This window comes from Eretmochelys imbricata, chromosome 24, assembly GCF_965152235.1.
Source record: "Eretmochelys imbricata isolate rEreImb1 chromosome 24, rEreImb1.hap1, whole genome shotgun sequence".
NCBI classification, from domain to species: domain Eukaryota; kingdom Metazoa; phylum Chordata; order Testudines; family Cheloniidae; genus Eretmochelys; species Eretmochelys imbricata.
The window spans coordinates 21,025,970-21,093,076 of NC_135595.1; the positions used below are offsets into that span (position 1 = coordinate 21,025,970).

The 67,107-nt window shown below is 64.2% G+C and overlaps 4 protein-coding genes across 7 annotated transcripts in view; 2 read left to right on the top strand and 2 right to left on the bottom strand.

The window, feature by feature from the left end:
* LOC144279427 (uncharacterized) overlaps nt 1–1,277 on the bottom strand; it is a gene marked incomplete at its 3' end in the record, with an annotated part of 1,880 nt that extends 603 nt beyond the window's left edge. Inside the window, exons 1-2 of the mRNA XM_077840925.1 lie at nt 1,228–1,277; nt 1–454 (exon numbers count right to left, since the gene is read on the bottom strand). The exon at nt 1–454 is cut by the window's left edge and continues 603 nt beyond it. Coding sequence (XP_077697051.1) covers nt 1–454; nt 1,228–1,268 — 495 coding nt within the window. The remainder of the gene's footprint in view (nt 455–1,227) is intronic.
* A 1,492-nt stretch (nt 1,278–2,769) lies between these two features.
* Nucleotides 2,770–22,802, bottom strand: LIPE (lipase E, hormone sensitive type). Of its 3 annotated transcripts, XM_077841248.1 has the most exons (11): nt 16,182–16,434; nt 15,846–16,079; nt 12,440–12,962; nt 11,987–12,077; nt 11,409–11,554; nt 8,961–9,146; nt 8,043–8,337; nt 7,578–7,805; nt 6,461–6,625; nt 3,961–4,325; nt 2,770–3,797 (listed from the first exon to the last, which is right to left on the bottom strand). In XM_077841248.1, exons 3-11 carry the CDS (start codon nt 12,950–12,952, stop codon nt 3,339–3,341), a joined length of 2,448 nt encoding a protein of 815 aa, XP_077697374.1. In that variant the 5' UTR covers nt 12,953–12,962; nt 15,846–16,079; nt 16,182–16,434; the 3' UTR covers nt 2,770–3,338. The 3 variants fall into 3 exon arrangements, with proteins under 3 accessions (XP_077697374.1, XP_077697373.1, XP_077697372.1); XM_077841247.1 differs by lacking the exons at nt 15,846–16,079; nt 16,182–16,434 and adding an exon at nt 22,633–22,802; XM_077841246.1 differs by lacking the exons at nt 15,846–16,079; nt 16,182–16,434 and adding an exon at nt 22,581–22,802.
* Nucleotides 22,803–31,425: 8,623 nt separating this feature from the next.
* LOC144279395 (cell adhesion molecule CEACAM8-like) lies at nt 31,426–46,514 on the top strand. Of its 2 annotated transcripts, XM_077840883.1 has the most exons (5): nt 31,427–31,642; nt 32,501–32,869; nt 43,579–43,628; nt 44,476–44,507; nt 45,733–45,907. In XM_077840883.1, exons 1-5 carry the CDS (start codon nt 31,573–31,575, stop codon nt 45,857–45,859), a joined length of 648 nt encoding a protein of 215 aa, XP_077697009.1. In that variant the 5' UTR covers nt 31,427–31,572; the 3' UTR covers nt 45,860–45,907. The 2 variants fall into 2 exon arrangements, with proteins under 2 accessions (XP_077697008.1, XP_077697009.1); XM_077840882.1 differs by lacking the exon at nt 43,579–43,628 and having other exon boundaries at nt 31,426–31,642; nt 45,733–46,514.
* A 14,711-nt stretch (nt 46,515–61,225) lies between these two features.
* Nucleotides 61,226–67,107, top strand: part of LOC144279394 (cell adhesion molecule CEACAM6-like) — a 25,819-nt gene continuing 19,937 nt past the window's right edge. Inside the window, exons 1-2 of the mRNA XM_077840881.1 lie at nt 61,226–61,662; nt 61,977–62,342. Of these exons, the coding sequence (XP_077697007.1) occupies nt 61,593–61,662; nt 61,977–62,342 (436 nt within the window). The 5' untranslated portion in view covers nt 61,226–61,592. The remainder of the gene's footprint in view (nt 61,663–61,976; nt 62,343–67,107) is intronic.

Sequence of the window (67,107 nt, forward strand, 5' to 3'; positions counted from 1 at the left end):
GCTGGGGGGGCCCCCCTTCTCCTCCTCCCCGCGGCCCGCCCGCTGCCCCCCGGCCCTGGGCGCCAGGTAGCGGGCGACGGCCTGCGTGCAGCGCTCCACCACGTGGCCCATCTGCAGGAAGGAGGCGGCCGCCAGGTAGTGGACCAGCTCGGGCAGCGGCACCTCGAGGCAGCCGGTGTAGCAGGAGAGCAGCAGCCGGCGGCCGATCTCGGGGCTCTGCAGGAGCGAGACGGACACCTCGGGCGAGTCGCTGAGCAGGAACTGGTCGCGCAGGAAGGGGGAGCAGGCGGCGAAGACCACGCGGTGCCCCGGCACCCGCAGCTCGTTCACCTGCACGGTCACGTCGCAGAACCGCCGCTGCGCCCGCAGCTGGTCCATGCGCCGCAGCACCCCGTCCCCGTAGCCGGGGAAGCGGAAGAGCAGCCGGTCGCGGGCCGGGGCCATCCTGGCGCAGCTGGGGAGAGACGGGGGTCAGGCACCCCACAGCCCAGAGCCCGGGGGCCACCGAGAGTGGGGGGATGAGTGGGCGGGGTTTTATGGGGCGGGTGGGGGAGGGGCGGGGTATTAGGGGTGGGGGAGGGGTGTTGCGGTGGGTGGGGGAGGGGCGGGGTGCTATGGGGTGGGGGAGGGGTGTTGCGGTGGGTGGGGGAGGGGCGGGGGTGCTATGGGGTGGGGGAGGGGTGTTGTGGGGGAGGGGCAGTGTATTGTGGGGGAGGGGTGTTGTGGGGAGCGGCGGCGTACTAGATTCCTCGGGTCTCAGCCCCGCCATCACCCCCCGGCTGTTATTCCCGACCCATCTTTACGCCGTTTGCGTAGTCACCTCACCACTCTCGGGGGCGGCCGCGCTTCCACGCCCGCGTACCTTGCGCTCTAGGCAGCGCGTTCCGCCGTTTGCGCAGCTGCCCGGCTGTCCTACGCAACGTGCGCACCCGTCCCCGCGCCTGTCAGCTGGTCACGTGGCGCCCCCTGGCGGCCGCGGAGGGAGCCCTTTACGTCATTTGCGCAAATTCAGCGCTTGTTTACGGCGTGTGCGTAGCACGCCTTTCCTAACTGCTATTCCCGAACATGACGTACGCGCTTGGCGTACTTAGCGCGCTTATCCCTCGGCGCCCCTACGTCCTTTACGTAAGACCCGCCTCCCCCCCCCCCTCACCTGGGCCGCCTCCTGTCCCGGCTCCGGGGCCGCCTCGGCCTCGCCCCGCCCCGCGGGCCCCGCGCACCGCTCACCGGCCCCGCCCGGCCACCCCGCGCCGCGCCAGCGCCGCCATCTTGTCCGGTCTGCGCCTCCGGGCCGGGGCTTCTTCCCGCGGATCCCTCCGCCCAGCCGCCGCGGCGCAGAGCTGCGCGCGCCGAGAGAACAGAGGGATCCCTCCGCCGGGAGGGGAAATAGTCCCGCCCCCAGCACCTCCGGCCCCGGGAAAAATCCAGCCCATAATAGTCCCCTCCCACCCCCCCACAACCCACTTCGCCCATGATCCCCACACCATAGCCCCCCCATCCCCTGCTAACCCCCCCAGAGCTGCCCCCAGTGCCCTGATCCCGTTACCCCCCAGGTCAGAATATCCCCCAGTAACAACCCCCCACTTCCCCCCATTCATACCCCCACCCACAGCTGCTGCCCCCCACAGCACCTCCAGCAGTGGGACCCCCTCATCCTACCCTGCCCCCGAGCAAACCCTCCTTCCCAGCCCATAGCCCCCCTCATGCCCCTGCCCCCTCCCCCGCTAGAAAACCCCACACCACATGCCCCAGCCTCCACCTACCCCCAAAACCCCCATTTAACCCTATAGCGCCCCCTGTCCCCTGCCCCACTGGGAAAGGGGGGGGCTGCCCCACACAGGGCCTTGGTTCTTGCCAGGAAAGGAGATGGGGGGGGAGTGTCCTATGGAGGACAGAGGTGGCCCCTCCCCCTCCATAGAGTGGGGTGTTCAAGAGGTGGGGTACGAGGGAGGGGCCAGCCCCCCAGGAACTGTCCCTCCTGTTTATTTAAGGCCCCAGGTGATTCCAAGGGAATGGGGCCCAGGGCCTGTCCCCTCTCGGGGAGGGGCTGGCTCAGAGGGGCAGGGAATGGGGCCCCGGCCTGTCCCCTCGTGGGGAGGGGCTGGCTCAGAGGGGCAGGGAATGGGGCCGGGGCCTGTCCCCTGGCGGGGAGGGGCTGGCTCAGAGGGGCAGGGAATGGGGCCGGGGCCTGTCCCCTGGCGGGGAGGGGCTGGCTCAGAGGGGCAGGGAATGGGGCCGGGGCCTGTCCCCTGGCGGGGAGGGGCTGGCTCAGAGGGGCAGGGAATGGGGCCGGGGCCTGTCCCCTGGCGGGGAGGGGCTGGCTCAGAGGGGCAGGGAATGGGGCCGGGGCCTGTCCCCTGGCGGGGAGGGGCTGGCTCAGAGGGGCAGGGAATGGGGCCGGGGCCGGGGCCTGTCCCCTGGTGGGGAGGGGCTGGCTCAGAGGGGCAGGGAATGGGGCCGGGGCCTGTCCCCTGGCGGGGAGGGGCTGGCTCAGAGGGGCAGGGAATGGGGCCGGGGCCTGTCCCCTGGCGGGGAGGGGCTGGCTCAGAGGGGCAGGGAATGGGGCCGGGGCCTGTCCCCTGGCGGGGAGGGGCTGGCTCAGAGGGGCAGGGAATGGGGCCGGGGCCGGGAATGGGGCCGGGGCCTGTCCCCTGGCGGGGAGGGGCTGGCTCAGAGGGGCAGGGAATGGGGCCGGGGCCTGTCCCCTGGCGGGGAGGGGCTGGCTCAGAGGGGCAGGGAATGGGGCCTGGGAGAGATGCTACAATTGGCTCAATATCAAACAGTCTTTTATTTACAAAACTGGAGGTTGTGGGTGGGGGTCCCTACAGCCCCCCGGCAGGGAGTGCACCCCCAACCCTTCATTTGGTTCACAGCAGCAGCAGGCAGGGGGTGAGTAGTTTGGAGGGGGGGCAGATGGGCTGGAGCACCCCCCCCCAGTGCACACAGGGAAAGGAGGGGGGTAGACAGCTCCCTTCCCACCCCCCAGGAGTGTGGGGTGGCAGAAGGGGGGGTCAGGAGCTGCACCCTCAGCTCAGACCTGGCAGCTGGGGCATCCCTTGGAGTGCAGGGGTGCCCACGCAGTGCAGGGCTGGCGTGTGGGAGCCCAGGAGGGGCCAGGCCCCCTGAGGGTGAGGGGCTGGGGGACAGGAGACACCCCCCTCCTCAGGCTACAGGATACAGACAGCAGCAAATGCCTGTCCAGCATAAACCACTACAGACCAGTCCCCAGGGGCTGTGGGGGCACCCAGCCAGGCTCTCAGGGTTGGGCCCCTCCCCTCCTCCCCCCACCTGGGAGCCACAGAGAGAAAAGCACCAAGGGGCTCCCAGCAAATCCCGGCTCAGGCCCCCACCTCCCTGCCCGCCGGGCCGCCCTGGGGCCCCGGCTCCCGCCTGTGGGGGGCTCCCGCCTGTGGGGGGCTGGGCTCCAAGGGAGCTGTGGTCGGACTCTTGAGGCTGGGCGAGGTGAGGCCCGTGGCCGCCTGGCCCGTGGCCGCCTGGCCCGTGGCCCGGCTCTCCCGGCCCGTGGCGGCCCCCGAGGGCGGCGTGCGCGGCAGCTTGCGGTGCTTGCGGGGCGAGGGTGGGGCAGTGGGCGGCACAGGCTCCGGGGGCAGCAGGATCTCACGGATGACGCGGGTGCAGAGTGCGGCCGCCTGGCGGGTCTCGCGGCTCAGCTGGGAGAGGCTCAGGAAGCCGTGCGGCAAATCCTGCACGATCCGCAGGGTCACCGGCTGGCCCAGCTCCCGCAGCCGCCGGGCGAACATCACCGAGTCGTCCAGCATGGGGTCCAGGGCGCAGGCCTGCACGGGGGGGTGGGGGGGGCAGAAGTCAATGGGGGCTACCGCACTTCCCAGGCCCCTGGGGCTCTCACTGCTACATGGACCAGTGCCCCCTCCCTGTGGGCTCTCACTGCTATATGGACAGTGCCCCCCGTCCAGCTGACTCCCCTGCCCGGGCTCTCACCACGATATGGACCGGCGGCAGCCCTCGCAGCATGCTGTCCGGGGCCAACAGGGGCGACATGAAGGGGTTCTTGACCACGGGTGATGCCTCCACAGTGATGATGGCGGCGGGCTGGTCCGAACGCAGCGGCTCAAAGCCGTCGGGATACTGCAGCCTCTCGTCCCCAGGGGCCTCTGCCTCCAGCTGCTCCCCACTCAGGAAGAAGCTGGGGGGGCTGCCCTGGGGAGCGGGGGCAGGCGCAGGGGTCGGGGGGGCTGATACCCCGTATGATAGATCCTGGCAGGTCTGGCTCTTGCGGGAGCCCCTGGATTTGACAGCTGAGTCATCATCCAGCGCTGCTTCCGAGACGCTCTTCCGCACGGCTTCTGTGAGCCAGGGGAGACGTGAGAGCCTGGGGACCCCCCGAATCTCCCTCACCTTTCCCCTGCCAGGACCCACCCCCCCAATCGCCCTCACCTCTCCCCTGCGGGGATTTCACCCCATCACTTTCTCCTGTCCCCTGCCTGGACTCCCCAAATCGCCCTCACCTCTCTTCTGCTGGGACCCTTCTCCCCAGTTGCCCTTGCCTTTCCCCTGCCTGGCCCTCCCCAAATCACCCTCACCTTTCCCCTGCTGGGACCCTTCTCCCCAATCGCCCTTGCCTTTTCCCTGCCGGGACCTCCCCAAATCACCCTCACCTGTTGTGACAAAGTGGGAATGTTCTCTCTGAATACTGCAAGGGTCCCTCAGTTTCCCCTAGGCATTTCTTAAGTATCTAGGAGGTGGGATAAGGGTGTATGATCATTGCAGAGCCCTAGAAGGCAGGTGTGTGCAGGGGTCTGGACACAGAGAATGGCCGACACCCTGTTTCCTGGCACCTGATGGCCTGGGCCCCTCCCCTGCAAGGTGCGAGTTGAAGGTGTTGGGGAACAGAGAGATCAGGTGGCCTCCTGGCCCGGACAGGGACAAAGGCTGGAGGAGGAGCCGGGGCAGGTGGCTGGGTGAGACAGCTGGAGTTTGGAGCTGGCTGGGGAGACGGGGGGCGGGGGCAGGGGGGAAGGCCCAGAACTGGGGTCTGGGCTTCCCACCCCCCCAGGATGGACCTGACTGCGGGGTCCTGTTCTCTGCACCTACCAGCTCTGTGTTAGACCATGTTCCTGTCGTCTAATAAACCTCCTGTGTTACTGGCTGGCTGAGAGTCACGGAGAATCGCAGGAAGTGGGGAGTGCAGGGCCCTGACTCCCCCCGACCCTGAGATACCTGTCCCCTGCCGGGACCCCCCCAATTGCCCTCACCTTTCCCCTGCTGGGACCTCCCTGATCACCCTCACCTCTCTCCTGCTGGACCCCCCCAAATCACCCTCACCTCTCCCCTGCCGGGACCCCCCCGAATCGTCCTCACCTCTCCCCTGCCGGGACCCCCCCGAATCGTCCTCACCTTTCCCCTGCCGGGACCCCCCCGAATCGTCCTCACCTCTCCCCTGCCGGGACCTTTCCCCCTCCCTTCCAGCTGGTGCAGCCTCTGTGCCATGCTGGGTTCTGCTGTGTGCGCCTAGGTCACCCCACCCCAACCTGCCACACAGCCCTGCCCCACTGCCAGGCCGCCCTGCCTCACACCTACGTGCCATGCAATGTCAGCCCACCCTGCCCCCCTGCTCCAGGCTGCCCCACTGCCCCAGGCCGCCCTGCCCCACACCTACGTGCCATGCAATGTCAGCCCACCCTGCCCCCCTGCTCCAGGCTGCCCCACTGCCCCAGGCCACCCTGCCCCACACCTACGTGCCATGCAATGTCAGCCCACCCTGCCCCACTGCCCCCGGCCATCGTGCCATGCAGTGCCAGGCTGCCCCGCTGCCCCAGGCTGCCCTGCCCCACACCTACGTGCCATGCAATGTCAGCCCACCCTGCCCCCTGCCACCGGCCATCGTGCCATGCAGTGCCAGGCTGCCCCACTGCCCCAGGCTGCCCTGCCCCACACCTACGTGCCATGCGGTACCAGCCCACCCTGCCCCACTGCTCCAGGCTGCCCCACTGCCCCAGGCTGCCCTGCCCCACACCTACGTGCCATGCGGTACCAGCCCACCCTGCCCCACTGCTCCAGGCTGCCCCACTGCCCCAGGCTGCCCTGCCCCACACCTACGTGCCATGCGGTACCAGCCCACCCTGCCCCACTGCTCCAGGCTGCCCCACTGCCCCAGGCTGCCCTGCCCCACTCCTGCGTGCCACGCAGTACCAGGCTCTGCCTGGCTGCCCCTGATGCTGAGGGGCAGCGCCGTGGGCAAGAGCCCCCAGGAAGCTCCCCTGACCCCAGGGTGGCCCGTGCAGTTAGGGGCTGGTGGGGCAGTCCTACCAGCGGGTAGGTTAGTGGGGCGGGGATCCTGGCTCCCAGGAGACGCGCCGGGGCAGCAGCAGCAGCTGGGTGGTGGGGGGCGGGGCTGGCACCAGGCACGCCCTGTGAAGATAAGGGGCAGGTGAGAGGGGGCGGGCAGGGGGCAGGGGTGGGGGCCCCGCCCAGCTCTTACCTGCGCCGGCCCCGTAGCTGCGCCCCGGGGCATCCAGCAGCACCCCCAGCCAGGCCGAGGCGCTGTGCCGCAGGTCCTGTAACAGCAGCGCGGTATCCCGCCGCACCATGTTCACCGGGCTCAGCTTCTCCAGCCCGGGGGGCTCGCCCTCCGCCGGCTCCGTGCCTGGGGGGCAGGGACAGAGAGCGCTGGGTTCCCCCTGCCCACCTCTGCCCCCGCCCTCCGCTCGCCCTCCGCCGGCTCCGTGCCTGGGGGGCAGGGACAGAGAGCGCTGGGTTCCCCCTGCCCACCTCTGCCCCCGCCCTCCGCTCGCCCTCCGCCGGCTCCGTGCCTGGGGGGCAGGGACAGAGAGCGCTGGGTTCCCCCTGCCCACCTCTGCCCCCGCCCTCCGCTCGCCCTCCGCCGGCTCCGTGCCTGGGGGGCAGGAAGAGAGAGCACCGGGTTCCCCCTCCCTGCTCGCCCTCCGCCAGCTCCGTGCCTGGGGGGCAGGAAGAGAGAGCACCAGGTTCCCCCTCCCTGCTCGCCCTCCGCCAGCTCCGTGCCTGGGGGGCAGGAAGAGAGAGCACCAGGTTCCCCCTCCCTGCTCGCCCTCCGCCAGCTCCGTGCCTGGGGGGCAGGGACAGAGAGCACCAGGTTCCCCCTCCCTGCTCGCCCTCCGCCAGCTCCGTGCCTGGGGGGCAGGGACAGAGAGCACTGGGTTCCCCCTGCCCACCTCTGCCCCACCGGCTCCGTGCCGGGGGGGCAGGAAGAGAGAGCACCGGGTTCCCCCTGCCCACCTCTGCCCCCGCCGGCTCTGTGCCTGGGGGCAGGGACAGAGAGCACCGAGGTCCCCCCCTGCACCCCACCAGGCCCAGGTTCCCCTCCCTGCTTGCCCTCCACTGGCTCTGTGTCGGGGGGGGAGGGCAGGGAGAGAGCGCATCTGGGTAGCTGCTCTTCGCCCCCACACCCACCAGCTCTCCGCTTTTGCCCACCCGTCTCCCCATATTTGTCCCCCTGTAACTGCCCACTGCCCCCTCTCCCATCCTGCCCCTGCCCATAGGAGCCCACCCCCAGCTCATCACTCCCGCCCCATTCCTGCCCCCCACCCCCCCCGCCAGTCCCTGCAGCCCCCCCCTACCGGCGTAGGCACTGAGGCACTTGCAGAGCACGCTGAGGGGCAGCAGGGGGTCGAGCAGGGTGAGCAGGCGGGAGGGTGAGGCCGCGGCCCGCACCAGGGTGACAGGATAGGCCGCCATGATGCCGTCGGGCAGCTGGATGCCGAAGGCGGCTGCCCGCATGGTCACGGTGAGGCAGAGGTTCCCGCCGGCGCTGTCTCCGGCCAGGCAGACCCGCTGCGCCGTGGAGCCTGCGGGGAGATGGGGTGAGTGGGGGGGGGTCTGCCCAGGGCCTCAGGGAACCAGGGGGGCCCCACCAGGGGTGGCAGCTCTGTTCCTGCCCCACACTCTCCAGCCCCTGCCTGTCCCACCCAGCGAACAGCGTCAGGGTCCTGCCCCCCATGTGCCCGTCCCACCCAGCAGGGGGTGCTGGGGTCCCCATCCCCTCCCCCCCACGGGGGTGCTGGGGCCCCCCAGTTGCGTCTCACCCAGCAGGCGGCAGTGCTGCAGGGCCCAGCAGTAGGCGTAGAAGCACTCCTCCAGGGCGCGTGGGAAGGGGGCCTCGGGCGCCAGGGCGTAGTCGACGGAGAGCACGGGGGCGCCCAGCTCCTGCGCCCAGCCCCGCAGGTACGGCTCGTGGGACTTCGACGTCTGTGCCACGAACCCGCCGCCATGGAAGTGAACCAGCAGGAGGGGCGAGGGGGGCGCGGGCGCGGCCTTACGCCACAGCTCCAGCCCCAGCGGGCCCTCGGCCTGGGCCAGCGCGCTCAGGGCCTCGCTGTCCTGGGGAGAGCAGGAGGGACGGTGTGCCAGGGAGCCCCGGACTGTCCCCCCGCACACCCCGCCTGGGACCCCCTGACTGTCCCCCCGCACACCCCGCCAGGGACCCCCTGACTGTCCCCCCGCACACCCCGCCAGGGACCCCCCCATCACACTCAGTACCCTGCCCTGCCTGAGACCCCTGCTTGTCGTCGTCCCCCCCACACCCCATCTGGGACCCCCCCATCACACTCAGTGCCCTGCCCCGCCCGGGAACCCCGCTTCACGCGGCACCCCCCGCCTCACTCGGCACCCCACCCTGCCCAGGACCCCCTGCCTGGGACCCCCCATCACACTCTCTACCTTGCCTTGCCAGGGACCCCCTGCCATGCCCTCATGTGTGTCCCACCCAGGACACCCCCACCCAGCCCACTGCCCCCATGCACGCCCTGTCTGGAACCCACCACCCGCTCCCTGTAACCTGCCCTGGAACTCCCCGGCCCTGCCTGGACCCCACCTGGTTCTGCTCACTCCCTCCCACATCCCAGGGCTCCCAGCCCCATGCCCACCTTCCACGCAACAGCACCCACCCGCTCCACTGGCCCCCCACACACCAGCCCTCCCTGCTTGCAGCCCCTGCCCCTCACCTGTCCCTCACGCAGCTCGTGGGAGATAAGGCGCATGTGGATGGGCCCGGGGCCAGTGTGCGCCACCGGGGGGCTGATGGTGATGGTCAGTGAGGGGTCGGCAGCCAGCGGCAGCTCAAAGGGCTCAGGGGGCACCGTCAGCGCCCGGCTCACCCGCACCTGCGTGGATGCCATGCTGGCCACAGACTGCAGGGAAGGGGGAGGGGGAGGGTGAGAGGGACCCCCAGGCAGGTCCTACCCTGCACTCCCCCGCCCCCCCACCCCACAGCACCCTGCTCCGATCACCGCTCCCACCCCCTGCCCCACAACACCCTGCGTCAGACACAGCTCCGACCCCCGCCCTCTGGCCCCACAGTGCCCTGCGCCGGGCATCTCTCCCAACCCACAGCGCCCTGCGCCGGGCACCACTCCTCCTCTGTGTCCCAGCCCCACAGCGCCCTGCGCCGGGCACCACTCCTCCTCTGTGTCCCAGCCCCACAGTGCCCTGCGCCGGGCATCTCTCCCAACCCACAGCGCCCTGCGCCGGGCACCACTTCTCCTCTGTGTCCCAGCCCCACAGCGCCCTGCATCAGAAACAGCTCCGACCCCCGCCCTCTGGCCCCACAGTGCCCTGCGCCGGGCACCACTCCTCCTCTGTGTCCCAGCCCCACAGCGCCCTGCGCCGGGCACCACTCCTCCTCTGTGTCCCAGCCCCACAGCGCCCTGCGCCGGGCACCACTCCTCCTCTGTGTCCCAGCCCCACAGTGCCCTGCGCCGGGCACCACTCCTCCTCTGTGTCTCAGCCCCACAGTGCCCTGCGCCGGGCATCTCTCCCAACCCACAGCGCCCTGCGCCGGGCACCACTCCTCCTCTGTGTCCCAGCCCCACAGCGCCCTGCGCCGGGCACCACTCCTCCTCTGTGTCCCAGCCCCACAGCGCCCTGCACTGGGCACAGCTTGTGACACTCTGTACCTCGGGGCAACACCCTGCACCCCACGTTCATCTTTATAAAGTGAGTGTGGGGGACCCAATGCAGAGTTTGTCATGTCGGGTGTCTTCGGAAGGCTGAGAATGCCCTGAGCATGGTTGTTATAGTGACGTTATAGTAATCGGTACAGTCATGTGACAGGTTATAATTTCATGTATATAGTTATGAGCCTGAAATGTGTCCTCACGGCTTAAAGCCAGCCCAGGCAAAACCTCTCCAGGAGCAGAGGGGCCGTTCACACCTCGTCAGGGCATGGATGGGACAAACCCAGCCCAGCCGCACAGGAACAAAGGACGCTGTCTTAGGCAGCAACAAAGGATCTGTTGGACCCTCGAGTGAGTCACCCCCCTTCACTTCGCCAGTTTGGGACTGCGATGAGGTAATGCTGACTCTGAAGGGGGGGCAAAGCCAAGAGGGAAGAAAGGACATGGTAAAAGGGAGAGACGTTTGCCATGCTCTTCCTCTCTCTTCCACCTACATCTACTGACACCACCAAGTGACTGAAGTGCTGATCAAAGGAGAGAGCCTGGCTGAAGGGCAACCAGCCAGCCTGTGGTGAGAAGCATCGGACTTTGTAAGGGCACTGAAAGTGTTAAGATCAGCTCAGAATGCGTTTTGCTTTCATTTAATTTGACTAAATCTGACTTGTTATGCTTTGACTTACAATCACTTAACATCTATCTTTGCAGTTAATAAATCTGTTTGTTTATTCTACCTGAAGCGGTGCGTTTGGCTTGAAGCGTGTCAGAGACTCCCCTTGGGATAACAAGCCTGGTATGTATCAATTTCTTTGTTAAATTGACAAACTCGTATAAGTTTGCAGTGTCCAGCGGGCATAACGGGACATTGCAAGACGGAGGTTCCTAGGGTTGTGTCTGGGACTGGAGATATTGGCTAGTGCAGGGGTTCTCAAACTGGGGGTTGGGACCCCTCAGGGGGACGTGAGGATATTACCTGGGGGGTTGTGAGCTGTCAGCTTTCACCCCCAAATCCTGCTTTCCTCCAGCATTTATAATGGTGTTAAATATATTAAAAAGTGTGTTTAATTCATTAGGGGGGGTTGCACTCAGAGGCTTGCTATGCGAAAGGGGTCACCAGTACAAAAGTTTGAGAGCCACTGGGCTAGTGTCATTCGGTTGCACAATCCAAGGAGCAGCTGACATGGCAGAGGCTTTGCGTGAACAGCCCGGGAGTGGGGGTTCTCACAGCAGAGCAGGGTCAGGCTGGCTCCCAGAGTCAAGGATTGGAGGGACCTAGCAGATCACCGGTCCAGATAACGCCAGAGGGGAACGTCACACCGCTCCTACCCCACACCCCAGCCCCACAGCGCCCTGCACCAGGCACCGCTGAAACCCCCTGCCCCACAGTGCCCTGTGCCAGGTACCGCTCCACCCCCTGCCCCCACCCCACGGCACCCTGTGCTGGGCACCACTCCTACCCCGAGCCCTGTGCCAGGGACAATCCCCAGCCCCCGCACTCACAGCCAGCAGCTCGGTCTCCGTCAGGTTCCAGAAGCTCTTCCAGAAATGCACGTCGAGGTTCTGCGTGATCCTCTCGAACTCGGCTCCCCGCAGCTCCGGGTCAATGGCGAACTTCCCTGAGGTGAACAGCGAGCCGGCCGCCATGCCTGGGGGGATGGGAGATCGGGGTGGGGTGCTGTCCCCTGGCCCTGTGGGGCTCCCACAGCCCCTGCCTGCCCCCCGGCAGTGCTCCCTTGCCCCCACCAGCTTCCTCCACAGCGAGACTCCATGGGCAGCCATGCACGGGGTCCAGCCCCCAATGGGCAGGGCAGTGGGCAGAGCAGAGCATTGTGGGTAGCAGTCAGGCCAGACGGGTTCCCTGGGCGACCGGCTGGGCTGAGTGGACCCAGAAGGGAATTGTGGGTTCAGCCAGCCTGTAGCTGCAGTGCATCATGGGAGCAGAGCACCCCTGGGGGCTGCAGTGCTTTGTGGGTGCAGCCGCCCCTGCAGCAGTGCATCATGGGAGCAGAATCCCACCCCGGGGGCTGCAGTGCATTGTAGGAGCAGTGCACCCCCGCCCCCCCGGGCACCCCACTCACTGAGGCTGGAGTCATGGCGTCTGTAGTTCTCCCCGAAGGAGACCAGGCTGATAGCGATGGTCTGGAGGAAGGGCCGGATGGAGGGGGCGAACTGCAGGGCAAAGGGCAAAGGTCACCCTCAGGACCCCCAGACCGGGTCTGAGGGAGCACCCCGGGGGCATGATGCCGGCTCACCCCCCCATGGGTGTTCAGTGGGGGAGGGGGCAGAGTAATGGGCGTGGCCATGGTGTGGGGGGGGCAAGCAACTGTGGGGCCATGGAGGCGGGCCCTGCACCCAGGCCAGCAGGGCCCAGAGCGAGGGGCACAGCTGGGGGGGGGTGGGGGGGCACAGCAGAATCCCTGAGCATGTCTGGCTGCCAGGGACTTGGATGCATTTCCTTCGGCCCCTGGGTCGCCCCTCCCCGACTTGCCGCTCCCCCTCAATCCCCCCTTCCCCTGCTCCCAGGCCCCCACCTGGAAGCCCAGGCAGCGCCCGTAGAAGCAGCCCTTGTGCAGGGTGCTGTACTCCTGCAGCACCAGCTCGGTCAGGCCGCGCTCCTCGTGGTGGAAGAGGCAGCCGGGGCGGTTGTGGGTCAGCAGGCGCTGTGCCAGGTACAGCAGGGCCCGCAGCTGGCTCAGGGCGGCGCAATAGGCCTCCAGCTCGGCCGCGTTGTGGCCCGTGCGGAAGAAGATGCTGCGGCGGTTGGCGGCCACATAGCGGCTCTTGTGCAGCACGTGGGCCAGGCAGCAGCGTGCCGTCTGCGCCAGGCTGCGGTACCCGTTGGCCTGCGTGGCCTCGTCCAGGTCGAAGACGTGGTAGATGCTGGCGAAGTGCCGCAGCACCGGCTCCAGGCAGCGGGCGTGCTCCCGGATGGCCGTGAAAGCCGCCACGAACCGGCGCCCCGTCTCTGAGGCGCTCTGCCGGAAGAAGGCCACGTTGTCCTCGGCCAGCGCGTGCAGGGCCTGGAACAGGGGCCGGGAGTCCATGGCGCGGGGCCTGCGGGGAGACGGGTGGATGGGGTTAGCTGGGGGGCCCCAATCAGGGACAGGCAGGGCTAGCTGGGGGGACCCCAGCAGGGAGGGTGAGAGGGTTAGCTGGGCAACTTGGGGGGAGGGCTTGCAGTGGGGGGGTATGGTGGGTGGAGTAAGTACCCCCCCACACTCACCCCTCCCAGTGCCCAGCTGGGCCCCCCCATTCCTAATACCCCCAGCCGGCCCCCCAGTATTCAGCCCCAGTTAGGCCCCCCCATACTCACCCCCCACACCCTAGCCAGGATCCCCTTGTACTTACTCCCCAAGAACCCCGCCAAAGCTGCCCCCATAGTTGCCCCCAGCACCGCAGCTGGGACCCGCTTTGCACTCATCCCTCAGAATCCCCACATAGCAACCCCGCCCTGTGCTCATCCCCCCAGCGGGGACCCCAGCCCTATTCCCCCGCAAGCCAGACCCCAGACACACACCCACTCACTCTCAGCCCCCTGTGCTCATCCCCCCAGCACCCCAGCGGGGACCCCAGCCCTATTCCCCCGCAAGCCAGACCCCAGACACACACCCACTCACTCTCAGCCCCCTGTGCTCATCCCCCCAGCGCCCCAGCGGGGACCCCAGCCCTATTCCCCCGCAAGCCAGACCCCAGACACACACCCACTCACTCTCAGCCCCCTGTGCTCATCCCCCCAGCACCCCAGCGGGGACCCCAGCCCTATTTCCCCGCAAGCCAGACCCCAGACACACAGCCACTCACTCTCAGCCCCCTGTGCTCATCCCCCCAGCGCCCCAGCAGGGACCCCAGCCCTATTCCCCCGCAAGCCAGACCCCAGACACACACCCACTCACTCTCAGCCCCCTGTGCTCATCCCCCCAGCGCCCCAGCAGGGACCCCAGCCCTGTTCCCCCCCAAGCCAGACCCCAGACACACACCCACTCACTCTCAGCCCCCTGTGCTCATCCCCCCCAGCCGGGACCCCACCCCTGTTCCCCCCCAAGCCAGACCCCAGACACACACCCACTCACTCTCAGTCCCCTGTGTTCATCCCCTCAACGCCCCGGCCAGGACCCCAGCCCTGTTCCCCCCAAGCCAGACCCCCTCCCACACACACACTCACTCACCCTCAGCTAGTGCCTGCTCCCCTGGCTGGGCTGTGGCAGAGCCTGTTTCCTCCAGCTCTTTATAGCCCAGCAGGGAGCCGGCTCCACCCCCCGGGAGGGGTTGAGCCCATGGGAGGGAGGGGGTGGGAGGCACCAACAGGGAGTGGGGAGAATGGTTAAAGCGGAGGGGGGGGGGGGCGGGGGGGGAGGCAGGACTCCTGAGTTCTCTCCCTGGCTCTGGGAGGGGAGGTGGGGTTAGTGGTTAGAGCAGCAAAGCTGCTCCCACCCCCTCCCCACCCAGGGCAGGCTCACAGCCAGGCCCACATCTCACCCCCACACCCCGGGGCCCTTTCACCCAGACCTGGCGTCCCCACAGCTGGGAGCCTCCGTTCGCGCCAGTCCCCAGAAGCCCCCTCCAGCAGGGGCTGCGGCTCCTGCCAAACAGGGCCTCACCCATGGGTCCCTGGGGCCCGGCTCCGAGCAAACAAACAGCCAGGGGTACTGCAGGGCAGTGACCTCTAGACAGAGCCCCACAGCTGGGCCAGCCAGCCCAGGATCAGACCCCTGGGCACATCCTGCCCGGACACGGGATGTGTTAACCTGCGGGGGAGGAGGTCCCCTCTCTGGCTGCCCTGATGCCAGCGCTGACGGGGTTAATGAGATGTGGGGCTGGGGCTGGCCCTGCTTGGCAGCTGGGAAAGCTCTGGGAGCAGGGGCAGGAATGTGCACAAACAGCTGGGAACTGGACTGGGGCAGGGGGGACTGGGGCAGAGGGTGCTGGGGGGGGCACGTGGGGTCCAGAGGGCGGGGGGCAGGAGGGGCTGAGAGGGACACGGGGGGCAGGAGGGGCTGGGGCAGAGGACGCTGGGGGGCTGGACAGGGGGTACTAAGGGGCGGGGGTCTCTCTATCTAGTGTCTATCCCCCTAGGAGGGGGGTGTCAGAGGGTCAGGGGTTCCTATCCTAGGTGGTCCCAGTATTTGGCACCTGCCCATGAGGTAAGCTGCCCCCCTCCCCACACACGCACTACCTTGGCCAGCCCACAGCCTACCCCCCACAGGGCTGAGATACCCGTGGGCCTGGGGCAGAAGCTCCCATCCCCATGGCTAGCCGGCCTCCAATCCCCTCATGCACTGCCCCCCACCTTGGGGATGGCTCCCCCCTGGCACTGCCCCCCCCCGGGGATGGCTCCCTCCCCCGCCCGGCACTGCCCCCCAGGGTGTGCTGTTGACAGCTGCTGTGCCCCCCAAGGCTGTCGGGGGGGGGAAGGCGGGCACCGTGAGTGGCTGCCGGCCTTGTGACTCCCAGGGACAGAGGCCCGCCCAGGGAGCCAGGAGCTGTTGGTGCCAGGGCGGCTTGGTGCACACAGCGCTCATTGTGCCCCCTGCCTGCCCGAGGGGCAGCCCCACCCCACAGCACAGCTCCATGGGGGAGGGAACCTTGGTGGGGGGGGTCATGTTCTGCCCCCCCACCACCCCAGGATCCCAGACTTGGGGGGCAGAGAAACGTCACAGGGATAGGTGCATTTGTGCCCAGCGTGCCCATCTGTGGCCATGGAGCAAAGATCATTGGGGCAACAAAGGGACCTTGCTCCCCACGGGAGGCAGGAAGGGGTCTTCCCCACAGTGCACCGACCAGAGAGAGGAGCTAGAAACCCCTCCCCCCAGCCATAATAAAGAAAGGTCCATGCCCCACACCTCCCCGCAAGCTTACCCGGTGTGGCATGCCCCACTCCCCCCGACAACACCAGCATGCCACGCCCCATGCCCCCTCAATCCCCCAGCACCCGAACACCTCGAAGGACACGAGACGCCCGTCAGATGTGGCTCTCCCCACGCAGCACCAGAAGGACGAATTTTGGGCCCAGATAAAAGAAACCCAACAGACGCGTCAATGAAGATGTAAGAAGCTCCAGGGGAACGTCAGGATCTCCGCATGCTCTGCCACAGGCCTCTTCGGACTGAGGCCGCTGTGTTGCCGGAGCAGCTGGGACTGGAGGGATACAGCAGATAGCTCAGTGCAGGCCGACTGAGGGGACAGAAGTGCAATCGGTCAGGAATATATCGGACGTGTCTTGCCCAGGGCGCACGGGGCTTGTCTTTACACTAAAGAGAAGCTCAAGCAACAGACCTAAGTAACCGACAGCCCAGGCACCACCCTCGCTGAGACAAGCCGCTCCATTAACCAGGCGCCCGGTGCCTGCACAGAGAGGCTTCTGCACACAACTCTCTAACCAGCTTCTCTCAGTGGTACAGAGCGTAATCCAGCACCGGGACAGAGGTGATTTCATTAACTTATCTCTGACCTGCGTCGGACCAAGTGGCAGCGTGACGAGCTGCCAAACAAGGGAAGAGCTCTCCGAGAGAGGGATGGGACTAACGGCAAACCAATCACTCCTGCTGCCAGCTCGCACACCAGGGTGGGGCCAGCTTGCCCGAGGAGCCAGCCTGCCCAGTGCAGAGCGGCCTGCGGAAGTCAGTTACTGAGTGAAGATAAGCCACCAGCAGGAGGATGTGTGGTCGGAGGACGCGTGGCCGAGCGAGTCTTATGCAAATGCTGTTGCCCAACCTGTCTTACACCAGCAGGGATGGCACAAGATGACTTGTGCAGAGAGACAATGTTGCAAGAAGCCGCGAAGACAACACCTCGTTTCCTGGCTGGCTGATGACAAAAGACTTGGCCCCTTCTTTGCCAGGCGCCTGGGTTGCTTTGACTGGCCCATGCCAGCTTAGACACGGAGTGGAACGGACCATGCCATGCGGCAGGCAATGGAGAGAACACCCCGTTCTACCCCCCAGAAGCTTCAGAAGAGAGTTCGGAAACGTGGGGATACTGCGTACAGAGAAACTGACTCGTCACCTCTTGTGGCCTCTGGGGAGGTGTCGACAACCACGCTACTGCCACCTTTAACATTGTGCCTTGGAATTCAGCGGGCACCCGGAACCGCAGCTGGGAAGCTGCGAAAGTTCTGTAGGGGGAGAAACACGCACGTTGCTGCTCTTCGAGAAACAAACTGTAGTTCCGGCTGCTTGAGAAACGACTGCACGGGGCGAGCTGGGGGAGGCCTGAGGTTGGTTATTCGGGAGATGCTCCAAACAAAAGAGATGTGGGAGTCCAGGAGGTGAATGTCTGTCACCCTGACGACACCCCAACTGGTAAAGCGAATCATTGGGGAACGGCAGCCAAACAATCACCTGGGGAGGTGTCAACGCTGGACGCGCAGTTTGCGGGAACAGAACTGATTCAGCTGGAGCTGTGCTAGATATGTGACGAAGTGGGGTTTTCCCCCCTTGTCATGTTGTACATGAGTCTTACTGTCCTATATTAATACGGTGTGTGCCTCAGTTTCCCTGTGTGCTGCACCAATGCCTAGGTGGTGGGAACTGGGTGTGTGACTTTCGCTGAGCCCCCTGGGGCAGGGGAGGCTGCTCAGTAGTCTGCATGTAGATGATGGCCGATGCCCTTCGTAACCCCAGACCCAAGATGGGGATGCAACCAGGTGACACTTTCCCAGGAAGCTGGACAAAGACGGGAGGAGGAGCAACAGGACGGGAGTTGGAGGCCAGGCTGTGGGGGTCAAGGGCAGTCTGCTGTGGGGGACTGGAATGGCCAAGGGTGCCCCCAAGATGAACTTGGCTGAAAGTCACTGATTTCTGTGCTAACAAGTTCTGTTCTACGCTGTGTACCTGTTGACTAATAAACTCTCTGTTTTACACTAGCTGACAGTCACGTCTGACTGCGGAGTTGAGGTTCAGGGCTCTCTGGCTCCCCCAGGAGCCCCACCTTTGCGGACTTGCTGCGAGAAACGCACGGTGTGGAAGGGGATGCTGAATGCTCTGAGGCGGGACCCAGGAAGACCGAAGCTCCATAAACGTCTTTCCCTGGCGACGGTGAAGAGGAGGCTCCCCCAGAGTCCTGACTGGCTCCAAGCGGAGCAGTTCTAGAGCATCGCCCCGGTGACTCTGTGAGAGAGGACAAGGTTTTAGTTGAGCTGAATGAAGGTGCCATGACTTACACATGGTGATCATACGGCTCACAGTCCCTCTGGCTGTAACTGGGATGCACATGGGATGTTCTGGAGGACGCTAGAAGCAATCATCGACCTGCACTCGCTCGTTAGAACAGGGAGAGAGTGAGCTCTCCGGTGACTGACAGGAGGTAGAACATCCATAAAGCTGACTGGTCCCATTTCACAGACACATGAGAAGAGTATTTTTTAAACACCTAGGAAGGTTTTCCAATCTGCACTGCAGAAATCAGCAAAAAGGAGCAAGCCAAGAGGCAGAAATGGATCCCACGCTAGAATGGTACAGGGATGGGAGATTTTAGAAGGGGAAGGAATCCAGTTTGACTGGAGGCCGAACAGACCCTTGGAGGCAAAAAGGCCAGATGGAAATGGAAGGAACTTTCAAAAGAAGTCGCTCTGAAAACAGCTGAATGTAGACAAAGGCATCAGGAGGAGACTTGTGAATAGCTGAATCCTCACGGGAGAAAGGATTTATAGATGACACTGCAGGAAATCAACAACAAACAGACCAACACTTGCAATCTAAAGAACACCATGTCACGGAGTGTGGGGGAGTCCAGGCCCTGCACCCCTCTTCCTGGGATTCACTGAGACTCTCAGCCAGCCAGTAAAACAGAAGGTTTATTGGACAACAGGAACACAGTCCAAAACAGAGCTTGTGGGTACACCCAGGACCCCACAGTCAAGTCCTTCTGGGGGAGCAGGGAGCTTAGACCCCAGCCCTGGGGTTCCCTCTGTTCCTCCACCCAGCCCCAAACTGAAACTAAACCCACCCAGCAGGTTCCCTGCTGCAGTCTCCGTCCACATTCCTGGGCAGAGGTGTCACCTCCCCCTCCCGGCTCAGGTGACAGGCTCTCAGGTCTCCCATCCCCAGGGCACATTCCCAGGTCAACACTCCCCCCTCCCTGCTGAGTCACATCCTCACACACCAATATCCTGACAAATGGAGGTACAGAGGCAAAAGGTGACACAGAGTCTGTGAATACTGTACCAAGACTAGCAGGCGCACAAGGACAAGGATGGAGCCGCTGCAAATCATACAAGATGGACTACCCAGGAGGAAAGACAAAGAGAATTTAAAAACGTGCACACACATTTCACTGGGTACCTTGGCTTTAGTGAGATCTCTCTCATACACGAGCTAGAAGATGCAATAGAGAAGCTCAAACCAAGAATCCCGTGGGCTGGACCTCCCCTATGGTTATGTGGTGAAGCACTTTGGGAAGAAGACTAAAGCCAAGTTGCTGGAATTTATCAACAAATCATAGATAAAAGGGACGGTCCCTAATCAGTGGAATTCAGCAGTTATTGTTCTTAAGTCTGGCATGGATCCGTCTTCTCCAAGCAGCTACCAGCCTGTATCCTTAGCCAGTCACCTCTACAGATAACAGGACACATGGTCTAATCATGGCTTCTGTGGGGGCTTCCAACAGGAGGGAAGATGATACTCGTCCCAATGGCAGACAGGCCTCACACTCAGTTACAGGGTCCCTGGGAGCCTTCTGTCAGCCTCTTATTGATGGATTCCCATGCCAGCCACCACAATCATCAACAGGAGTCTGTTTGGATCTCAGCCTGTTTGGACCTCATGTGACAGAGTCTTAGTGAAATAGCGAGAGGGGAATCTGTGGCAAAATGTACCTCGTGATAGGAGATTTCCTGCAGTACAGGACAACAACAGGAAGACTAAATGGTACTTTTTTGAAGGCAAGACCTCAGCGCGGGAGTTCCTTCGGGCTCAGTGTTAAGTCCTCTTTTCCTTCTGGACTCCTATGGACTGTCCGGCCACGTGACATCACCTGTATGCCTGTGTGCAGGCGAGATCACGCTGTGTGTCAGGGTCGGAAACAGATGTGTTGGAGACTGAACTGAATGAGGACTTGGAACTGTAACCAGATGAGCAAAACGAACATAAACTTCAGCCGAATCCAGCAAAACCGTAAGAGGTTCGACCACAGTCCGAAACTGACACTGGATGGAGAACATATTAGCGTTGAGAGCGAGCCAGTATACCTTGGAATGACCTTGGACATGGAACTAGGGTTTGGGCCACAAGTCAGAAAGATGGCAGCCAAAGCCAAGAAGAGACTAAACCTTCTACAGTGTATTGCCGACACCAACTGTTAGGTGTTAGGGTACGGAAAACAACATGCGGCTGGATAGTTCACCCAATACTTGAATCTGCCTCTCTGGTTTGATCACAGCAACCCTGCCAAGATGGAAGTTGTGCAGTCAGCCAAAATTCACACGACAGCTGGAGCTGTAAGATCCTCTCCAACAGCAGTTTGCGACCAAGAGTCTGATGTTCAGCCTCCTGAGAATCGTGGACGAGAACAACTAATTCAGCAAGGAAATCATCTCATTCCCACCTGAAAGTCATCACTGCTCATGTCTGCGCAGGAATTGGAAACCCAAGCGCAGGCTGAAATGATCATCCTATTTTAAAGGTGTGCCAAGGCCACTGAGAAAACGGGAGCAGTAGGTGATGTTAGAAGGGGAGGGGGAACGAAGAATGTGGTGTGCCCAGTAATTATTCCACAGGAACTGATTTATTTCAGTAAATGTCTCTCTCTTCTGGAGCTGAGCTCAAAGAAACATGTGGACTTGGCCCCACTAAGGAAAACTGCAGAAAAGACCACCCAAGAGTATCAGTCACAAGGCGAGTGGAGACCCGTGTCCACTGATGGCTCAGCAGACAAATCCTTCCAGCATGGTGGTTGTGGTGTCCTCATCCCGTGGCTAGCAGAGAGAGCACAAGAAAGACCCTTCGCTCAGGGTACGTCAGCTCCAATTATATGGCTGATGTGAATTCTCCTGGCACTGCAAACAAGGACTAGGCTCCTCGGACCGAAGATCAAGAGCAGACACAGATGCTGGTGTTGTCTTGTCTGTCGACCTGCAGGTGAAGACCCTCGGTTCCTTTCCCAAAAACCAGGTCGCTGTGAACCCTAGGGCGGCTCAGAGGGCGGGGACGCGAGGCAGGAGAGTGACTTTTCACGGGACTCCTTCACACACGGGTGTATCTGGGAGCAAGCGAGCGGATGACCTGGCCAAAGCGGGAAGGCTGGAAACTCCGGTAGGAGCGACAGCGGTGGAGGACACTGGCGCCCCATCAAGGAAAATATTCGCTGAAACAAACGGCCGAGAGAGAGACGCTCCTCTGAGCGGCGTCAGAGCGCCTCGGACAAGACCAGCCCCCGCTGTGAGGGTGGGGACAGGGCCTAGGGCAGGAAGGGACGCGAGAAGCGACGGGGCCAGGCGCCGTCCACGCTGCGAGGCGGGTCCTGAGCGGCTTTCACACCTGCCCGGGCTTCTGAATGTCGCAGTGCGAGGGACGCGCCGCCCTGGCCTTCGGATCGAGCCCTTCGAACAGACCCTGCCCGAGGCAGCCAGGGCGCTGGCCAAGCCCAGGGCCTGACCCCCCCGCCCCCGTGCCCCAGCCCCTCACCCCAGCCCTGCCCCAGTCCCCCGCGCCCCACCCCAGCCCTGTGCCCTGGCCCCCGCCCGAACGGACCCTGCCCGAGGCAGCCAGGGCGCTGGCCAACCCCAGGCCTGACCCCCCCAGCCCCCGTGCCCCATTCCTCCGTGCCCCAGCCCTGCCCCAGCCCCGCGCCATGGCCCCGGGCCCGTATGGACCCTGCCCGAGGCAGCCAGGGCACTGGCCAACCCCAGGCCTGACCCCCCCGCCCCCGTGCCCCAGCCCTGCCCCAGTCCCCCGTGCCCCACCCCAGCCCTGTGCCCTGGCCCCCGCCCGAACGGACCCTGCCCGAGGCAGCCAGGGCGCTGGCCAACCCCAGGCCTGACCCCCCCAGCCCCCGTGCCCCATTCCTCCGTGCCCCAGCCCTGCCCCAGCCCCGCGCCATGGCCCCGGCCCCGTATGGACCCTGCCCGAGGCAGCCAGGGCACTGGCCAACCCCAGGCCTGACCCCCCCGCCCCCGTGCCCCAGCCCTGCCCCAGTCCCCCGTGCCCCACCCCAGCCCTGTGCCCTGGCCCCCGCCCCGAATGGACCCTGCCCGAGGCAGCCAGGGTGCTGGCCAACCCCAGGCCTGACCCCCCCACCCCAGCCCTGCCCCAGCCCCCCACCCCAGCCCTGCCCCAGTCCCCCGCGCCCCACCCCAGCCCTGTGCCCTGGCCCCCGCCCAAACGGACCCTGCCCGAGGCAGCCAGGGCGCTGGCCAACCCCAGGCCTGACCCCCCGGCGGAGCAGCCCCGTCCAGGGGGCAGCGGGCTCCGGCCGACACGTGCGGACCCTGGTGCGGACCCGCGGCGGGGGCGGGGCCGGAGACTGGGGGGCGGGGCTGAGGTCGGCGGGGGCGGGGCCGGGCGAGCCGTGGGGGCGGCGGGGGGCGAGCGCGAGCCCGGGGGCGGGGCCGGGGGCTGCAGCCGGCGCCGAGCGGGACGGACCCTCCTACCCCCCCCCGGCGGGGAGCCCGGACGCCTGGGTCCCTCCTGGCCCTGCCGCCCGCGGACCTGGGGCAACGCCCCCCGGGCCTCAGTTTACCCGTCGGTAGCGCGGGGGGGGCCGCTCCGGAGACCCGCCCCCCCGCTCCCACCTGTGGCTCCGGCTCCGCCCCTCAGACCGGTCCCGCTTCCGGCTCCCGCCGGCCCCGACCGGGCACGTGACGCGCGCCGGCCAATCAGCAGCGGCGCCGGTGGCGCCACGTCTGTTACCGGGGTAACCGCGTGGAGCCCCCCCGCGCTGCGCCGCCTGCGGACCGCGACCTCTGACCCTTGCGGGTCACCGCCCTGGCCCCGCCCCCGCGCGGTGACCTCTGACCCGGATCCGCTTCACCTCCGACCCCACCGGAGCCGTGACCTTTGACCCTGGGTCATTGGCCCCGACCTCCGACCTTTAACCCCCTTGGCAAAACCAGCGCGTCTCACTGTCGCCTCCTCTGGCCCCTCCCCTCGTGCCGCCCCTCCCCCACCCGGTGCTGGGGGGGCTCCCCCCCCCGTCGGGGCTCCCCGGGCTCCCCCCTCCTCTACCCCCCCGTCGGGGCTCCCCTCCCCCGCCCTCTCCAACCCCCCGTCGGGGCACCCCGGGCCCCTCCCCTCCTCGCGCCCTTGGCTGACCCCAGCCGCCATCACTAGGCTCCAGGGTTAACGCCCCGCGAGGAGAGAAACCCCCCCGGGTGGTGCCCCAGGAGCGGGGGAGGAGATGGCGCAGTGCCCTGCGGGGGAGGCGGCCGTGGGCGATTTTGACCCCGGCCGTGGGGTCGGAGGTCGGGGTGAAGGAGCTGCACCCAGACACCAGACGGGAGTATCCCCTCGACTGGATTTTTATTGACGGGGTGTCAGGGTTCCCTCCCCACTCTGAATTCTGGGGTACAGACGTGGGGACCCGCATGAAAGACCCCCCAAGCTTATTGCTACCAGCTGAGGTTTAAAATTTCCCCAAGGCACGAATCCTTCCTTGTCCTCGGGCGGGATCGCGGCCACCACCAAGTGAGCTAGGCAGAGATTCAGGAACAGGAGCCACTTGGCATTCCTGTTCCCAAAATATCCCCCCCAAGCCCCTTCACCCCCTTTCCTGGGGAGGCTTGAGAATAATATCCTCACCAATTGGTACAGGTGAGCACAAACCAAATCCCTGGGTTTTTAGGACACTAAAACCTGTAAGGGGACTGTTGCCCCCTTACTAACAGTTGGGGGGGTGTTTTAGTTGCTAGCTCCCAGTACTAAAAAGGGGGAAGGATTGATGGGGAATCAGGACCCTGAGCCTGACAGCCCCCAGGAACAATGGGGAGAGGCCAATGCTCCAGGTCAGCCTGAATGACAGGGCGGGCAGGCTAATCAGGGAGTCAGGAGGCCAGGGAGGTCCCGTCCTCCGTGTGAGCTGGATTTGCCTGGGTCAGACAGAGTGGGGCTGAGCTAAGGAGAAAGCAGGGGCCTGAGCTGTGCCGGGGGGCAGAGCTGGGCCAGATCCAGAGGAACGAGAGGCACAGCCCAGAGAGAGCCAACCCTGTCCTGGGAGCAGAGCTGCAGCGACCCGAGCCAGAGGGGCCAGAAGAGCAGCCCAGGGAGCAGGTCAGTGCTGGGAGCAGAGTCACAGAAGCAGCCTGCAGAGCAGACCTGTCCTGGGAGTGGAGCTGCAGCAGCCAGAGCCAGAGGGGCCAGAGAAGCAGCCCAGGGAGCTGGAGGCAGAGCAGCAGCCATGCAGAGGCCGAGTGGTGGAGCTGGGGCTGGAGCAGTCCGGAGCTGGGTGCGGTGAGCAGCTGGGGAGAGCGAGGGGGACCCTGGGCAGCAGGCCCAGCACAGGGAGACGCCTCAGCCAGGAGGCTCTGCAGGCCAGGCTTGGATCGTAACCCTGACAGGGCGGGGGTGACACTGGGCAGAAGGGTCCTACCACTTAGAGCCTGAGAGCGTGAGGCCACCACCAGAGCAAGTGTCCAACCCACAGCATCCCTGCAGCACGGTCAGGGCCTGAGCAGGAGGCCTGGGACTTACAAGGAGCAGACTGGGAACTGCCCTGACGTTCCAGAGGCACTCTTTGTGATGTTCCCTGCCACAGAGTGGGCTGATGTGTTTCCTTTAACCTTTCCCATTTCCCCTTATTCTTTTTAAAATTAATTGTTGATTAAATTACTTGCATTTGCTTTAACTTGTATGTAATGGTCAGTGGGTCAGAGAAGTGCCCAGGGCAGAGAGAGTACCCTGGAGTGGGGACACACTAGCCCCTGTCCTAGGTGACCACAGCAGGGTTGGGGGTCAAGCCCCCCAGGAATCCTGGGCCCAGCCTTGTTGGGGTTACGAGGACTCTGCCAGACAGAAGAGTGGAAGGGGAGTCCTCAAGGAAAGGGAGGCCACTGGGTAAAGGAAGTGGGAGCGAGGACTCAGATCCTTTCGCTAGCCCACTTCACCGGCGTCGTGCAGAAGCCAGGAAAGTTCCCCACAATAGCGGGACTAATCCCCTGCTTACAACCAGATTCTAAAAAAAAAAGAACTTTATTATAAAGAAAAAAAAGTAAAAGAAGCACCTCTGTAAAACCAGGATGGAAGGTAATTTTACAGGGTAATCAGATTCAAAACACAGAGGATTCCCCTCTGGGCAAAACTTTAAAGTTACAAAAAACAGGGATAAACCTCCCTCTAAGCACAGGGAAAATTCACAAGCTAAAACAAAAGATACTCCAATGCATTTCCTTGCTATTTGTTTGTTCCTGTAATTTTAGACGGATCATTCACTAGTAGCTGGATTACTTGCTTGGTCTCTCTGTCTCCCGAGAGAACAAACACAGCTCAAAACAAAAACCTTCCCCCACAGATTTCAAAGTATCTTCCCCATTATTGGTCCTTTTGGTCAGGTGCTAACCAGGTTACCTGAGCTTATCAACCCTTTACAGGTAAAGGAGGGATTTTATACGACCCTTAGCTGTATGTTTATGACACGGGGAGAAAGGTGAGATGCCCTCCACTGGCTCCGCTCAGGGCCCCGGGGACGGGCAGCTAGAGGGGCAGCAGCAGCCCTTTGGCCAGGCCCGGCTGCCGGCATCGGCTCGGGATCCCGCGGCACCGCTGCTGTCTGCGGCCGTGATGCTGGCCCCGTCTCCCCCGGCCCTGGGGGTGACGCCCTGCGGGAGAGACGGAGAGTGGGGGGGCTTAGCAGGGGTGTCTCCTGCCTTCCCCCAGCTAGACCCCAGACCCCCCTTCCCCTCAATGCCAGACCCCAAGCCTTCTCCCTTCCCCTCAATGCCAGACCCCAATCCCTGCATCCCATCCCAATCTCAAACCTCCTCTCTGCACCCCATTACCAGACCCCAGTCCATCCTCTTCTTCCCCTCAGTGTCAGATCCCAATCTCAAACCCGACCTCATCCCCTGCCCCATTCTGCGCACTGTTACCAGACCCAAGACCTGCACCCCACCCCGTCTGACACGCCATTCTCTGCACCCTGTTACCAGAGCCCAATCCCTCCCCTCTTCTCCTCAATCCCATCCCCCAATCCTTGCCCCCCTCCACCTCAGCCCCAAACCCCATTCCTTGCACCCTGTAATGAGACTCAAATCCCCGTCCCTCGTTCCCTGGTGCCGTTCTCTGCCTCTGTCGTTACTAGCCCCTAACTCTACCCCTGCCCCGTTAGCAGATCCCATTCCCTGGCCGTGCTCCCCCAACCCCCCCCCCCCACCCCCCACCCCCAACGCTGGGAGCGGCTCTCACCCCTGCCTTGGCCATGGGGGACGATGCCGTCACACGGGCACAGCCCATTGTGTCTGGCCCCAACCCCGAGGTCTCCTGCGAGCTGGCGCCGTGATCCCGACCAGCCTGAAATGACAGGAGACATCACATGGGGGGGGTGGCTCCTCCCCAACCCAACTTCACCCCATGACAAGGGACACTGACCTGGACAGTCACAGAGTCCTGCTCCGGTCGCGCGCTGTCTGGTGGGGTTCAGCTCCCCCTCCGCTCCTTGTCCACCACCTGCGTCAGACAGGAGAAGGGAAGCTAACCCCTCCCCCGGTGCTGAGATGCAGCCCCTCTGGGGTGGGGCGTGGGGGCTGTTTATACAGGGACCCCCTTGCCCGGTGCTGAGGTGCAGCTGGTTCTGGGGTGGGGCGTGGGGGCTGTTTACACAGGGCCCCCTTGCCCGGTGCTGAGGTGCAGCTGGCTCTGGGGTGGGGCGTGGGGGCTGTTTATACAGGGACCCCCTTGCCCGGTGCTGAGGTGCAGCTGGCTCTGGGGTGGGGCGTGGGGGCTGTTTATACAGGGACCCCCTTGCCCGGTGCTGAGGTGCAGCTGGCTCTGGGGTGGGGCGTGGGGGCTGTTTACACAGGGCCCCCTTGCCCAGTGCTGAGGTGCAGCAGGCTCTGGGGTGGGGCGTGGGGGCTGTTTACACAGGACCCCCTTTCCCGGTGCTGAGGTGCAGCTGGCTCTGGGGTGGGGCGTGGGGGCTGTTTACACAGGGCCCCGTCCCCTCTCACCTGGCACATGGGGCGAGCAGGCTGTGATGGTTACAGACAGCAGCAGCGGGAGGAGGCACAGGATTCGGTCCATTTTGGCAGCGCTGCTTGGGGCTCGCGCAGCCTTTATACCCCCGGGGCTGCCAGCCCGGCGCCCATTGGCTGCGGTTTGGGCCAGCGGGAGGGACCCATTGTCCTGTCACCCTGACGACTGATGGGAACCGAGCAGGAAGGATTAGTGCAGAACGGTAACTTTTGGGCCAATTCCCAGAGCATGCAAGTGCCCCAGGGCTTCCCCATTCCAGAGCCTTCCTGGCACCCCGGGCACCCCCCAGCTCGGGGAAATGAGAGTCAGAGCTGGAATAGAACCCAGGAGTCCTGGCCCCCAGCCCCACCCCTGGGTCTAACCCACTAGTCCCCACTCTCCTCCCAGCGCTGGAATAGAACCCAGGAGTCCTGGCTCCCAGCCCCACCCCAGGTTTAACCCACTAGCCCCCACTCCCCTCCCAGAGCTGGACTAGAACCCAGGAGTCCTGGCTCCCAGCCCCACCCCCGGGTCTAACCCACTAGCCCCCACTCCCCTCCCAGAGCTGGAATAGAACCCAGGAGTCCTGGCCCCCAGCCCCACCCCCGGGTCTAACCCACTGGCTCCCACTCCCCTCCCAGCGCTGGAATAGAACCCAGGAGTCCTGGCCCCCAGCCCCACCCCCGGGTCTAACCCACTGGCTCCCACTCCCCTCCCAGCGCTGGAATAGAACCCAGGAGTCCTAGGACACCCTGTTCCCCAGGAGTTGCATTGGGGGAACACAGGGCCCGCCCAGGGCGAGACAGGGAACCCGCTTGATGATCCAGGAGGGACACAGCATAAACCCCACGCCCTGGGTGCTGCCACCCCCCTCGTGCCCATTCTCCCGCTCCCCCCTGGGTGCCGCCACCCCCCTCGTGCCCATTCTCCCACTCCCCCCGGGTGCCGCCACCCCCCTCGTGCCCATTCTCCCTCTCCCCCCGGGTGCCGCCACCCCCCTCGTGCCCATTCTCCCTCTCCCCCTGGGTGCCGCCACCCCCCTCGTGCCCATTCTCCCTCTCCCCCTGGGTGCCGCCACCCCCCTCGTGCCCATTCTCCCGCTCCCCCCTGGCTGCCGCCACCCCCCTCGTGCCCATTCTCCCTCTCCCCCCTGGGTGCTGCCACCCCCCTCGTGCCCATTCTCCCTCTCCCCCCTGGGTGGCGCTGTGGGACTGTGGCTCCAGGTACCTCTGCAGCAGCAGGTTGGGGGGTTCCCAGGCTAGGGGTCCGCTGTGCTCCCTGGAGGGGATCGGTGGAAGGATCTGAACCCCTGTTTCCCCCTCCCCAGGGCATGGGGCACAGAGCAAATAACCCCCCAGAGGGAACCCCCCCACCCGGTCCCGGTGCCACCCGGAGTCTGGGGCCAGCCCCCAGCTGGCGCAGGCTGCCTCAGCCAGGGGTGGGAAGACTGCAGGGGGCATGAGGGGCAGTGGGTGCCCCAGGGTGCACTCAGGGGGGCTGGGCTTCCCAGGTGGGGCCTGGGGGGGCCTGGGGTGTGCAGAGCTGGGGACACCCGGAGGGCTGGGGGTGGGGTGGCAGGGGCACCCGGGGGTTGGGGCTGTATCCTATTTGGAGTGGGGGACTTTTGGGCTCAGACACGTCACGCATTGGGGGTGGGGGGTCAGTGCATGGGAACTGAAATGGGAGGAACCCCCCCACCCCTCCGGTTCCCTGGAAACAAAACCCCAGGGCCCCCAGCCGGGGGAGGGGGGAAGATCCTGCCCCCCCACCCCCATGCAGGGCCCCTCCCACCGGACAGCTCCGTGCCCGCTGTGTGAGTCAGCACAGAACCATCCCAGGCAAGTCTGGGCCTGGCCAGCCCCTGGGCGTCGCCTGGGGCATGGGGGCCCGCCGTTTACAGCACGAATGTGTCTGTCACAGCGCGCCTAGAGACCCCACCGAGATCGGGGCCCATCGCGCCATCGCTGCACAGACCCCGAGTGAGATCAGGGCCCCGTCATGCCGGGAAGTGCCCAGAACCCCCAAAGGGAGATTAGCACCCCATCACGCCTGGCGCTGCTCAGCCCCCGAGACTGAGATCGGGGCCCCATGGTGCCGGGCGCTGCACAGAACCCCCCAGACTGAGATCGGGGCCCCGTGGTGCCGGGCGCTGCACAGACCCCCCCAGACTGAGATCGGGGCCCCATGGTGCCGGGCGCTGCACAGACCCCCCCAGACTGAGATCGGGGCCCCGTGGTGCCGGGCGCTGCCCAGACCCCCCCGGACTGAGATCGGGGCCCCGTGGTGCCGGGCGCTGCCCAGACCCCCCCGGACTGAGATCGGGGCCCCGTGGTGCCGGGCGCTGCCCAGACCCCCCCGGACTGAGATCGGGGCCCCGTGGTGCCGGGCGCTGCCCAGACCCCCCCGGACTGAGATCGGGGCCCCGTGGTGCCGGGCGCTGCCCAGACCCCCCCGGACTGAGATCGGGGCCCCGTGGTGCCGGGCGCTGCCCAGACCCCCCCGGACTGAAATCGGGGCCCCGTGGTGCAGGGCGCTGCACAGACCCCCCCAGACTGAGATCGGGGCCCCGTGGTGCCAGGCGCTGCCCAGACCCCCCCGGACTGAGATCGGGGCCCCGTGGTGCCGGGCGCTGCACAGACCCCCCCAGACTGAGATCGGGGCCCCGTGGTGCCGGGCGCTGCCCAGACCCCCCCGGACTGATATCGGGGCCCCCGGTGCCAGGCGCTGCACAGACCCTGATGGAGATATGGCTCCCCGTTGTGCGGGGCGTTGCACTGACACCGGCTAAGGTCAGGCCCCATCGCTCTGGTCACTGCACAAAGAGAGATCGGGCCCCCTGCCCCCCATTGTACTGGGTGCTGCACAGACCCAGACTGGGCAAGTGTGTCTCTCTGTGAGTGTGGCCCCACGTGCTGACACACCTGTGCTGAGTGTGACTCTCTGCCGGTCCGATCTGGGCCAGCCACAGCGTGCGGGGTCCCCTGAGTTATCCCCGAGACCCGGTACTGAACAGAAGAGCGGCCCGACTGGGTCAGAGCAAAGGTCCATCTACCCAGTGTCCTGTCTGCCCACAGCGGCCAGTGCTGGGTGCGCCCGAGGGAATGACCAGACCCGGGAATTGCCCAGTGATCCATCTCCTGTCGCCCATTCATCGGTGGACCTGTCCTCCATGAATTTATCCAGTTCTTTTTTGAACCCTGTTATGGTATTGGCCTTCACCACATCCTCTGGCAGGGAGTTCCACAGGTTGACTGTGCGTTGTGTGAAAAAATACTTTACTTTTGTTTGTTTTAAACCTGCTGCCTGTTAGTTTCAGTTGGTGGCCGCTAGTCCGTGTGTTGTGACAAGGAGTAAATACCACGTCCTTATCTCCTCTCTCCACACCAGTCATGATTGCATGTATCCGCCCTTAGCCGTCTCTTTTCCAAGCTGAAAAGGCCCACTCTTATTCATCTCTCCTCACATGGCAGCCCTTCCATCCCCCTCATCATTTTTGTTGCCCTTTTCTGAACCTTTTCCAATTCCAGTATCTCTTTTTTGCGATGGGGCGACCGGATCTGCACAGCTCCCAGCTGCCCCTGCCCTAGAGCGGGACCCACAGGTGCAGGGACACAAACAGCTGGGCAGGTGGGAGGGGCTGTGTCACGGAGTCCCCCGGGCGATGCTCTGGAACTGCTCCCCATGAAGCCAGTCAGAACACTAGGGAAGTCTCCTCTCGGGGAGCAGCCTGTCTGCAGGACACACAGCTCACCCGGCTCCACCTTCCGGGGTCAGACCTCAGAGCATTCAGCCTCCTCTGCCCCTCCGTGTGCTTCCCACAGTGAGTCTGCCCAGGCGGGGTCCTGGGGAAGCCAGAGGGTCCTGCCCCCCAACTCTGCAGTCAGACGTGACTCTCAGCCAGCCAGGAAAACAGAGGTTTATTAGACGACAGGGACATGGTCTAACACAGAGCTTGTAGGTGCAGAGAACAGGACCCCTCAGCTGGGTCCATTTTGGGGGGCAGTGAGCCAGACAACCCTGTCTGCCCTTCACTCCAGCCAGCCCCAAACTGAAACTCCCTCCAGCCCCTCCTCCTCTGGGCTTTGTCCCTTTCCCGGGCCAGGAGGTCACCTGATTCCTTTGTTCTCCAGCCCTTTAGCTCTCACCTTGCAGGGGGGAAGGGCCCAGGCCATCAGTGGCCAGGAAACAGGGTGTCGGCCATTCTCTGTGTCCAGACCCCTGCACACACCTGCCCTGTAGGGCTCTGCAATGATCATACACCCTTACCCAACCCCCTAGATACTTAAGAACTGCCTAAGGGAAACTGAGGCACCCCCACACTATTCAGAGGAAACATTAAGAACAGTCCCACTTCGTCACAGGCTGGCTCGGAGTTAGCCCTGCCCCCAGAGAGGGGGAGGAGGGTGGGGACCAGAGCTGTCTCGTCCCCACCCCGCCTGGCCAGAGTCTCAGTCAGGGAGCCCCGGCAGCTGGCACAGCTGCTCCAGAGAACCCAGGCGTCCGGTGGGGTACCCACACTCGGCTCTCTCCAAGGCCAGGGCAGGCAGCGATCCCCGGGGAGGAGAAGGGCCATGGGGCGTCTGTCTGGGAGCTGGGACCCCCCCGCATGGGGCGGCCCCTGGAAAGGGCTGCTGCTGGCAGGTGAGAGCAGGGCATGGGGGGCGGGCTTGGCAGCTTTGGGGCAGAGGGTGGGGGTCACCCCTTCGGGGGTGTTAGTCCCAGGACGGGGTCCCCTGTGGCCCCCCAGGGAGCCTACCCCCGCCCCCGTCTGCCTGACAGCTGCTGTTTGCATTGTTCTTGGGTGTCTGGTCGGATCCTGGCCTCAGGGAGACCAATCACCCGACTGTAATCTGCCTGCCTGCCTGTCCATCCCCACACACCTACCTATCCCCACCCCACCCCTCTCTCTGTCTGTCTCCCCGGGCCCAGCCCCCAGTGGGGGGATATTGTGTCCCATGGACAGCTCCGATTCGCACCCTCCGGGCTCTGGGCATTTTCTCACCAGATTTCCCTGCCCGTAGCTGCGTCCCAGGGGACTCCCCCCCCCCGCCCCAGCTCATCCCCCCTCTTTCCTGTCCCAGTGGGATGGGGGCGCCAGCCCTCCCCCACTTACCCCGCGCTCTAACCCCACCCTGACCTGGGGGTGTCAGAGCCGGGGGGGTCACATGTTTGACTCAGCGGCTTTGGGGATGCCCCCCATCTCCATGGAGCCGTCGGCAGCTCCTGCCCCCCCCGCCCGATCCGCACCCCGCCCTCTGCTCTGCGACTGGGGAGCGACGGCTGGAGCCCGGGGCGGTTCCCCCGGCCGGGGGTTGGGTCTGGAGGCCGGGCAGGGACCGGCCCAGGGTCTGCCCCGGGCCCCGCGCTCTCTGGCCGGGTGTAGCCGGGCGGCTGGTCCCCCCTGGGCGGGCACTCGCTACTTGTGTCCCCCCCAGACCCCGACTGACCCCCCGCGCCCCGGCCCCTCGCTGCCCAGCTGAGACTCTCCTTCCCCCGCAGCCTCCGTCCTGGGCTCCTGCCTCCAGCCGGCGCCGGCCCAGACCCCGCTGACCATCGTCCTCACCCCGCCGAGCCCCGCGGTGGGAGGGGGCGTCAGCCTGGCCCCCCAGAATCCGCCACAGGACTTCGTGTCCTGCATCTGGTACCGATCAGCGACCACGGATCCAAGCAGCCGGATCCTCACCTACTTCCCAGGAACACCCCCCGTCCAGACCAACGACTCGGCCCACACGGGGCGGGAGACAGCGGGGCCGGACTGCGCCCTGCACATCGCGGGGTTAAGGCTCAATGACACCGGGAGCTACACGGTGGATATTCAGAGCCCGACTAGCCCTGGCCTCACCACCACAGTGCATCTGCCAGTCTCTGGTAAGTGCCACCCCCGGGCCCTGCCCCTTCCCCGTCCCCGCCCCAGCGATGGGCTCTGGGCCTCTCCCCCGGGGATGAGCCTGGCTGGGACATTGGGGGAACCCGCCCCCAAACACAGACACCGTGGGGTAGCCTGGGACTCCCTGCCCCTTGATTCTCCTGGGAGATGGTGCCCCCCAGAAATGTGGGGCTCTGGGTCCCCCCCGTCCTGCCTCTCCCTGACGTGCCAGCAGTGTGGGATTGAGCCTCACTGGACATAGGGGGATCCCTGGGCTTCCCAGCACCCCCAGAACCCGCCGTTCCCACCGATGCCCGTTCAGGGTCCAGGGTGAAATGGATTTGCTGGGTCCCAGCTCGGTTTCTGGCCCCTGAGTAGGATCCAGCCCCTCACTGGCAGCAGTGGCAAAGGGGCCAAGGGCTGGGCCAGAGACCCTGAGATCCCCTGGGGTTTGGGGCACACTCTGGTGAGGGAGGCTATGTGTGTTGTGGGGGGAGCTCTCCCTCATGCCACCTGCATCGGCCCTGCTCTGGGCACGGAGGGGTCAAGCTCTGGGGCCGCAGTTCCCCCAGGGTCTCTGGTGCCCCCAGCCCGCCCTGGTGTCTGCAGTGTCCCCCTGCCTGTCCCAGCCTCTCCAGCTCCCCCTGGTGTCCCTAGCACCCCCCACCCCATCCTGGTATCCCAGTGCCCTCCCACCCCACTGCCTCCTGCCCACCACAGCCTCTCCGGGCCCCCCTAGTGTCTCCCCCCATCCCGACATCTCTGCCTTGCCAGCCTGAGTGAGCATTAACCTGCCGGGGGAGAAGCGTCTCCATGGCAGAGCCGGGTCGTGCTGCCCCGGGGAGCTGGCTCTGACGGCTCTGCCTGGGGGGGGGGACGGGCTGCAGGCGGGGGCGTGGGGGTGGGGAGGGGGACAGGCTGCACCATCACAAGTCCCTGTTCACGGCGCTCTGGGACGTGGCCCCTGGCGCTGGGGGGAGGGAAACGGCTGGCCCTGGGGGGCAGTGGAGGGGGGGTGGTTTCAGGGCATGGGAGGAGGGTCCAGGCTGGGTGTGAGGGGGTGGTGTCCCATGATGGGGGGGAGTCCGGTTTGGGGAAGGGGGTCTGTGCTTGGGGTTCGGAGGCACATCTGTGCCAGGGAGTGCCAGGGCCCCGCTCCCTGTGTGTGACCAGTGCTGGTGTGACACCCGCTCTTGAGCGCTGGGGTATTTGAAAGGGGCAGATTCACCCCTTCTCCCTCTGGCTCCATGGGGAGCTGGGGCTCTCTGGGACCCTCCCCCAGCCTCATCCGTGTGTCCTCACCTCGGGCCAGGATCGGGGCACCAGGGCTCGAGATCAAGGTTCTGTATTTGGCTGGTGGTTCCCACCCCAGACTCTGGGCCCCCCAGACCCCCTGCATCCCCAGGTGTCCATGGGCTGCCGTTCCCTCTGGGGCGGTTCTCTCTAGCACACCCTGCCCCCCTGCCGCTGGAGTCCATCTTGCAGTGTGATCAGTGCAAAGATCTTCACACACCCTAGTGCAAGCCCCGCCCCCTGGCTCGCACCATGTGATTCTCAGTCTCAGTTCCCCTCCCACTTTGGGGGGAGGAGCACGCTCACAGGACCTGATCCTGGTCCCACTTGCCTCAGTCCAGCGCTGCTGCCCAGTCCCCAGTGGGAGTGCGGGTGGGATCGGGAGATTGACGGGGGCTGTGGGACAAGTATCAGGGGTGCAGGAGCCCCCTCCCGTGCCACCATAGAGCCAGTGCCCATCACTGTTTGGAAGCCAGGAGCTGTCGTCACGTTGTGCCTCAGTTTCCAGGGGCACGTGGGGCCTGTTTGTGTTTTCTACCCCCCCCCCCCACACACACACATGATAACTGGGGGCAGAGGGAGCCCTGCTGCTGTGGATGATGGGGGACCCCTGGGAGGTGACTGCCAGGACTCCCCATCCCTGGTTAATCACCATGGGGCCCGTTCCCAGCAGCTGCTTGCCCAGGGAAGTAGCCGCAGAAAGAAGTTGTGTCTCTGAGCAGCCGGCCCGTCTGCTTTCAGAGGGGGCCGGGGGGGCAGGCTCTTGCGTGTCCCTGTGCGGATCCTGAGATGGTGCGAGGGCGGCTGGACTCCTCGTGCCAGGTGTTGGAGGGGGGAGAGCGCTGCCCCCCCCGAGCCCTCTGTCCCGTCCACCCCTTCTGCTGGCTCTGCCCCAGGCGGGGTGCGCAGACCCTGCCCGGTGGAGTTCGCTGACACCGTAGCTCTCGTCTGCGTGTCCTCCCCTTGCCCCGGCGCCAGGCTGGCTGAGGGCCAGGCAGCCCCCTGGCTGGGCGAGTGCCTGGCGCTGATCCCGGACAGCCGCACCCTCACCCTGGCCAGCGTCACCTGAGGTCACACCAGGGCCTGGTCGTGCGAAGCCTCCAGCCGGGTCAGCACCAGCGACCTCATCTCCATCGACTCGCTCTGAGAGTATCCCCGGCTGTGCCTCAGCCTCCCGGCTCCCCCTGCTCTGTCGGGCCCCTCACCGGGGCATCTGGGCTCCGGGCTCCAGCCTCCTCTGGCCTGGTCTGCTTTCTCCTGGGTAGCCCCGGAGATCTCTCTGCGCCGCTTCCCTGGGAGGGAACCTTCCTGCTCTATGTGCCCATCGACTGCCCCCTGGGCCTGCTGCCCCGTGGGACTCAGCAAAGAACCTGGAGTTTCATCTTTCTGTGGTTGTGGGAGCCCGGACTCCTGGGTTCGATTCCCAGCTCTGCCGCTGACTCCCTGGGTGCCCTTGGGCCAGTCCCTGCCGCTCTCCAGCCCTCGGTTCCCAGCTGTAACATGGAGAGTGATCCTGCCTTTGGCCGCTTAGCCTGAGAGCCCTTCAGGGCAGGGGCCGTCTCCCTGTGTCTGTGCAGCGCCTGGCGCGAGGGGCCCTGGTCTGGGTTGAGGTCTGAGCAGCACCCAGCCCGACGGAGCCCTGGTCTGGGTTGGGGTCTGGGCGGCGCCCAGTGCGAGGGGCCCTGATCTGGGTCGGGGTCTGGGCGGTGCCCGGTGCGACGGGCCCCTGGTCTCAGCTGGGGTCTGAGGGGCACCCGGAACAATCAGCCACTGTGTGTTACCATAATCCAGGTAACAGATCAACCTGCTAAAACACAATGGACCAAATCCATCCCTGGTGTAGGGTAGCTCTGCCCCAGGGCAGTTCTCCAGCACAGGCCACACAGCCCTGCCAGCCCCGCAGCCGAAGCACATCTGGCTGGAGGCTGACAGCCCCTGCCTGCCCCCAGAGCCCCCCAGCCCGACCCCTTGCCCCGTAGCACAGAAGCCCTGCAGCACGGCCAGGGCTGGGAAGCTGCAAACCCCTGTTTTCCTGGGGAGCATCTGGCCGGATGAAGGGAGGGAGCGTGGGGCCCCCCGATGGGCTGAGTCTGGGGTGGGAACCCTGGGCGGGGTCTGATGGGAAGAGCTGGGAGAGCAGCGGGGGTGGGGGGTCCTTGCCCCACAGCAGAGACGCTGGAGCCCCTCCCTCTGTGAGCCTGGTCCCACCTCCCCCCAGAATCGCTTCTGTGGCTCTTCTCTGCCCCTGATTTAGTGACCAGGGGATCAGTCGTCACAGAGCCCAGCAGCTCAGCAGGGGGCTTATAACCACCCGTATCAGCCTCTGGAGACGCTTCAGACCATCCCTCACCCGGGCCTGACGGGTACTTGAGCCAGCTCACGGATCAGCCCCGAGTTAGCCGTCGATCGAGGGATCTTCCCATAGCGCAGGAGCGGGGGTTTCGCCCTCCAATCTGGTTCCCACTGTGTTCCTTCAGGAGGCCGGGTCCCTGGGCCCTGGGGCAGCCCTGGGCATTGGCGCCAGCTCTGGGTATTTGGTGCTGGGTGCTGGGGCTCTCCCTGCCCTGTGGAGGTGCGCGACCATCCTGTGTTTGCTCCATTCGGGCCTGACCCCCGTGATCAGCCCCGATCAGCAGCTCTACGCGGCGGGCTCTAATCTGAGCCTGCCCTGGGTCGCGGACACTAACCTGGCCGTGGGGGGCGCGTGGTGTCACGGTGGGATGCAGACCCAGGAAGAGGGGCCGCTGTCCGAGTTCCTGATCCTCAGTCTCTCTGTGAACCCCTCGGGCACAGAAACCCCAGAGCCGGCAGCGTCCTCACGCGCTGCTACGACAGGGCCGACCTGGAGATCGCGGTGCTGGGTGAGCAGCCGGGCACCGTGCCCCTCGCCTGCCTCTGTCTTGGGCACGTGGGGTGCTGGGGCTCTGTCAGTCTGGCCAGCCGGCGCTCAGCTGCCCCGGGTCTGTCCTGTCTCCAGCCAGGCTCCCTGTCTGCGTGGGACGTCCCCTGTCACTCCCTGCACCGACCCCATGGGTCAGCATCGTCCCCCGCGCGCTGGGATCTCCCTGTCTCTGCAGCCAGGGCTCTGGGGCTGGCCTGGATCCACCCCTCAGGCTCTGTTCTCTGGGGGACGCTCCCGCCTGTCTCCAGTCTGGATCCAACCGTGCCCTGTCACCATCTTCCAGCCCTGCTGTCCACGCTGCCCTTTCAGCAGCCGGGCCCGGGGCTCCAGTCTGAGACTCGTTCCCGCGTCGCTGGCCCCGTCTCTCCTGACGCGGGATCCGAAGCCGGACTGTGGCCCGTTGATGAATGACCCCGTCGCTCTGCATTGCCTGCGCCTTGCCCCCAACACCCCGTCTGCCATCAGCCGGGTCGGTGCGGCTCTGTCCTGCCCCCTCGCCACCCCTCGGGGCCGTCCTCTCCCTCCCTCACTGCGCCGATATCGCCCATCCGCGCAGGGGGTGCCGGCTCTCTTGGGCTCTCCCCAGCACCTGCTCTTCCCTCCTGGCCAGGCCTGGTCTAACCCCCGAGCGTCTGTGCTTCGCCAGAGCTGCATCAGCCGTCAGCCGGTCACTCGTTCCACCGGCCGCTCCCATCAGCGCCTCGTGCGCCCGCTCTCGCCGGCTCTGCACCCAGCGCCGGCTCTCTCGGTGCCCGGTCAGTTCCCGTTTCACCCCCGTGGGGTCTCTTCTCCGTGGGCCGTTCCCAGGTGTCCGGAATCTGGATCGTCCATCGCTCCGGATTCCATTCCTCAGCGCAGCCCGCGCTGCCGTCTCTGCCTGTCTGTGCCCAGCGCCTGGGCTCCGCCCTCAATTTGCTCTGCCGAGACCACCCCAGCCCGGCTCTAGTGTACATTTGGCTTTTCAGTGAGCTCCAGGTGAGCGGCTCCGGCTCCGGCTCTGAGCTCCAGGTCACCAATCTCTGCGTCAGCCACTCTGGGAATTACACTTGTGTGGCCAACACTGTCCTCCCCCTCAGCTCAAGGAACGCCACCCTGGAGATCCAAGTTCAGGGTGAGGAGCGGGCACCGTGCCCCCACGATGGCCTCAGTCTACTGGCAAACTGAGCCCTGGGAGCTGCATCACTGTCTGTCCAGCCGGTGCCCCAGTAACACCAGATCTGTCCTGTCTCCAGCCGGGCTCCCTGTCTGCATGGGACGTCCCCTGTCCCCTGTCCCTCTGTGCACCAGCCCCGCGGGTCAGCACCGTTCCTGCACCCTGGGCCCTCCCTGTCTCTGAAGCCGATCCCACTCCCCGCACTGGGCGCTCTCAGCTATTTTACTGTCTGTCCAGCCACATCCCCCTGCGCTCTGGTCCTGTCCAGCTTCCTGCCTGTCTCCTGTCGCTCACTGCCCCGACCTGGCAGCCGTGCAGCTCATGGACCTTGGAAGTGGACCAAAACGATCATGAGATCGGCGTGTAAATCACAAGATGTAAATCGAGCTCCTGGTTGGGGCCGTGTCTTCACTGTCTGGATCCGGGGTCTTGACTGGATGCGATTTCCCCCATGCCTGCCATGCCCATGGCTCTGCATGCCCCCCATCCCCCTTTCTCCAGTTTCCCCCCATCCCCCCCCCCATGCCAGGTGCTCTGTGCTCCCCCATCTCCGGGTCCCACACTCGGTTGCTCATGTCAGCGAAGCGCTGGGCGTTTATTGGAAGTGGCTTGTTTCCCCCATGCACTGAGATCCCGGCACCTCTGGCTGTTTGGCAGGGGTCAGGGCTTAGAGGATCCCCAGGGGAGAGCTGTATGGGCAGGGGGACCGCTGCAGGATTCGTACGGCTCGGGGAGGCGGGATGCCAGCCACATGGGCGCCTGCCGTGTGCCCGCCCTGGCTTTGCATCCCAGCCAGACGTGCCGTGTCTTTGATGGATGCCAGGGACTTTGTCCCGTGGCTCCACTCCCTGCCCGGGGCAGCCCTGCCGGGGGAGGGGAGCTGCACCTGCCCAGCTGCTTCCTCCTTCGCTCTTTGTTTGTGCCGACATTTGCCGTTTATTTCCTTGTGCGAGTGTCTCCCTGTCAGCCGCCCCCACCCAGCGCCACCAGCTCCCAGCGGGGGATGGTGTCACGGAGCCCCAGGCCCCCTGCTGCGCCCCCAGCTCCGGAGCAGCCCCTCGAGGGACCCTGCGATGTGCCAGACCCCCAGGGGTCCCCCTTGTCGTGCTGGCTGGAGCGGCTCCCCACTGCGAGTGCCAGTCTCCGGCAGAGTGTCAGAAAACAGGGCAGACCCCCCAGCTGGCGGTGTGCTCGGTGATTAGATTTCCCCCGCCCAGTAACGAGTGTGCACTCCCGCATCACTGCAGCAGGGTTTCCAAGGAGCCAATCTTCCCACCCCGCAAACTGGGCTGCGTGAGGAGAGGTTATTAAACCCCAGAGTCACCCCCTTGGGTCACTCCCGACCCAAAGGCCCGTCACTTACCCCGGTCAGTGGATGCTTTTCACCTCACCCCAAAGACAATGCTGGGGCCACTGTCTCGACTAAACTACCCAAAGATTTCCCAGCTGCAGACGAGTTACTGCCAGGCTCACGCAGGTGCCGTACATCACAGCGACTCCGGGTTTGTCGGTCCAGTGGCAGCCGGGCTGCATGCTCTGCTCGTTTTCCGTACGTCTCTCAGCGTGGCCCAAAAGGGTCCTGGGACCTCTGTCCTGTGGCTCCGAATTCTTCAGGCCCAAGACGCAGGATCTTTCCCTTAGCCCCGTGTTTATAGATCTTCTTCCCGGGCGAGCGACAAGCTGCCGGGCCCTTCGCCCACGTGGGCGCGGGTGAGCAGCCAGCGCAGGCAGGCTGGGCATTTCCACTCTCCCTCGACGGCTCCTGCTTTGGAGTTAACAGGCTGCTTCACTGGCAATTCTGAGGCCTCGACCCCGCTTGCTGGGAAAGGCCCTGTAAATACCATGTGATAGAAACGACCTTCCTTAGGTCTCAGGCAGTTTCGCACCTCAGGTGAAGTCCCACCTAAACGCCGAGACACCTGTGATTGGGGGCCAGTGACGTGCAGGGTAACGTCTCATGAACCAACACGCTACAGATCAGTGCAGACAAGACACCGACGTCTCCCTTTAATCTACACCTGCGAGTGAACGGCTTGGACGCACCAGGACCTCTTGACAGCCCTTCGTCGCTGCACCGTAGCCTGAGCTGATCTGTCTGGTTAGACAGCGTCACACCCCTCTTCCCCTCCCCGGCCCCCTCCCCATGCCTCCGAAACCCCCCTACCCCCCAGCGTCTTCACGAAGTGCTGCAGACAAGCCCTGAGCCAGTTCCCAGGTGAGAAACCCCGGGCACCTGTTTATACCTTGCTCTGCTGGTGCCCTCACCACTTCCTCTCTGTGTGGACGGGCCAGACTCCACCAGGATAGACCCCCCCAGGACCCATCGGCCTGACCCTCGGGTCCCCTCTGACCCTGACGTGTGTCTCCAACTCCGTCCCAGCCCCGAGCTGTCGCTGGGTTCTCAATGGCACCGACACTAATGAGAACAGGAGCAACTTGATGTTTAACCTCACGAGCTTAGATCACCAGGGCACGTACGAGAGCCAGGCTCACAACCCCGTCACCGGCCTCACGGCGAGTGCAGAGATCGTGGTGGAGGGAGAGGAGCCGGGCACCGCGCCCCACACTCACTTGTCTGTCCAGCCGGCGCCCTGGCTACTCCGGATCTGTCCTGTCCCCAGCCGGGCTCCCTGTCTGCATGGGACGTCCCCTGTCGCCTGTCACTCCGTGCACCAACCCGGGGGGGGGAAGAAGCTCGGAGGGGGACAGGGGGATGCGGGGGTGCCCTGAGGGAAGAATGGGAGGGGATGTTCCTGGCCCCCCCGGGCAGGGGGTACAGGCTGGAGGGGTTTCCTTGGCCCTGCCGCTGGAGTCCGGACGCCCCCTCCCCATTCGGACTCTCGTGGGTCGTGGGGAGATCTGGGGCTGTGAGGCACTTGCTGAGCTATGGGGCTGGGTGGGAATATGGGGCAGCACTAGGCTGGGGGCTGGCCCCCTCGCTCCACTGAGTCTCCCCGATCTCCCCGGGGTCAGTGAGATCGGCTCTGGCTGACTGCTCATGGTGTGCCCCCTCGGCCTGGGTCTGGGATGGGCAGCTCTGTCCGGGTCAGAGGGGACGGCAAGGACCTGGCACAGGGCTGTGCCCACGGGGCGTCCGGTGGCACCAAGAGACCTGTGGGGTCGCGACCTTGAGTCCGGCCTGAACTGTCACGGGATCGGCTTGAAAATCCTGCTGTCGGGCCGGAGCCTGGGAGCCGGAGCGTCACTCTCCCTTCGAACCACAGCCGAGAGTCTCCCAAAAATCACAGGACTCCGGGAGCCAGAGCATCAGGGAGGCACCAATAACTGAGACTCGACGCTGGGGAGAGGGACCCTCTGCCAGACCCCAGAAGGTGACTGCCCGTCTCCGCAGCTCTGCATAGGGCAAAGGACACTGCAGGACCTTCCCACAACCTCACAGGGTGGCAACCCCAGCACCCTAGCCCCAGTCCCGCAGGACAGCAGCCCCGATCCCGCATGGAGGGGCAGGGACACACGGTAACGCTCTCTCTGTTCCCTGCACAGAAATGCTCTCAGGCCCACGGTGACGCCAAACCAAACCCAGGTGCCGGAGAACGGGACCTTCACCCTCACGTGTAACAGCTCCCCCCGTGCCGACACCCTGCTCTGGCTCCGGGACGGGGCGTCCCTTGCGCCCAGTGACCGGCTGGGGCTGTCCCCTGACAACCGGACCCTCACGGTGCTGGGTGTCACCCAGGGCGACGCCGGCGCCTACCAGTGTGAGATCAGGAAGCCCGTCAGCACCGACCGCAGCGAGCCCAGCACCGTGACGGTGGCCTGTGAGTAACTGCAGCCCCGTCCCCCGGCCACGCTGCCCCCGGCCCTGCCGGCATCGCCCAGCCGCGGAGATGCAGCCATCTCTGGGGTGGGGCACTGGGGCTGTTAATACGGGGATCTCTCACGGGTGCCATCCGTCTACTGACCCTGTCTCTCTCTGTGTAGACGGGCCAGACTCTGCCACGATAGACGCACCAGGACCCGACACGCCCCTGGGGACCCCTCTGACCCTGTTGTGCGTCGCCAACTCCATCCCAGCGCCGAGCTACGGCTGGGTTCTCAATGCCACTGCCACTAACGAGAACAGGAGCAACTTGTGTCCCGGAGTCCCCGGGCGATGCTCTGGAACTGCTCCCTAGAAAGCCAGGCAGGACTCTGGGGAAGTCTCCTCTGCAGGACACACAGCTCCCCCGGCTCCCACTCTGGGTCTGACCTCGGAGCATTCAGCCTCCTCTGCCCCTCCGTGCTCTTCCCACGGCCAGTCCGCTCAGGCGGGGCTCCTGGGGCAGCCAGAGGGTTCTGCCCCCCAATTTCGCAGTCAGACGTGACTCTCAGCCAGCCAGGAAAACAGAGGTTTATTAGACGACAGGGACATGGTCTAACACAGAGCTTGTAGGTGCAGAGAACAGGACCCCTCAGTCAGGTCTGTCTTGGGGGGCAGGGAGGCCAAAGCCCCATCTGGGCCCCCCTCCATTTCCCCAGCCAGCTCCAAACTGAAACTCTCCTGCCCCTCCTCTCGCCTTTTTCTCTTTCCCTGGTCAGGAGGCCACCTGATCTCTTTGTTCTCCAGCCCCTTCAGTTGGCACCTTTGCAGAGGAGCGGCCCAGGCCATCAGTGGCCAGGAAACAGGGTGTCGGCCATTATCTGTGTCCAGACCCCTGCTCAGGGGACCCCTGGCTGAGCTGCCCCCAATGTCTCTGAGGGTGGAGGGGCAGCTGGCGGTTCCAGCCCCCAGGGCCTCACGTTGGGCACCAAGAGAGAGCAGCATTGGGAAGCCTTGGACATGGCGGGGGGTCATGCCTGGACTCCCTGATACACCTCCTTTTTCTCCCCCCGAATCTCTTCCAGACTCAACTTCATCGCTGGGATCGTCATCGGGTCGCTGGCCGGGGTGGCGTTGCTCGGGGGCCTGCTCTACTTTCTGCTCTGGGGTCCCTGGGGCTGGGGGCTGCCCCGAGTACTCGTGAGGAGAGGGGTTGTGAGCTGCCCCTGGGTGCTGGAGGGGGTCACTCTCTCTGCCCCCCAGCCCAGGTCTCTGCACTTCAGGGTCTCTGCTTGTCACTCGCTCTGTAGTGAAGGGTCCTTCCACCTCTCTGCCCCCCAGGATGGGATCTCGCCCCACACGCTTCTTGGAAACAGTGTCAGGTCTCCTAGGATCCAGTCCCTGCCCAGGCTGGCATCCAGCGCCCTGAGCCACCCCGGAGCTACCCATCCCTGCAGGGAGAGCCAGGGGCTGAGTGTGGGGCACATCCCGGAGGGAGCAGCCCACATTGTGGGGAAGCCGGCTGGTTGCTGCCCCCGTCCCTGGCGTGGGGGACGGCGCAATTCTCCCCCCCGGCGTCATGTGGAATCTGCTGTTTCCCCAGGGGGCCCAAGCAGCGCCCGCCCGTCGGAGGCCAGGCCGCGCCCGCCCACAGTAAGTAGCAGCCCCGCCCCTCGCAGCTGCATGCCATGTGCCGCGTGGGCGGGGCCTGTGAGCTGTGTGGGCGGGGCCTGCTAGCTGTGTGGGCGGGGCCTGCACCGCTGCCAGTGCTGCTGTCACTCCCCCATGCCACAGTGTGATGGACGGCCAAGCCCCGGGGCATGATGGGAAACTCCCCGGCCAGACAGGAAGTGACATCGCAGCCACCCCAGTTTCCAAGAGCCCGTCTGGGATTCTCTTCCCCCGGGCTGGGTCCCGGGTCCCCCATGGCTGCTCTGGGCTGTGGGTGTCGCGGGCTCCGGGTGCCCCCCACCCCCGGTGTCGGGAACTTCGGGAGCAACTGCGGAGATGGGGTGAGGGGGCACTTGGGGCCTGGGGTTCCCTGCTTCTCCGATCCCCCCACCCCCTTTCCTCTGTCAGCCCCCCCTTGCTCCCCTCCCTCCCCAACCCAACCCAACCCAACCCACTGGTGCTGGGAATCGGGGACTGCACCGCGGAGACACGGGCTGGGGGTCACGTGGCCAACGGGTTCCCTGCTTATTTTCCCTCCCCATCCCCCCCCCGCTTCTCCACTCCCCTCATGCCCGCTTCCCCTTTCCTTCCCTCCCCTCCTCCTCCCCCTCCTGGGTTCACCACCCTGGTGCAAGGAGCCCCCCACCCTGAGGACCCCACGCCGGCTGCAGCCGCTAACCCAGCTGGTCCTGCTTTGCCTGCTGGCACTAACTCTGCATGGGCCCTGCTGCCCCTGGGGGGTGGGTCACTGCTTGGCTGGGGGGGGGGGGCCTGCGCCCCGGGACTGTCATGTTTCTAACCCCGTCTGTCTCCTGTCTCTGTCCTTCAGACCAGGGTGTCGATGACAACAAACCTACCTTGGTAAGGAGCCTTCATGTCCAGCCGCAGGACTCCTGGGTTCTATCCTGCTGGTGGGAGGGGAGGGGAGCAGGGGGGTGTAAGGATGCTGGTTCTGGTGGGACCCAAGTGAGCGTACCAATTCAGGATAAAGTGCTTAAAGCAGGGCAGTTACAGCCCGAGGCTGGAGTTTTTCCACCCCTCAGGCAAACTAACCAGCCAGCCGGAACGAGGAGGACTAACACGGCTAGTACTCTGAAATCATCCAGCCAGAGAGGACTTAGGTCTCGCCCCACTGGCTAACCACAAGTCACACAAGCAATTCCCTCCGACACCCCAGTTTCCCAGTATCCCCACCAGTGCCACTCATTATGGGGACAAACGGTGATGAAAACCAACACCCCAGTAAAAGAACAAAGGTTCCCTCGATCCCAAAGGACCCAGACCCAGACCCAGGTCAATATACAAATCTGATCTTACCCACAAATCACGCTGTTGCCAATCCTTCCACTGAATGCATCCGATGAAGTGAGCTGGAGAACATCCCCAGCTGGGATGGGTCCTTCAGTCCTTTCTTCAGAGTTTCTGTTTGTAGCCAAGTCCCTCCAGAGGTCGGAAACAGGACTGAAGACCAGATGGAGGAGCTGCAGCACCTTTGTGTAGTCTCTTGCCATGTGGTCTCTGCTTTCTGTGTCCCAAGGACAATCTGTCCATCCCATGGCCTGGAAAAACCCCAGAGTCCTGTCCATAGGCAGGGCCCTGCCTGCCTGGCTGAGTCCCCAGGCATGTCTGCCTTCTCTCAGTGGGTCAGGTGTGTCGCTGATGGTCCTTAATGGGCCGTCCAGCAGGCTGGGCAGAGCTGACCCCAACTTGTCTGGGGTGTCACCCAGAAGCACAGCACGAGTTTGAAATACAGACAGGACAGAGCCAGTTCTTACAGCTTTAAATACAAAAATGATACACGCACACAGACAGCATCACCCTAACCAGCCAACCATAAGCTTGTCTTAGACGCCTCCTTTGACCCCTTTATACAAGATTTGGTGCCACTACAGGACTTTGGTTGCATCTATACGGTCCCAGCTTATGTCAATAACGTCACAGGGGGCTGGGAGCCAGGACTCCTGGGTTCTATCTCTGGCCCTGGCAGGGGAGTGGGGTCTGGTGGTTAGAGCAGGGGGGGCTGGGAGCCAGGACTCCTGGGTTCTCTCCCTGGTGCAGTCCTTGATCTGGCTTTCCTGTCTTCCAGGGTAACGAAGATATTCAGGATTGTACACCAGCCTTCACCGCAGGAGACCAGAAGCCGCTGCCCGGGCCCCAGCCCCGCCCCAGAGAGCGGCACCGTCTACTCGGAAATCAGAAAGAAATTACTGTGATTTGCTTGGGACTCTCGGGAATTACTGCACCCCCCCCACCCCTCCCACCCCCACCCCCACCCAGGGGAGCATCTGCCGCACCCCCCCCCATGCAGGACTTGCTGGGGGGCAGCTCCAGTCCCACCTACCCCCTCCCCCCCATGCAGGGTCACTGCTCACTGGGCACAATGAGTGTGGTCCCCTCCCCGGGTGAGAGCCGTCAGGACTCCTGAGGGGCTCTGGGAGGGGAGGGGGGTCGAGTGGTTAGAGCAGGGGGCTGGGAGCCAGGACTCCTGGGTTCACCTCTGCTTTGCACAGGGGTCGGGGCTGGAGGGGGTGTGCTATGCAGAGGGGGATGGTCGGTGTGTGGGGCTGAAGGATAACAGGTGACACCCCCACCCCAGGCCGCGCTGTCGGTGCTGGCTGGCGCGGGGTGTGGATCTGGGCAGCCCCGGGGCAGGGGTGAGGCAGTGAGTCACCCCATAGCATCTCAGCCCACAGCTCTGTGCCCCCCAGCTCCACCCCAGCTCTCCGCGTGCCCCTCCCCAAGCCTGCTGCTGTCGGACAGCCTCCAAGGTGCAGGGCGGTTGTGTTGCTCGGGGGTGGGGGTGCGATGATTGTGCGGGGTGGGGGGTGTCACTCGCAGCGGGTGGGACTGGCTGACTGGGGGGGTTGTACCGTGATTGACGCTGTTTGTAATAAAACAAAATGTCAAAACTGCCCCCACGACAGCCCGGTGTGAGGGGGGAGGGCAGAGACGGGCCGACGCTGGGGGTGGGACACGGGGACATGGCACAAGCAGACACGGACACGGGGACACGCAGGTCCTGGGTGTGGGGACACACAGACGGACACAGGGATGGGAGGACACTGGGGCGACAGACAGACACACGGACAGCGACACGGGACGGGCAGGACCCCGGGCACAGGACGGGCTGGTCGCCGGGTCCCCGCCCCAGGCACGGGGCTCGTGTCCGGTTGGACTCAGGGGCTCGGCCGGTGGGAGCCGGCGCTGGGGGTAACGGGGCGCCGTTCCCTGGCCGCAGGGATGAGCTCAGTGCGCTCACGCCCCAGCAAGCGCCGAAGGGGACAGAACCGGGGGACGGTTCCAGGCGTGACCCCAAGGCCCCCCCCAGCGTTGCCCACGGCTGAGCTCGGTGCAGGCCGGCTGGGGGGGTCTCCGTGGACGCCCCTTTGGCTGCTGCAGGGCCGTGACCTGGCGCTCCAGGGACCTGCTGAGGAAGGGTCCTGGGGAGCGTCTCACCAGCAGCAGCTGGGCCAGGACAAGCCCCTCCAGCCCCCCACCCGGTCGCTTTGGGCCAAACAACCCCCCCCTCCGCCCCGTTCATCCTGGGCCCATATTGATGTGACGGGAGGTGTCAACCAAGGTGCAGACGGCCAGCTGGGGGGAAGGGAGGCCATTGCCCCCTGCCCCCCGCAAGGAAGAGCCGTTCAGCTGAGGGCGTTTCCCCTGCTGTGACCCAGAGTGGGGCAGGGCAGGGGAAGGGCCCCACTCAGCCCCACACCAGGGACTGAGTCACACGGGCCTGGGGTGAACTGCCAGGAGCCTGGGGCTGATACAGAAGGCCTGTCCTCACACACCCCCATGCACCCCCCACCGCCCCCCAATAACCCCCCCACAGCCCCATACACCCCCCCACACCCCATACACACCATAACCCCCCCCACACCCCCCACAACACACACACCATAAACCCCCCGTCACGGAGTCCCTGGGCGATGCTCTGGAACTGTGTCATGGAGTGTGGGGGAGTCCAGGCCCTGCACCCCTCTTCCTGCGATTCACCGTGACTCTCCGCTAGCCAGTAAAACAGAAGGTTTATTGGACAACAGGAACAGTCCCAAACAGAGCTTGTGGGTACAACCAGGACCCCTTAGTCAAGTCCTTCGGGGGGCCAGGGAGCTTAGACCCCAGCCCTGGGGTTCCCTGTGTTCCTCCACCCAGCCCCAAACTGAAACTAACCCCCCCCAGCAGCTCTCTCCTGCAGCCTGTCTTCACATTCCTGGCAGAGGTGTCACCTCCCCCTCCCGGCTCAGGTGACAGGCTCTCAGGTCTCCCATCCCCAGGGCACATTCCCAGGTCAACACTCCCCCCTCCCTGCTGCCTCACAGAAGGACATTGTAACCCTGTGCAGAAAGAGAGGGTTGCGCATTGGAAAGTTCACCAAAGCAGAGTTAATTGTGCAGCTGGAGGAGGATGACCGCTCTAAGGAGCAGATTCCTGACCCCAAATGGGGCTATAGCAGGATCTGGGAGCAGCTGGAGTGGGAGCCAGGCACCCCCAAGACTCCTGTCCCCAACCAGACGGGGGTCTTCAAGATCAGGTTCCCCATCCGGGGATTGGAGACGGACGGGATTGGAGCTGAGTGCGAGAGAGCAAGAGGACTGTGAGAGACAGCGAGAGCCCGAGAAAGAGCTGCAGAAGCAGCAGCAGCATGAACTGGCGGTGGGGGAGCGGAGAGGCCTAGGGGACCTCCCAGGGGTGAGTGGGGATAGACCCCGGGGGGCCAGTTCTGCAGGGAACCTCGAGACTAAATTGCTGCCCCTGTTAAGGAGGGGCGGGGATGTGGATTCCCACCTCACTGCCTTTGAGCAGGCTGGAGATTTGAACCAGGGGGACCCTGCGGAAAAGCCCTGGTGTCTAGCTCCCTTGCTGGGTCCCAAGGCCACAGACTCCGTCAGCCAGATGGGTGGGGAGGTGGACAGGCTCCCACTCCTGACCTATATGTCTGTGTGGAGTTTCCTGGGGCCAGGCCCCTCGAACCCCCAGTGGGAGCGGATGGTGATGGTCAATGGGGAGACATTCCTGGGGTGGCGAGATCCTGGCACAGAGAGAACTGGTGTCAGGCCCTGGGTGGTGCAGCCTCAGAGGCTGAGGGGCTGGGTGAGCTGGGTGAGGGTCCCAGGGACGAAGCCCCTCGCCCTGCCTATGGCCCAGATCCCTGTGCAGACCCAGGAGGGGTGGGGCTCGCTGGTCGTTGGGTTCTCCAGGACACCAGCTGCGAGACCCTGTTGTGGGGTGACTGTGTCTCTTTGGGACAGGATCCAGGCCCTGCTCCTGTAACTGCCAAGGGTGTGAATTTGAATCCAGGGAACCAATCGGCGGAGAGGGAAAGGGTCAGTGAAAATGCAGATGACCTGGCTGGCAGCAGGGAGGAGCGGCCAGGTTCAGGCTACCTGCCTGCCTGTAACCAGACCCCTGGGGCTCCCCGCCCCCCTTGCACACTGGAGAGGGGGCTCCCGCTGGTTCTGATGCAGTGAGGAAAGCAACGAGCTCGCTGCCTACCCCCACTGGGACAGCAAGGGCAGCGCTGAGCACAGGGGGAGCTGAGACCCCAGCTGAGGGGGGGAGAGACAGGCAGGGCAGGGGATCCATTGGGAGTGGCAAGGTGCTGGGTAAGGAAAGTCTGGATGAGCCCAGGCAGCCTTGTGAGCTGATGGCTTTGTCTAGTCAGCAGGGTGGGAAGGCTTTTGTTCAATATCTTCATAAATGATCTGGAGGATGGTGTGGATTGCACTCTCAGCAAATTTGCGGATGATACTAAACTGGGAGGAGTGGTAGATACGCTGGAGGGGAGGGATAGGATACAGAAGGACCTAGACAAATTGGAGGATTGGGCCAAAAGAAATCTGATGAGGTTCAATAAGGATAAGTGCAGGGTCCAGCACTTAGGATGGAAGAATCCAATGCACCGCTACAGACTAGGGACCGAATGGCTAGGCAGCAGTTCTGCAGAGAAGGACCTAGGGGTGACAGTGGACGAGAAGCTGGATATGAGTCAGCAGTGTGCCCTTGTTGCCAAGAAGGCCAATGGCATTTTGGGATGTATAAGTAGGGGCATTGCCAGCAGATCGAGGGACGTGATCGTTCCCCTCTATTCGACATTGGTGAGGCCTCATCTGGAGTACTGTATCCAGTTTTGGGCCCCACACTACAAGAAGGATGTGGATAAATTGGAGAGAGTCCAGCGTAGGTCAACAAAAATGATTAGGGGTCTAGAACACATGACTTATGAGGAGAGGCTGAGGGAGCTGGGATTGTTTAGCCTGCAGAAGAGAAGAATGAGGGGGGATTTGATAGCTGCTTTCAACTACCTGAAAGGGGGTTCCAAAGAGGATGGCTCTAGACTGTTCTCAATGGTAGCAGATGACAGAACGAGGAGTAATGGTCTCAAGTTGCAGTGGGGGAGGTTTAGATTGGATATTAGGAAAAACTTTTTCACTAAGAGGATGGTGAAACACTGGAATGCGTTACCTAGGGAGGTGGTAGAATCTCCTTCCTTAGAGGTTTTTAAGGTCAGGCTTGACAAAGCCCTGGCTGGGATGATTTAACTGGGAATTGGTCCTGCTTCGAGCAGGGGGTTGGACTAGATGACCTTCAGGGGTCCCTTCCAACCCTGATATTCTATGATTCTATGATTCTATAAGGCGAGGAGAGTGGAAGATGAGTGGCCCTGGACCTTACCTGTTAGCTGGGTGGAGAATTGGGACAGTGAAGGAAACGTGGCTGTGTCTGTCAGGGGTATTGACTTGCCTATGGAGGGAGCTACCCTGGTCTCCAAGCAGTTGTCTGTGACCAGCCTTGTGTGCTGGGACAAGGGGAGAGAGGTCCCAAGCTGTGTGTCTGGGAAAGGAGAAAGTGTGTCCGGCTCTTCTTCATCTGTGGAGCAGACAGAAGGGGCCTTTCAGCCTGTGATGGTTGAGGGTCGTGCAGTTGTCTCAGAGCTGGTTCTGGATTCAGCTAAAGCCCAGGAAGGGAAGGGTCCTAAGTTTGTGTCTGCTTGGGAGAATGGCCCTGTAACTAGATCGCATCCAGTTAGGGTCTATGCAAAATCCCAGAGACCCGACAATTCTGCTGCTTGTATTTTGCCTGTTGCTAGTGTGTTGTTGGGAAAGGGTGTCGCAACTCCATCTGATCAGGGTGAGATCCTAGCCAGGGCACAAGGAGAGCATGAAGGTGATTTGATTGTGTTACCTACTGAGGGTGTGGAAACCTGTAGCAAGAAGGAAAAGATTCCTGAACTTGTGTGTGGCAAAGGAAAGGAGAATGCTTCTGACCTTTTATCTAGGAAGTCTGTGAGTTTGCCTGGAAGGGGATTGTGTAGGAATCCACCGGATGGGCCAGAGGTAATTCTGGATGTAAGGGAGACCCAGAAAGAGTCTGTTGTTGCTCAGGAAAGTGCTCCTCTAGAGCAAGCCCTAGGTGAAGAGGGTAAGAGCAGAATTTCTGGGAGGGGTGAATTGTTGCATAGAAAAGCCCCTCGGGAAAGGAATCCTCATGGAGTCTTTGCAAGCAGTTTACTGCAACTGAAGGGTGTGAAAGTGATTTAATCAAGAAAGTTTCAGTTCCTAACAGCCAGAAATTTTCTGTTGTGAATGGATCCACTGACTGTCCTGTTGAAAGACCCAGTGTGGATAGCTTTGATAAGGTCTCAGATGGAATGAAAGCTGTTAAGAAAGTTAAACAGTCCGAAAACCAAGTGGCTGTGTTTGGCCAGCTTGTTGGGGAGAAGACCCAATCCCAGTTTGACCCCCTGAGGTTTTGGGGTGGCCAAAGGGCACGGGCTGCAGAAACCTTCCCACATGCGGCCTGCAAGTGCTATCGACCACCCCCGACCTAAGGGAGGGCATGAAACTGGAAGGGCCTGGTGTAACTCCCCACCAAGGAACGGGAGAGATGCTGGGGCATCCATGGGAACGTTGGTGGCTTCGAACTTCCCCAGGTCACCGGCTAAAGTGACCCCGCTCGGTTCGATCTTGAAGGGGGGAGAGATGTGACCAAGTGGGACTGTTGTTAATGTTTCCTCTGAATAGTGTGGGGGTGCCTCAGTTTCCCCTAGGCAGTTCTTAAGTATCTAGGTGGTGGGGTAAGGGTGTATGATCGTTGCAGAGCCCTAGAGGGCAGGTGTGTGCAGGGATCTGGACACAGACAATGGCCGTGTCACGGAGTCCCTGGGCGATGCTCTTGAACTGCTCCCCATGAAGCCGGTCAGGACTCTGGGGAAGTCGCCTTTCTGTGAGCAGCCTGTCTGCAGGACACACAGCTCACCCGGCTTCCACCTTCCTGGGTCTGACCTTGGAGCATTCAGCATCCTCTGCCCCTCTGTGCGCTTCCCACAGCGAGTCCGCCCAGGCGGGCTCCTGGGGAAGCCAGAGGGTCCTGCCCCCCAACTCCGCAGTCAGACGTGACTCTCAGCCAGACAGTAAAACAGAGGTTTATTAAACGATAGGAACATGCTCTAAAACAGAGCTTGCAGGTGCAGAGAACGGGACCTCTCGGCTGGGTCCATTTTTGGGGGCAGTGAGTCAGACAACCACGTCTGCACTTCACTCCATGTCTCCAGCCAGCCCCCAATTGAAACTCCCTCCAGCCCCTCCTCCTCTGGGCTTTGTCCCTTTCCCGGGCCAGGAGGTCACCGGATTCCTTTGTTCTCCAACCCTTCAGCTCTCACCTTGCAGGGGACAAGGGCCCAGGCAATCAGTGGCCAGGAAACAGGGTGTCGGCCATTCTCTGTGTCCAGACCCCTGCACACCTGCCCTGTAGGGCTCTGCAATGATCATACACCCTTACCCCACCCCCTAGATACTTAAGAACTGCATAGGGGAAACTGAGGCACCCCCACAGTATTCGGAGGAAACATTAAGAACAGTCCCACTTCGTCACAGGCCATCACCCTGTTTCCTGGCCACTGATGGCCTGGCCCTTCCCCCCTGCAAGGTGAGAGCTAAAGGGTTAGAGAACAAAGGAATCAGGTGCCCTCCTGGCCTGGGAAAGGGACAAAGCCCAGAGGAGGAGGGGCTGGAGGGAGTTTCAATTTGGGGTTGGCTGGAGACATGGAGTGAAGGGCAGACGTGGTTATCTGGTTCACGGCCCCCCAAAATGGACCCGCTGAGGGGTCCTGTTCTCTGCACCTACAAGCTCTGTGTTAGACCATGTTCCTGTCGTCTAATAAACCTCTGTTTTACTGGCTGGCTGAGAGTCACGTCTGACTGCGGTGTTGGGGGGCAGGACCCTCTGGCCTCCCCAGGACCCCGCCCGGGCGGACTCAGTGTGGGAAGCGCACGGAGGGGCAGAGGAGGCTGAATGCTCCGAGGTCAGACCCAGGAAGGGGGAAGCCGGGGGAGCTGTGTGTCCTGCAGACAGGCTGCTCCCAGAGAGGAGACTCCCCCAGAGTCCTGACTGGCTTCGTGGGGAGCAGTTCCAGAGCATCGCCTGGGGACTCTGTGACAATAGGTAGGAAGGGTCTCGGGATGCTCCCAGTCCGGTCAGGCCGCAGGGCCCACGCTGCATCCCCTGGGCGGCTTCCCTCGGGGACAGGGATCGGGTCATCCAAGCGATCCCCCTCCTCCAACTGGGCAATCAGCTGTTCCTTGGTGGACCTCCCGATGCGCAGCCCCCTCTGCCTGCACAGCTCCACCAGGTCGCTCTTAAGGCGTTTAGCGTACATCTCCCTGCTGGCCACTCGCAGGCCGGGCAGCTTCCCACGGTTTCCAGGAAGAACCCCTAGGGTGCCAGTCCTTCTTGAGGTCACCACCTCTTTGCCAGGGTCGAGCTGCAGACTCCTCCGCCCCTGGGACCGCTCGCTGCAATCCCCCGGGGGACCCTGTTACTGCAAAAGTCCTTCTCTCTGGTCACACACTTCCAGGAGTTAACCGCCCCCTGAAACCGTCTCTCTCTGAATCTTCAGCACGCCTGGTCCTTGTCAATGCCCCTTCGTTTTACTGTTCCCCAGTCACTTACTGCAGGAAGCGCCGTCCACGGGGTGCAGTAGATCCCACCGCTGTCACCAGTTGTCACGGAGTGTGGGAGAGTCCAGGCCCTGCACCCCTCTTCCTGGGATTCACCGAAACTCTCAGCCAGCCAGTAAAACAGAAGGTTTATTGGACAACAGGAACACAGTCTCAAGCAGAGCTTGTGGGTACAACCAGGACCCCTCAGTCAAGTCCTTCTGGGGGGCAGGGAGCTCAGACTCCAGCCCTGGGGTTCCCTGCGTTCCTCCACCCAGCCCCAAACTGAAACCAACCCCCCCACAGCAGGCTCCTTCCCCCTCCCCCCACCTCCTCCTCCAGCCTTTGTCCAGTTTCCAGGGCCAAGGTGTCACCTGGCCCCACCCCCTTCCTGGCTCAGGTGACAGGCTCATCCCCTGCTCTCCCATCCCCAATGCAGCCAGTCCCAGTAAAACTAGAGGACATTCCCCGGTCAATCCACCCTGCTCCCTGCTGCATCACACACGGGTGTATCTGGGAGCGAGCGAGCGGATGACCTGGCCAAAGCGGGAAGGCTGGAAACTCCGGTAGGAGCGACAGCGGTGGAGGACACTGGCGCCCCATCAAGGAAAATATTCGCTGAAACAAACGGCCGAGAGAGAGACGCTCCTCTGAGCGGCGTCAGAGCGCCTCGGACAAGACCAGCCCCCGCTGTGAGGGTGGGGACAGGGCCTAGGGCAGGAAGGGACGCGAGCAGCGACGGGACCAGGCGCCGTCCACGCTGCGAGGCGGGTCCTGAGCGGCTTTCACACCTGCCCGGGCTTCTGAATGTCGCATTGTGAGGAAAGTGACGCTCTAACCTTTGGATCGAGCCCTTCCAAAGGACCCTGCCCGAGGCACCAAGGTCACTGGCGAACGTCATGGCCTGACCCCCCGCCCCTGTCCAGGAGAGTGAATGGGACCATCACCTGGGCAGTGACAGGGCCCCGGCAGGGAACAGCCGGACAGAGGAGTCCCGTCTAGGCAGACGGGAGGAGCTGGGGGACCGCGGCTGTCACCCAGACCAGACTCGGTGATATCTCTCATGCTCCGAGCGAGTCCCCGGAGCGAACTCAGTCTCCAGACCCCGGCCCGGCTGCACTGGAGGGGAGCTGGGGAATCGTGGCCCAGGCCGGCTCCGGCCGACACATGCAGACCCTGGTCCCTGTCCCCAGTGCGGACGGGGTGACACGAGTGGACCCGGCCTGGGGCAGGTGCCGAGTGAAGCCCGAGGGTGGGACGCGTGTGTGAGGCTCGCCTCGCTCCAGGGCGCCGCTCAGGGATTGGGATGAGCCCGGGGGGCCGGGCAGGGCGCGCGGCGAAGCTGGGATTGTCCCAGGGGCCGGGCGCTGCCCTGGAGGGGCGAGCCTGGGAGAGCCCGAGGGACCCGAGCTCAGGGAGTGGCCCCGGATGGCCCAGTGGCTGCAGCCCGCGCTGAGCTGGACGGACACAAACCCCCCCGCGGGGAGCCCGGATGCCTGGGTCCATCCCTGGCCCCCCCACCGGCGGACCTGGGGCAACTCCCCCTCCATGCCTCAGTTTACCCGTTGGTAGCGGGGGGGGAAGCTGCTGCCGGTGGCGGCACGTCTGTTACCAGGGTAACCGTGTCGACCCCTCCCCCCCACGCTGCACCACCTGCGGGCTGTGACCTTGTAGAACTGATCAATGAACTTGTTTTTAATTGTTCACTCGATTAATAGAACTTCGCAAGTAAAGTTTTATGAATGAAGCTACGTTCAGTCATAAAACCAGGTACCCCAAGAACTGGCTAATTGAGTTTCCCTTTCAATCCAATTGCTGCTTAAATCGCTGGGACTTGCATGGCCTCAACATGGGAGCTTCTGCTCCCTGTTTGCCGTTCCTCACGCCTGTCCCCAGCTCCCTGTTAAAATGCTCACTCCGTTCTGTAAACCCTGCTGCGACCTTCGTTTTCGCAACGCCCGGCTGTCATCTGCCTGGTGCAGTCCCATGTGGGATGGGGGACGGAGGGATGATGGAATCAACCTCCCGCCCCAGCCGGTCCTGGTGAAATAAAGTGGCTGAAGATGCAGACGACAGCCCTGACCAAGCAAGAAGAGTCCACCCCCAAAGGAACAGGACAAAAGTACCATTGAAGAAACGGCAAAGCCAGGCCCCAGGCTGAAAGTCACGTCTGCCACTGACGGGGGATCACTCACACCGGACCCAGAGGCAGCCTGACCCAGCAAGACTGGTCGACTCTGGATTCAAACGGACGCCTGCGAAAGGGAAGGCCGAGCTGGAAGCTTGGAGGGTCACGTTCTGCTGCCAGGATGGAAGGGCCTCGGTGCGCGCCCGGCAGAGACCCAGCCCTCCCTTGTGCCCGGCTTTCCTGGCCAGTTCGCCACGATCCCTCGCTGCACTCGGGACCGGTAACTATCCAGCAGCTGCAGAAGACTGGGGGGCGTGGGGGCGTTTTGGGGGGGGGGGTGGGTCGAGGCAGTAGGGATTAGCTAGTGGTCATAGCTCGAATTGTGTTGTTATAAGAAACGTGACCTCTTGTCTTGGCCCCGGAAACGATCCCGTGTGGTTTTGTCTGCGGGTCACCGCCCTGGCCCCGCCCTCACGTGGTGACCTCTGACCCCGGTCCGCTTCACCTCCGACCCCACAGGAGCCGTGACCCCAACACCTACCAGGGCCGCAACCTCTGACCCTGGGTCACTGGCCCCGACCTCCGACCTTTAACCCCACTGGCAAAACCACCACATCTCAGTGTCACCTCCTCTGGCCCCTCCCCTCGGGCGCCCCTTCCCCGACCCGGTGCTGGGAGCGGGGGGCTCCCCTCCCCCTCTCTCTCCCCAGCCTCACCACCCCCGTCGGGGCACCCCGGGCCCCTCCATCCTCGCACCCCTGGCTGATCCCAGCCACCATCACTAGGCTCCAGGGTTAACACCCCGCAAGGCGAGAGGACGCCCCCACCCCAATGCTGGTGCCCCAGGAACGGGGGAGGGGTTGGTGCAGTGACTGTGGGGGAGGCGTCCGTGGGCGATATTGACCCCGGCCTGTGGGGTCAGAGGTCAGGGGTGAAGGATCCGCACCCAGACACCAGACAGGTGCATCCCCCCGAGCTGGGTTTTTATTGACGGGGCGAAAGGCGACGCCCCCGACTGGCTCCGCTCAGGGCCCCACGGGCCCCAGGCAGCGAGAGGGGCAGCAGCAGCCCCTTGGCCAGGCCCGGCTGCCGGCATCGGCTCGGGATCCCGCGGCACCGCTGCTGTCTGCGGCCGTGATGCTGGCCCCGTCTCCCCCGGCCCTGGGGGTGACGCCCTGCGGGAGAGACGGAGAGTGGGGGGGCTTAGCAGGGGTGTCTCCTGCCTTCCCCCAGCTAGACCCCAGACCCCCCTTCCCCTCAATGCCAGACCCCAAGCCTTCCCCCTTCCCCTCAATGCCAGACCCCAATCCCTGCATCCCATCCCAATCTCAAACCTCCTCTCTGCACCCCATTACCAGACCCCAGTCCATCCTCTTCTTCCCCTCAGTGTCAGATCCCAATCTCAAACCCGACCTCATCCCCTGCCCCATTCTGCGCACTGTTACCAGACCCAAGACCTGCACCCCACCCCGTCTGACACGCCATTCTCTGCACCCTGTTACCAGAGCCCAATCCCTCCCCTCTTCTCCTCAATCCCATCCCCCAATCCTTGCCCCCCTCCACCTCAGCCCCAAACCCCATTCCTTGCACCCTGTAATGAGACTCAAATCCCCGTCCCTCGTTCCCTGGTGCCATTCTCTGCCTCTGTTGTTACTAGCCCCTAACTCCACCCCTGCCCCGTTAGCAGATCCCATTCCCTGGCCGTGCTCCCCCAACCCCCCCCACCCACCCCCGACGCTGGGAGCGGCTCTCACCCCTGCCTTGGCCATGGGGGACGATGCCGTCACACGGGCACAGCCCATTGTGTCTGGCCCCAACCCCGAGGTCTCCTGCGAGCTGGCGCCGTGATCCCGACCAGCCTGAAATGACAGGAGACATCACATGGGGGGGGTGGCTCCTCCCCAACCCAACTTCACCCCATGACAGGGGACACTGACCTGGGCACTCACAGAGTCCTGCTCCGGTCGCGCGCCGTCTGGTGGGGTTCAGCTCCCCCTCCGCTCCTTGTCCACCACCTGCGTCAGACAGGAGAAGGGAAGCTAAACCCTCCCCCGGTGCTGAGATGCAGCCCCTCTGGGGTGGGGCGTGAGGGCTGTTTATACAGGGACCCCCTTGCCCAGTGCTGAGGTGCAGCTGGCTCTGGGGTGGGGCGTGGGGGCTGTTTATACAGGGACCCCCTTGCCTGGTGCTGAGATGCAGCCCCTCTGGGGTGGGGCGTGGGGGCTGTTTACACAGGGTCCCCTTGCCCAGTGCTGAGGTGCAGCAGGCTCTGGGGTGGGGCGTGGGGGCTGTTTACACAGGGCCCCCTTGCCCGGTGCTGAGGTGCAGCTGGCTCTGGGGTGGGGCGTGGGGGCTGTTTACACAGGGCCCCCTTGCCCGGTGCTGAGGTGCAGCTGGCTCTGGGGTGGGGCGTGGGGGCTGTTTATACAGGGACCCCCTTGCCCGGTGCTGAGGTGCAGCTGGCTCTGGGGTGGGGCGTGGGGGCTGTTTACACAGGGCCCCCTTGCCCGGTGCTGAGGTGCAGCAGGCTCTGGGGTGGGGCGTGGGGGCTGTTTACACAGGGCCCCCTTGCCCGGTGCTGAGGTGCAGCTGGCTCTGGGGTGGGGTGTGGGGGCTGTTTACACAGGGCCCCGTCCCCTCTCACCTGGCACATGGGGCGAGCAGGCTGTGATGGTTACAGACAGCAGCAGCGGGAGGAGGCACAGGATTCGGTCCATTTTGGCAGCGCTGCTTGGGGCTCGCGCAGCCTTTATACCCCCGGGGCTGCCAGCCCGGCGCCCATTGGCTGCGGTTTGGGCCAGCGGGAGGGACCCATTGTCCTGTCACCCTGACGACTGATGGGAACCGAGCAGGAAGGATTAGTGCAGAACGGTGACTTTTGGGCCAATTCCCAGAGCATGCAAGTGCCCCAGGGCTTCCCCATTCCAGAGCCTTCCTGGCACCTGGGGCACCCCCCAGCTCGGGGAAATGAGAGTCAGAGCTGGAATAGAACCCAGGAGTCCTGGCCCCCAGCCCCACCCCTGAGTCTAACCCACTAGCCCCCACTCTCCTCCCAGCGCTGGAATAGAACCCAGGAGTCCTGGCCCCCAGCCCCAACCCCGGGTCTAACCCACTAGCCCCCACTCCCCTGCCAGAGCTGGACTAGAACCCAGGAGTCCTGGCCCCAGCCCCACCCCCGGGTCTAACCCACTGGCTCCCACTCCCCTCCCAGAGCTGGAATAGAACCCAGGAGTCCTGGCCCCCAGCCCCACCCCCGAGTCTAACCCACTAGCCCCCACTCCCCTCCCAGCGCTGGAATAGAACCCAGGAGTCCTAGGACACCCTGTTCCCCAGGAGTTGCATTGGGGGAACACAGGGCCCGCCCGGGGCGAGACAGAGGACCCGCTCGATGATCCAGGAGGGACACAGCATAAACCCCACGCCCTGGGTGCTGCCACCCCCCTCGTGCCCATTCTCCCACTCCCCCCCGGGTGCTGCCACCCCCCCCGTGCCCATTCTCCCGCTCCCCCCTGGGTGCCGCCACCCCCCTCGTGCCCATTGTCCCACTCCCCCCTGGGTGCCACCACCCCCCTCGTGCCCATTCTCCCGCTCCCCCCTGGGTGCCGCCCCCCCTTGTGCCCATTCTCCCGCTCCCCCCTGGGTGCCACCACCCCCATCGTGCCCATTCTCCCGCTCCCCCCTGGGTGCCGCCACCCCCCTCGTGCCCATTCTCCCGCTCCCCCCTGGGTGGCGCTGTGGGACTGTGGCTCCAGGTGCCTCTGCAGCAGCAGGTTGGGGGGTTCCCAGGCTAGGGGTCCGCTGTGCTCCCTGGAGGGGATCGGTGGAAGGATCTGAACCCCTGTTTCCCCCTCCCCAGGGCATGGGGCACAGAGCAAATAACCCCCCAGAGGGAACCCCCCCACCCGGTCCCGGTGCCACCCGGAGTCTGGGGCCAGCCCCCAGCTGGCGCAGGCTGCCTCAGCCAGGGGTGGGAAGACTGCAGAGGGCATGAGGGGCAGTGGGTGCCCCAGGGTGCACTCAGGGGGGCTGGGCTTCCCATCTGGGGCCTGGGGTCTGCAGAGCTGGGGACACCCGGAGGGCTGGGGGTGGGGTGGCAGGGGCACCCGGGGGTTGGGGCTGGATCCTATTTGGACTTTTGGGCTCAGACACGTCACGCATTGGGGCTGGGGGGTCAGTGCATGGGAACTGAAATGGGAGGAACCCCCCCACCCCTCCGGTTCCCTGGAAACAAAACCCCAGGGCCCCCAGCCGGGGGAGGGGGGAAGATCCTGCCCCCCCACCCCCATGCAGGGCCCCTCCCACCGGACAGCACCGTGCCCGCTGTGTGAGTCAGCACAGAACCATCCCAGGCGAGTCTGGGCCTGGCCAGCCCCTGGGCGTCGCCTGGGGCATGGGGGCCCGCCGTTTACAGCACGAATGTGTCTGTCACAGCGCGCCTAGAGACCCCACCGAGATCGGGGCCCATCGCGCCATCGCTGCACAGACCCCGAGTGAGATCAGGGCCCCGTCATGCCGGGAAGTGCCCAGAACCCCCAGAGTGAGATTAGCACCCCATCACGCCTGGCGCTGCGCAGCCCCCGAGACTGAGATCGGGGCCCCGTGGAGCCGGGCGCTGCCCAGACCCCCCCAGACTGAGATCGGGGCCCCGTGGTGCCGGGCGCTGCCCAGACCCCCCCAGACTGAGATCGGGGCCCCGTGGTGCCGGGCGCTGCCCAGACCCCCCCAGACTGAAATCGGGGCCCCGTGGTGCCGGGCGCTGCACAGACCCTGATGGAGATATGGCTCCCCGTTGTGCGGGGCGTTGCACTGACACCGGCTAAGGTCAGGCCCCATCGCTCTGGTCACTGCACAAAGAGAGATCGGGCCCCCTGCCCCCCATTGTACTGGGTGCTGCACAGACCCAGACTGGGCAAGTGTGTCTCTCTGTGAGTGTGGCCCCACGTGCTGACACACCTGTGCTGAGTGTGACTCTCTGCCGGTCCGATCTGGGCCAGCCACAGCGTGCGGGGTCCCCTGAGTTATCCCCGAGACCCGGTACTGAACAGAAGAGCGGCCCGACTGGGTCAGAGCAAAGGTCCATCTACCCAGTGTCCTGTCTGCCCACAGCGGCCAGTGCTGGGTGCGCCCGAGGGAATGACCAGACCCGGGAATTGCCCAGTGATCCATCCCCTGTCGCCCATTCATCGGTGGACCTGTCCTCCATGAATTTATCCCGTTCTTTTTTGAACCCTGTTATGGTTTTGGCCTTCACAACATCCTCTGGCAGGGAGTTCCACAGGTTGACGTGCGTTGTGTGAAAAAATACTTTAGCTTTGTTTGTTTTAAACCTGCTGTCTGTTAGTTTCAGTTGGTGGCCGCTAGTCCGTGTGTTGTGACAAGGAGTAAATACCACGTCCTTATCTCCTCTCTCCACACCAGTCATGATTGCATGTATCCGCCCTTAGCCGTCTCTTTTCCAAGCTGAAAAGGCCCACTCTTATTCATCTCTCCTCACATGGCAGCCCTTCCATCCCCCTCATCATTTTTGTTGCCCTTTTCTGAACCTTTTCCAATTCCAGTATCTCTTTTTTGCGCTGGGGCGACCGGATCTGCACAGCTCCCAGCTGCCCCTGCCCTAGAGCGGGACCCACAGGCCCAGGGACACAAACAGCTGGGCAGGTGGGAGGGGCTGGCTCGGAGTTAGCCCTGCCCCCAGAGAGGGGGAGGAGGGTGGGGACCGGAGCTGTCTCGTCCCCACCCCGCCTGGCCAGAGTCTCAGTCAGGGAGTCCCGGCAGCTGGCACAGCTGCTCCAGAGAACCCAGGCGTCCGGCGGGGCACCCACACTCGGCTCTCTCCAAGGCCACGGCAGGCAGCGATCCCCGGGGAGGAGAAGGGCCATGGGGCGTCTGTCCGGGAGCTGGGACCCCCCCGCATGGGGCGGCCCCTGGAAAGGGCTGCTGCTGGCAGGTGAGAGCAGGGCATGGGGGGCGGGCTTGGCAGCTTTGGGGCAGAGGGTGGGGGTCACCCCTTCGGGGGTGTTAGTCCCAGGACAGGGTCCCCTGTGGCCCCCCAGGGAGCCTACCCCCGCCCCCGTCTGCCTGACAGCTGCTGTTTGAATTGTTCTTGGGTGTCTGGTCGGATCCTGCGCTCTCTGGCCGGGTGTAGCCGGGCGGCTGGTCCCCCCTGGGCGGGCACTTGCTACTTGTGTCCCCCCCAGACCCCGACTGAGCCCCCGCGCCCCGGCCCCTCGCTGCCCAGCTGAGACTCTCCTTCCCCCGCAGCCTCCGTCCTGGGCTCCTGCCTCCAGCCGGCCCGAGCCCAGACCCCGGTGACCATCGTCCTCACCCCGCCGAGCCCCGCGGTGGGAGGGGGCGTCAGCCTGGCCCCGCAGCCAGCGCCACAGGACTTGCTGTCGTGCAGCTGGTACCGATCAGCGACCACGGATCCAAGCAGCCGGATCCTCACCTACTACCCAGGACCACCCCCCGTCCAGAACAACGACTCGGCCCACACGGGGCGGGAGACAGCGGGGCCGGACTGCGCCCTGCACATCGCGGGGTTAAGGCTCAATGACACCGGGAGCTACACGGTGGATATTCAGAGCCGGACTAGCCCTGGCCTCGGCACGGTGCATCTGCCCGTCTCTGGTAAGTGCCACCCCCGGGCCCTGCCCCGTCCCCATCCCCGCCCCAGCGATGGGCTCTGGGCCTCTCCCCGGAGATGAGCCTGGCTGGGTCATGGGGGGAACCCGCCCCCAAACACAGACACCGTGGGGTAGCCTGGGACTCCCTGCCCCCTGCTTCTCCTGGGAGATGGTGCCCCCCAGAAATGTGGGGCTCTGGGTCCCCCCCGTCCTGGCTCTCCCTGAGGTGCCAGCAGTGTGGGATTGAGCCTCACTGGACATAGGGGGATCCCTGGGCTTCCCAGCACCCCCAGAACCCGCCGTTCCCACCGATGCCCGTTCAGGGTCCAGGGTGAAATGGATTTGCTGGGTCTCAGCTCGGTTTCTGGTCCCTGAGTGGGATCCAGCCCCTCACTGGCAGCAGTGGCAAAGGGGCCAAGGGCTGGGCCAGAGACCCTGAGATCCCCTGGGGTTTGGGGCACACTCTGGTGAGGGAGGCTATGTGTGTTGTGGGGGGAGCTCTCCCTCATGCCACCTGCATCGGCCCTGCTCTGGGCACGGAGGGGTCAAGCTCTGGGGCCGCAGTTCCCCCCAGGGTCTCTGGTGTCCCCAGCCCGCCCTGGTGTCTGCAGTGTCCCCCTGCCTGTCCCAGCCTCTCCAGCTCCCCCTGGTGTCCCTGGCACCCCCCACCCCATCCTGGTATCCCAGTGCCCTCCCACCCCACTGCCTCCTGCCCACCACAGCCTCTCCGGGCCCCCCTAGTGTCTCCCCCCATCCCGGCATCTCTGCCTTGGCAGCCTGAGTGAGCATTAACCTGCCGGGGGAGAAGCGTCTCCATGGCAGAGCCGGGTCGTGCTGCCCCGGGGAGCTGGCTCTGACGGCTCTGCCTGGGGGGGGGGACGGGCTGCAGGCGGGGGCGTGGGGGTGGGGAGGGGGACAGGCTGCACCATCACAAGTCCCTGTTCACGGCGCTCTGGGACGTGGCCCCTGGCGCTGGGGGGAGGGAAACGGCTGGCCCTGGGGGGCAGTGGAGGGGGGGTGGTTTCAGGGCATGGGAGGAGGGTCCAGGCTGGGTGTGAGGGGGTGGTGTCCCATGCTGGGGGGGAGTCCGGGTTGGGGAAGGGGGTCTGTGCTGGGGTTCGGAGGCACATCTGTGCCAGGGAGTGCCAGGGCCCCGCTCCCTGTGTGTGACCAGTGCTGGTGTGACACCCGCTCTTGAGTGCTGGGGTATTTGAAAGGGGCAGATTCACCCCTTCTCCCTCTGGCTCCATGGGGAGCTGGGGCTCTCTGGGACCCTCCCCCAGCCCCATCTGTGTGTCCTCACCTGGGGCCAGGATCGGGGCACCAGGGCTCGAGATCAAGGTTCTGTATTTGGCTGGTGGTTCCCGCCCCAGACTTTGGGCCCCCCACACCCCCTGCATCCCAAGGTGTCCATGGGCTGCCGTTCCCTCTGGGGCGGTTCTCTCTAGCACACCCTGCCCCCCTGCCACCGGAGTCCATCTTGCAGTGTGATCGGTGCAAAGATCTTCGCACACCCTAGTGCAAACCCCGCCCCCTGGCTCGCACCGTGTGATTCTCAGTCTCAGTTCCCCTCCCACTTTGGGGGGAGGAGCACGCTCACAGGACCTGATCCTGGTCCCACTTGCCCCCGTCCAGCGCTGCTGCCCAGTCCCCAGTGGGAGTGCGGGTGGGATCGGGAGATTGACGGGGGCTGTGGGACAAGGATCAGGGGTGCAGGAGCCCCCTCCCGTGCCACCATAGAGCCAGTGCCCATCACTGTTTGGAAGCCAGGAGCTGTCATCACCTTGTGCCTCAGTTTTCAGGGGCACGTGGGGCCTGTTTGTGTTTTCTACCCCCCCCCCGCCCGCTCCACACACACACAATAACTGGGGGCAGAGGGAGCCCTGCTGCTGTGGATGATGGGGGACCCCTGGGAGCTCTGGGGGGTGACTGCCAGGTCTCCCCATCCCTGGTTAATCACCAAAGGGCCCGTTCCCAGCAGCTGCTTGCCCAGGGAAGTAGCCGCAGAAAGAAGTTGTGTCTCTGTGCAGCCGGCCCGTCTGCTTTCAGAGGGGGCCGGGGGGGGCAGGATCTTGCGTGTCCTTTGCGGATCCTGAGATGGTGCGAGGGCGGCTGGACTCCTCGTGCCAGGTGTTGGAGGGGGGAGAGCGCTGCCCCCCCAGAGCCCTCTGTCCCGTCCACCCCTTCTGCTGGCTCTGCCCCAGGCGGGGTGCGCAGACCCTGCCCGGTGGAGTTCGCTGACACCGTAGCTCTCGTCTGCGTGTCCTCCCCTTGCCCCGGCGCCAGGCTGGCTGAGGGCCAGGCAGCCCCCTGGCTGGGCGAGTGCCTGGCGCTGATCCCGGACAGCCGCACCCTCACCCTGGCCAGCGTCACCTGCGGTCACACCAGGGCCTGGTCGTGCGAAGCCTCCAGCCGGGTCAGCACCAGCGACCTCATCTCCATCGACTCGCTCTGAGAGTATCCCCAGCTGCGCCTCAGCCTCCCGGCTCCCCCTGCTCTGTCGGGCCCCTCACCGGGGCATCTGGGCTCCGGGCTCCAGCCTCCTCTGGCCTGGTCTGCTTTCTCCTGGGTAGCCCCGGAGATCTTTCTGCGCCGCTTCCCTGGGAGGGAACCTTCCTGCTCTATGTGCCCATCGACTGCCCCCTGGACCTGCTGCCCCGTGGGACTCAGCAAAGAACCTGGAGTTTCATCTTTCTGTGGTTGTGGGAGCCCGGACTCCTGGGTTCGATTCCCAGCTCTGCCGCTGACTCCCTGGGTGCCCTTGGGCCAGTCCCTGCCGCTCTCCAGCCCTCGGTTCCCAGCTGTAACATGGAGAGTGATCCTGCCTTTGGCCGCTTAGACTGGGAGCCCTTCAAGGCAGGGGCCGTCTCCCTGTGTCTGTGCAGCGCCTGGCGCGAGGGGCCCTGATCTGGGTCGCAGTCTGTGCAGCACCCAGCCCGACGGAGCCCTGGTCTGGGTTGGGGTCTGGGCGGCGCCCAGTGCGAGGGGCTCTGGTCTGGGTCGGGGTCTGGGCGGTGCCGGGCACGACGGGCCCCTGGTCTCAGCTGGGGTCTGAGCAGCGCCCAGAACAATCGGCCACTGTGTGTTACCATAATCCAGGTAACAGATCAACCTGCTAAAACACAATGGACCAAATCCATCCCTGGTGTAGGGTAGCTCTGCCCCAGGGCAGTTCTCCAGCACAGGCCACACAGCCCTGCCAGCCCCCCAGCCGAAGCACTTCTGGCTGGAGGCTGACAGCCCCTGCCTGCCCCCAGAGCTCCCCAGCCGGACCCCTTGCCCCGTAGCACAGAAGCCCTGCAGCACGGCCGGGGCTGGGAAGCTGCAAACCCCTGTTTTCCTGGGGAGCATCTGGCCGGATGAAGGGAGGGAGCGTGGGGCCCCCCGATGGGCCGAGTCTGGGGTGGGAACCCTGGGCGGGGTCTGATGGGAAGAGCTGGGAGAGCAGCGGGGGTGGGGGGTCCTTACCCCACAGCAGAGACGCTGCCCTCGGCCTGTTCGCTGCCCTCGGCCTCCCTCCCCCATTCACCTGTCAGGGGTGCTTGGCTGACCGGGGGAAGGGCGGCTGGCGAGGTCACTCTCAGCTGTGTCACCCTGGGGTGGGGGGCAGCTGGGTCCTTGGTGCCTGGCTAGACCCACCCTGGGTCCCAGAGTGAGATACTCTATGGGGGGTATGGCACTGCGGCCCCACAGAGTCTCCAAGCCCCCCAATCTTTCTCCTCCATATGCCCTGGGCCCCCACCCTGGTCACCAGGGAGCTGGAGCCCCTCCCTCTGTGAGCCTGGTCCCACCTCCCCCCAAGTCGGGGTCTGGCAGGTTATAGGATAAGCAGGCGGGGGCGGTTAATGGGTAACTTGCTGGGGGAAGCAGGAGCTCAGAGCAGAGAATCCCTGCACCGGGCAGTGAAGCCGGGTGGATCTGTTGTCATGGGCAGAGCGGCAGGGCAGTGGGTGGCCGATAACCACCAAGAACAGGTCCTGCCGCGTCCTTTGTGCCCCGTGTGCCTGTCACCCCTGAACCCGTCTGCGAATCCCCCTCCCTTTGTGCGCCTTGTCAGTAACCTTCGGCCAGCGCCAGCTGATTCGGTGACAGGAACGGGAAGGCGCCACCCTCAGAGTCACTGTAAACGGTTAATAATTAACAGACTTGGTGCGTTTGCGGCCAGCGGGGCCATTCGACCAACTAGTCCGGCTTCCTGCCTAGCGCAGGCCAGAGAATCCCCTGCTATTGCAGTATGGAGCCCAGTCACTTGTGCTCAAGGAACAGGCCCCAGCCTGGATCCGAGACAGGGGATCCACCCTGCCCTCGGGCGTTCGCCCAGCGGCTGGTCACCCTGGCTGGTACAAATCTGGGCCTTTGTCTAACTGGGACGTGTCTGCCTTGAACTTCCAGCTGTTCCTTCTCGCTCGGCCTTGCTCTGCTCCCAGGCCTGGTGTTATCTCCCCACGGGGGGGCTGACGCGCTGTTATCAGACAGACACACTCACACAGAGCTCCGAGAAGCTCAACACATCGAGCTCTGCCAGTCGCTTGCTCCAAGGCATTTCCTCCCGCCCTGAATCGCTTCTGTGGCTCTTCTCTGCCCCTGATTTAGTGACCAGGGGATCAGTCGTCACAGAGCCCAGCAGCTCAGCAGGGGGCTTATAACCACCCGTATCAGCCTCTGGAGACGCTTCAGACCATCCCTCACCCGGGCCTGACGGGTATTTGAGCCAGCTCACGGATCAGACCCGAGTTAGCCGTCGATCGAGGGATCTTCCCATAGCGCAG

What these genes read in the sequence shown, in the direction of transcription:
- LIPE (XM_077841247.1), bottom strand. Translation starts at nt 12,952, where the DNA reads ATGGACTCCCGGCCCCTGTTCCAGGCCCTGCACGCGCTGGCCGAGGAC. An exon ending in ACGCCATGACTCCAGCCTCA is followed by an intron (nt 11,555 to 11,986) that starts GTGAGTGGGGTG and finishes CCATCCCCCCAG; the next exon opens with GCATGGCGGCCGGCTCGCTG. An exon ending in GTGCCTCAGTGCCTACGCCG is followed by an intron (nt 6,626 to 7,577) that starts GTAGGGGGGGGC and finishes CCTGCCCCCCAG; the next exon opens with GCACGGAGCCGGCGGAGGGC.
- LOC144279395 (XM_077840882.1), top strand. Translation starts at nt 31,573, where the DNA reads ATGGGGCGTCTGTCTGGGAGCTGGGACCCCCCCGCATGGGGCGGCCCC. An exon ending in GAAAGGGCTGCTGCTGGCAG is followed by an intron (nt 31,643 to 32,500) that starts GTGAGAGCAGGG and finishes CTTCCCCCGCAG; the next exon opens with CCTCCGTCCTGGGCTCCTGC. An exon ending in ATGACAACAAACCTACCTTG is followed by an intron (nt 44,508 to 45,732) that starts GTAAGGAGCCTT and finishes CCTGTCTTCCAG; the next exon opens with GGTAACGAAGATATTCAGGA.